This window comes from Anas acuta, chromosome 3 (genome assembly GCF_963932015.1).
Source record: "Anas acuta chromosome 3, bAnaAcu1.1, whole genome shotgun sequence".
NCBI lineage: Eukaryota > Metazoa > Chordata > Aves > Anseriformes > Anatidae > Anas > Anas acuta.
In genome coordinates, this window is record NC_088981.1 from 107,524,921 (window position 1) to 107,597,009 (window position 72,089).

The 72,089-nt window shown below is 37.1% G+C and overlaps 1 long non-coding RNA gene across 1 annotated transcript; it reads left to right on the top strand.

Annotated features, from left to right (window-relative positions):
* Positions 1 to 17,064: 17,064 nt before the first annotated feature.
* On the top strand, positions 17,065 to 35,136 carry LOC137854796 (uncharacterized). The gene is made up of 5 exons (XR_011095399.1): positions 17,065 to 17,114; positions 18,404 to 18,501; positions 28,816 to 28,920; positions 29,706 to 31,984; positions 32,587 to 35,136. It is a non-coding gene; the product is annotated as an uncharacterized lncRNA (long non-coding RNA).
* Positions 35,137 to 72,089: the final 36,953 nt, after the last annotated feature.

Sequence of the window (72,089 nt, forward strand, 5' to 3'; positions counted from 1 at the left end):
GCAACAAGTGGGGCAGCATAAAATGCATGTGAGAAGGGTTACAAAGGTTTTAGTAAAATTATTTGATGCAACCTTCCCTTCATTTTCAGACAAAATTTTTATGTAAGAACAGTAAGACACTTGATGAAAGGGCAGTAAATTCACAACATTTTTTTTTTTTTTCATGAAAAATGTAATAATTATAATTGACCATTTGAATTTACTGACAGGAGAAGCAAATTCAGTGTTATGTTTAGGCATATGAATTAGTCTAATTTGTTGACAGATAATATTTGTAGATGTGCAGCATGTACAATCTTACCTTGAAATTTGTGCTTTGTAATTTAACTGTATACAGATGTTTGGAAACACTTTTTTCAAGTAAAAGCATGTATGTAAGGGTCCTAAATGGGTGCAAATGTATATTATTCCAATAATTCAGAAGTGTCATGGCAGCTTACTATGTTTGTAGATCTGCTCAAAGAATGTTATATTTACTTTTTCCTTTAATACCTTTTCAAGAACAGGTTATGTAGTTACAGCAAACAAGAAATAAAGATTGGATCTAGTTTTCAGTTTATGTAAATTTTTATAGCGCCATGATTTCAGCATACCTTAGCCAACTTGGCCAGCAAAGGAGAGCTGCTAACAAGTGCTGAAACACCAAAAGTAAAAGAAATTTTTATTAGTACCTGAAGGATTCTTTTGATTGCTCTGGTCATTATTTCAGAGTGCCACTGCCTTGAAAAAATTACAGAGCCTAAGTAGAAGTATGACACAAGTCTGAATAAACAAACGTCATAGCAGAAGACAGGCAACTCAGCTCAGTTTCAGTCCTCTTGTATTATTCTGGTTATTCTAAAGGACACCTTAGGATATGCTTGGGGGGATCTTCAACTGGAATAAAGCCAGCAAAGATTACTAAACATCTATGGAATGGGTGTGGATGACTGCTACTGTATTTTCAACTGTCAGTATTGCCCTTGAAGTCTGATTACTACTGTTCATAATTTTTAGATGTTAGCGCCTTAGGATGTTCTAAATTGTGCCAACGGCTAGTTCTGGGAAGACAAAACTGTCTGGTATGAACCCATCCTTTTTTGCACTCCTCCTACTGTGCAGCTCAGCCAAACCTGAAATTTGAAAGCAGCAGTGAGTCCAAACCACAGCACATGGTGAGTTAGGATCTGGGGGGAGTTGGCCTGCTGTGCAGAATGGAGAGACCACCCACTCCAAGAGTGTGATTTATTCCCATAGAAGTCAGTGGGAAAGCTTCAGCTTCAGTGGAGTTGGATGAAGTCTTCATATCTGTTTCCAACTTAATTTTTTCCTAATATTTTGTGGCAATTGTCAGAAATTTTATTTGACTCTTCTAGAACAAAACAAAAATATTCTAGAGCTCTGTAAATCTCCAGCTATATACATACACGTATACATCAGTACTTTTATTTCTCTACCAACTTTATGAGAGCAGACCCCCTTTTAAACAGGGATACATGAATGGAGTATATTGCCAAGGGTTTTTCATTTATTCATGCCTTCAGCAAACAGAAGGTAAGCCCAGCTGTCCATTCCAACATTCACAGTATCATGGTTTGCAACTGAAGTGTCTTGGCAGTATAAAGTTATACGGAATTCAGGGATGTGTGTTAATCCACTGATCACTGACTGGAGTGGATTTGAAAGACCTTGCTGGGTAGGAGAATATTCTTTTGCCCTATAGAATTAGAAAACTATAAATCTTTCGAGATTGGATAAGGCTGAAGATTAGGGAACAAAAGGTGTACCATGGTGTAATATGAATACCGAGTCTTTCTCCTCCCTTAATAACCATATTGGAGAATTTATTACAATGTTTTATTCAAGATGCTGCCATCTAAGGTTGTGTCATCACTTCCATTAAATAAATAAATAAATAAATAAATAAATAAAAATCCAGAAATATAATGTGGTTTCAAGCTTGCCTCTGCAAAATCTTTGAAAATAGTTATTTTTTGATTTGTTTTGTTTTTCAGTTGGCACAGACACTTTTGCATTCTAAATTTAATTTACAATGAGCTACATCTCATGATAATGAGAAATCCCTAGAGAAATGTCTAAGTAGGAAGTTTGCAACTAGGCCATCTATCTCATCTGAAACATGAAAGAAGGTATAATCTTTAGAATGGGGTAAATCTAAACTTCAGACCCAAATCCTTCAGATTAAGTTAATTCAAACTAAAACAGTTTGAATGATTGATATGAGCTTGGGATGAAAAAATTACATCCAAAGTTTTGTCAATGTTTCTTTGTGCATGAGCTGGATCTCCTTGAATGTCACTGGAACATCATCTGTAGATGATGTTAGACATTAGACTAGTGGTCATGCAGCAAGCAGCTCAGATGGGATCACAGAATCACAGAAGCACAGAATCAGAGAATCACAGAATGGCTGACATTGGAAAAGACCTCTGATGATCATCCAGTCCAACCCCCTGTGGACAGGATCACTTAGAGCACATTGCAAAGGATGGCATCCAGGTAGGTTTTGAATATCTCCATAGAAAGAGACTCCACAACCTCTCTGGGCCACCTGTTCCAGTGTTCTGTCACCCTCACAGTAAAGTGCCCCTTCTTATTCAGCCAGAACCTCCTGTACTTCAGTTTGTGTCCTTTTCCTCTTGTCCTGTCACTGGGCACAACTGAAAAGAGATCAATTCCATCCTCTCAACATCCTCCCCTCAGATATTTGTACACATTGATGAGGTCTCCCTTCAGTGTTCTCTTTTCCAGGCTAAACAGGCCCATCTCTCTTAGCCTGTCCTGGTATGACAGGTTCTCCAGTCCTCTAATCATCTTAGGAGCCCTCCTCTGAACTCGCTCCAGTATCTCTATGTCCCTCTTGTACTGGGGAGCCCAGAACTGGACACAATACTCCAGGTGTGGCCTCGTCAAGGCTGAGTAAAGGGGGAGGATCACCTTCCTCGGCCTGCTGGCCACACTCTTCTGAATGCACCCCAGGATATCGTTGGCTTTCTTGGCCACAAGGGCACATTGCTGACTCATGGTCAACTTGCTGTCCACAAGGACTCCCAGGTCTTTCTCTGCAGAGCTGTTCTCCAGCATGTCAGCCCCCAGCCTGTACTGGTGCCTGGGGTTATTCCTCACCAGGTGCAGGACCTTGCACTTGCCCTTGTTGAACTTCATGATGTTCCTCTCAGCCCAACCCTTTAGCCTGTCAAGGTCCCTCTGAATGGCCGCATAGCCCTCTGGGGTATCAGGCACTCCTCTGAGCTTTATTGATGAGCGTTCACTCTGTTCCATCATCCAGGTCATTGATGAAGAAGTTGAACAACGCTGGACCTCTGGGGGACACCATTAGCTACAGGCCTCCAGTGTCAAAACCCTTGCTGAAGTCAAGGTTGACGAAGGTAGGGATGGCTCATGGTAGGAGCAAAAGTCAAGAACATTAAACTCTACTGAAAGTCCTTCTCTAGGCTGTGTTGGGAAAGGTACGATGGTTATTGCTATCCTCAAGTTGCTGAAGAAATATTTATCTTCCCTCTTGTAAGAACAAAATGATCTCAAAATAGTACTGTCTTATCATAAACAGCATGGCTTTCTGTTGACTTGGATTATTTCTCTTATCTTCAAAGCAGGTATGGAAAAAGGTGATAGGAAGACTTGAGCAAAGTCTCCTCAGTCCTTATCTTAAATAGTGTTGAACTTTTTGCCTTTTAGGCTCTGTCTCTCTACACCATTTGGAAGTAAAAAATGTGAGCTGCTCATCTGGCTTATTGATCTAGAGCAGGAGTCAAGAATGATTTTACATGTATAATACAATGTATTAATTTAATCCTGTATGTTCATGACATTTTTTTCAGTTCTGTCCCCATTCTCCATACATTGCTGCTTTTGAACTGTAAGATGTCAAGATTGCTGTTTTTATATTTTTTGATGTTTGACACAGCTCTTTACACCCTCCCTCATCTCCCAGGTTTTCTGGCTATACAAAATAAAATGTTGAAATGCTTAAGAAATTTTATGGAGCAATTCTGGGCATAAAACAGAGCTACAATGGTTCCTCACAAGACCGCACCATTAGCAGTATTGTATATGCTATCTTAGATATCTTCAAGTACAAAAGAAATTCAAGGTGTCTTTTATTGTCACAGGGCTTTCATTCCACTGTGTGAGTTTCACAATGCCTTATAAGACTTCTTAAGATAAGACTTATAAGACTTCTTAAGATAAGTCTTGCTGTTCCTCTGCCCATCTTACCCCAATTCCCAAAGTCTTACCTCAAAGAAGTAATGTTCTGCAGAGACTACGAGAAAGTCTGATGTTTCTTCCTCAGTAAATTTTTAGGTGCCTTATACCTTTCCATGATACTCCCACATCTCTGGAGTACCTAGTTTGTCCTGCAGTGTCACGATATTTACAGCTTTGATAGTTGAATGATCATGAAGCTGCAGGGTTGACCTCAGTCTGTGGATTTCATCTTCCTCACAGCCAACTTAATTTCATGTCAGCCCTTCTAGTGGCTGCACATTAACAGACAGCTAAATTCCACCAACTCCAATACTGCCCTGTAGCCTCTCTTTCTGTTCTCAACAGTACCAGCTCCATGGCTTTTCCTCGATTTTGGAAGGAAAGTATGGCTTCGTGATGAAAAAGTTGCAGCTGATAACAGAAATGATTATTAGCTGGACCACAGCCAAGGTTTGTGGGCAAGAAAAAAGGTTGCACACAAAGCTATTACACAGACCCTGGTGCCCTAATTCTACCTTTTGCTGCTACATCTTCTACAACTATCGGAATATTTCAGCAACTCTTCAGACTTCAGACTATTTTCAGCAACTCTACAGACTTCCATCATTAAGGTCATTATACATAGTAACTCTCTGGACAAACCATGACTGCTAAATCAAGACCATAGTCTTTGCAAATGAACTTCTTAGACTTATTACTGATAGTAAATACATGAGATTTGCAAATCTGCAGAAGAACAAGCACTATCCTATCAATTTTCTACCACATCTAACACTCTCTGACCTTACATCATTTTCTCTTTGTCCTTTTTCACTCTGTTCAGCCTTCCCCTTTTTAAGGATAGTATTATTATTGGATTAAAGATTTTTTTTTTTTTTGTCAACTTATGATTTTCAACTATTTTGTCATTTCAGTAGAGATATATTTCATTAGAGTTTGCCTTACTAATATGAATATCATCAGTTGTTGATTGCCCTTTCATTTCATCTCAGATCTTTTCATCTCATCTCATTTCAAACTCATTTTTCGCAGAACACATTTTATATAATATGGCCTTTGCAGTGAAACCTTACAATCACTTTGATAATATATTTTCCACTCCTAAATTCAAGACTGAAAATGCAGAGCAAATCAACACAATGATTCCTCTTTTTCTATGTGTATTGTGAACCAGCATGCACCATGAATGAAAGAAAGTAGTAAAAAATTGCAGCAACATGCTTCAGACTTCAGCCAGGCATGCTGCTACAACTAAGCATTGATATTTCAAAAGGTAAAAAAGCATGTCCTGATGTGCTAGCTCTTTCAAATGCTCAGTGGAAACCTTAATTAGTTTAGACTGTTACCATTTATTTGGCTAAAACACCATTCCATGTAAGCTGGATTAGGATGCTCTTGCCGAACCACTGTAATTACTCAGTTTGGAGTTGAGTAATGTTACATCGTACTCTTTTGGGATCATTAATTCCAAACAAAAAGGACTGAAAATACTTCCTATTTCCTGCTCTTCATTAAAATCATTGTCAGAGAATAACTGGTCTTGGCCAGTTGTATGAGGCCACTATTAGAACCTGGAGGAGGGAAGAAACATCAGTAAAAACTCTGCTTTTCCCATACAAAGCATACTACACCTGATGATGGGACAGAAAATGTATTGTAAGACATATTCTTTACTATGACTCTGTCAAGGCTACTTCTGTATTGATTTTTAATCTCTGTCAACCTTTGGAATATCAACAGGGTTGTGTCAACAGCAATCCTATGAAAAATGTACCTTCATGCTTAATTTTTACTAAGTGGGTATAATGGACTTTAATTACATCCGTTAGTTTCCATACAATGTCAAAAATAAAACAGTAAGTACATAAATACTTCTCTTCCTTCCTTCCTCCTTTCTTCTTTGTTTTGCATTTCTGAATGCATTACTTTTAAAGACTTACAGGTATACATCTGATTAAGACATAGGAAATGATTAAGGCATTAGATTTTTAGAGGTAGGAGAGAGAGAATTTGTCTCCTCTGACTTTCTACTTTAATATCTGCAACATAGATGCTTCCCTAAATTTGCTTTGAAATTGCTGAGGAGAAACAGGAGATATGAGAATGGGTATTCAGCTGGCTAGTTCTAAGTATCTAATTTAGACCAATAAACCAAAGCCTATAAGTGTTATTTACTTGCCACTGACCACAGGAGGAGCTTTTATGGACCAGTCTACATGTAAACATCCATATCTGGTCAGTTGGATCCCATCTAGTTCTCTTTATTTATGTGTATTAACCAAAAGGCACCTAATTTCAAATGTTAAACAATTAACAATAGTAACAAATTCTTTACACAAACTATATCTGCAACAGGCTTTTGCTTGGACACAGTGATGTGTGCTGTCACTGGTCACAATTCTCTGCAAGAAAAAACTTCAGAATGGTATGAGTTTGTAGAGAGTTAAACCAGGCTTTTCTCTGAATTTTCCCTGATCAATGATTTGAAAGAAAGCAAAAAGCTTTCATACTGTTTTAACCTTCAGACCAGAATTTCCCACATTATTAATTACTCAAAAAAAGTCACAACTTGTCTGGCAATGAAATCCAGGAGAAGAGATATGATGAACCCCCAGGTATACAACCTCCAGAAACAGTCTGTGCAGGCTGAGCAATCAGCTATCCCTACTTTTTAGGAATATATGATTTTCTTAGTATGGCCAAGGCTGTAATCACAGTCACAACTCTGTGCCTAAGCTGTGCAGCCAGCACTACACCTGTCATTCTCAAATAACATAACTGTCTCTATCTGCCATTACTTGCCTGCCTGATATGTGAATTCTTTCTAAATCTTTCTCAGACAAATTAAATCTTTCAGCATCAAGAGAGCAACTCTTCACTGTGTTGAACCACAATGAAACTTCTCTGGCAAAACTGCTCTTAACAACGAGGTTTTGTGCTGAGTGTCTTTGAAAGGTATTTATTACTCGAGGCCATACAATCTTTTACAGGCCAGCATACGCTCTCATTGTTTTATGTGGAAAAATATATATATACATATATTACGCAATGCTGGGTTAGTGTAAGCTTGCTGGAAGCAAATAGAGAACTATTGTGTAATAACAGATGTTATTGTATAGGATTTTCCAACATTCATTGTAAACCAGAAAACAAGGGCACTCTTTGAATTGACAACATTGCATTAACATGCCCACAAGTCGAGGCTGAGCTTTCTTCAATTGCTCCTTAATTAAAAGTTATATCGAATTTCCAACATGGACAGCTCTGATAAAACAACTAAGTGGTAAATCTAAAACAGTGGCAGGCACTGAGTGGCATAAATGGTAGTAATATATAGCTGAAAATACTTTCTGAAAGTTTTAGATGAAATGAAAATAGCTTACATTCCTTTGGCTGGTGGTAGTATTACCATGCAGTAGAGTTGCCTCAGGGACAGCTATGAGAGATAACATTCCCAGGACAGGGAGACAGTTTCATTGGTGAAGTCAAATGGTACATACTCCAACAGAAGATGCAGGAAGATATTTGAAAGGATTTATTTTTTTACTTTTATTTTTTTCTTAAATAAACACCTTCCTCGCATATACCCCCCCACACACACACGCACATACACACCCTCCCACCCTTATCAGTAATCCAAAAGTCCTTTGCCTGTCCTGTTTCCTTCTACATGAACTCAAATTTTAGGATATACTTAAAAGCACACAACAAGATCACAAATTTCATGTGTCTAATGAAGAAATCCCCACAGGTCATGCCTGCTTCTATCTTATTTTTAGTTTCTGCAGAAAACAGCCTGGTATTATTTATTTACTGTGAAACAGCAGTATCTGAGATGTAATTTCTTCTGGGCACAGCACTTGATGTGCTTTTTAAGCTTGTAACTTCTGGTAGCACACCAATAACTCTAAAAGCCCTAATTTACTCTGCTTCTCAGGTTACAATTAATCTGTTTCAGTCGTGATTTCATTCATTTATTTATTTATGTTTTTATTTATTAACAGATAATTATATCTTTATGCACCAACAAAATATCACCTGCCACCTCCACCCCTATGACGATCAGATGAAAAGAACAAAAGCCTTCTCTGATTGCCCACACAGAGTGGCCTGTGCTCCCATGTAAGGTGATGTAAAAACAAAGCTAACAATAGTTTTCTATCCCCCAAACAGTGCTCTCTGCCACAAATGATCATAGAATCATCGAATCATCATAGAATCATAGAATTATTAAATCATTAAATCATAGAGTCATAGAATCAGAGAATGGTGTGGGTAGAAAGATATCTTAAAGATCATATAGTTCCAACCCCTCTACCCTGATCAGGGATGCCACTCACTAGACCAGGTTGTCCAGGGCCTCATCCAACTTGGCCTGGAACACCTCCAGGGATGGGGCATCCACAACTTCTCTGGGCAACCTATTCCATTGCCTCACCACCCTCTGAGTGAAGAATTTCGTCCTAACATCTGATCGAAATCTCCCCTCTTTTAGTTTAAAACCACTCCCCTTGTCCTATCATTATCTGCCCAAGCAAAACATTGCTCTGCCTTTGTTTTCTAAGTACCCTTTAAGTATTGAAAAGCTGCAATGAGGTCTCCCAGAGACTTCTCTTCTTCAGGCTGAACAATCCATACTCTCTCAGCCTTTCTTCATAGGAGAGGTGCTCCAGACCTCTGATTGTTTTTGTGTTCCTCCTTTGGACTTGTTTGAACAGGCCCATATCTTTCCTGTGCTGGTGGCCCCAGACCCAGGTGCAGTGCTCTAAGTGGGGCCTCACAAGTGCAGAGTAAAGGGGGATATCTAGATTATCCTTTAGTCCAATTTTACCAAAACTAGCTTGATGTTTTTTTCTCTGTTAACCCCTGTGTGGAAAAAGCATCCACAAAATGATATCAAGATCCTCCTTATTTCCTCTCTTCCATAATGTCTTAAAACAATATGATAATACATGGCCTAATAGCCAGAATTATTATTTTCATTGCCAGTAATACTTTCACTTCTCTCCATAATTTATATATTCATTTACTACCTCATACTATATTTAATTGTCAAGCTTTTCAGGTATGGAACTATCCCTTACATAATACAACCAGGCCATGTTACTGACTGCCAGTTGTGGCAAACAGATCATACAAGAAAAAAAAAAATCATGTTGCTCCTATAGTTACATATGCTCTGCGGGACAGTTTCTCATTTCAGCCACAACAGTATAAATCTGGAATAATGCCACTGGAAAACTGTTTTGCACCAGAACATGGTGTATTGTATCTACTGTTTGCTGTTAAACAAGGGGGATGACTTTTCCATTTATACATCATTTCTTTCAGCTTTAGCTTTATTTCAGGCTTTGCATGCTAGGATAGCTATGATTCAAATGACACCAAAATAAATCTCTTCCTCTTGTCTCTCTTCCTTTTTTTTTTTTTTTTTTTTTTTTTTTCTGATTCAATAGAGGAGAAGATGTGTAAATTAAGTCCTTTCCTTATTAAAGACAGATGCATGTTTTCAGCAGTTTACTAGAAGTGTCATTTCTAAAAATATATGGGAAACTGAGAAAAAATATTCATCACTTCAAATATGTCTGCAGGAAGCAAGGATACTTCTTATTTGCTCTGCAGAAGTACTTAAGTAGCAGGCAATTGCTATTGGGTTTCACTTACCCAGACATATCCTGTCCTCACAGGGCCCCATCTAAGTCTTACCTTCATTACATTCATTCCGTGTTTAGGTGTTTCTTTCAAAACCACACTGGAAGCTGATGTTGACAGGGGTTGTGGCTACTGGGAATGGGTGCTGGTGGCCCATGGGAGTGTGAAGCACCCAGGAGGGCACAGTAAAAAGTAGGAGAGTGGATGTGGGTCACAATGATAAATCCCATCTGGAAGGGACCAGAAGGAAGTGAAGGAGCTGAGAATGGTGCAGAGACATCTGATAGCGAGCTGGGAGGATCTGGGGTAGATGTTCTCTGAAGAGAAAATGGTCGCTGGGAGATTGGGATGAGAAGGAGAAGATGGTGGGAACTCAGAAATAGTAAAAGGCTTTGATTGAGAGGCAGAGAGGGACAGAAACCTGCCTTCTTTCTCTCTCCTTTTTCTACACATCTTGTCTTTGTAGTAGGTTGCTCCTACTGCTATCTAACATTACAAGTCAAGTAGTGTCATCAAAAGGTGATAGTGCTCAGTTTGCAAAATACCAGAACCCAAACCCTGGCTGAAGACTGGACTGGCAGTTCTCAGAGTAGTATACTGTGTTACAGAAAAAAAAAAATATATATATATATATATAGGATGTGCTGGCTGTCTGCACATTGTTTTGAGACTCTCGAAAGGCAGGGACCAAAAGAGTGAACGTAGTTGAATGACAACCAAAAAGTTCCCTAAAGTGTCTTTTATCTATATTTATTAACTATCATTTGTCAACCTTGATGAAAGAACAAGCAATAATCAAGAATCTGGGATAATGTTATTGATTCTTTTAAATTAAATATTTTTTACACAAATTAATGTCTCTTAAAATGTCACTGATTTACTTAGGCAACATAATAGGTACCTTGTTTTCAGATTTCAAGGTACTCTGTCCAGTGGCCATGAGAGACAGAGAAAGGTGTTTTGGTGATTCTATTTATTTCTTTCTGGTAATATCCATTTGGCAAGTCAATAAACAACAAGAAAGAACACCACAGTTATTCTTCTCCAAATAGAAGAGTAACTAATGTTTCATAGAAAATAAATAAATTAATAAATAAATAATAAGTAGTGACAACATATTCAAAGTTTAATTAGAAATCGTAACAGTTTTGGTGATATTCTAACTGTGAGAGATTTTCAGAGGCAGAGAAAGCTCTGAGGCTGCCAACTAGACAACTAGAAAGTGAGCTCTGAAAACTTTTGGGATGCATTGGCATGTGAACACATTTGTGAATGTGTCTTGAATTTCCTGGTGCCAGTTATCTTCTCTGATCTGTGCAACTTTCAGCACACAAACCATAATATGCAAGCATTTTATATGTCCTATGAAAGCATAGAAGTTAAAATTTAAACTGTGTCCTCTCCAAAACCAATGTGGAAATCTAAAAATCAGACAGAGCTATAGATTTTGGCTATGGCCAAATGTTATGGAGAAACTCCTAAGATCTATAAATAAGCAAAAACTGACAGACTAGCCAAGAGGAGCAAATGCAAGTCTTTGCTGACTCAAATATTCACTCCTGTTACTAAATAGTGCTTTTATAAAGAAGCAATAAACTATATCCACCAACTGTCAATGTCTCTATTCTCAACTCTGTTAAGAAGATCACTATCTAGGAATAAACTTCCTTTGAGATAAAACAAGACTGTGAACTTTGGAGACAATAGCAAGATTGTCCCCCCAGCTGAAGACACTAATCCTTAAGCATTTTAAAGAATATAGTGTATTCTTCAGGTTGAACCTAGCACAATAACACTTTGTTAAAAATTGGCTGCTGATAATATGGGGGTTGGAGGAATAGGTATACTTCTAGCTTTTTATTATTATTATTATTTTCAGTAGAGTAAGTGGCCAAATTTTGCCCTCAGATTATATTTGATTATATTCCCCAGAGCTCTGTATATATACATTAAGGGATATTTTTCCACATGATTTTAGGAAGCTTGCTACATTTAAGTGTCTTTTCATTAAATTAGTGTCTCTGATGTCGATGTTTGACACTAGGTTATTGCAGTTTATGCACATGAATGAGGACAATATGCATCTAAGTTATATATCAAGAATATAAAATGAAAGAAAGAAAGAAAGAAAAAAAAAAAAAAAAGCTGCTTTTGCCAGTAATGCAGCTGGCAATACAGCTGTGACTTTGCAGAAAATAACTTTTATCTCCAGTCTTCCTATGTAGAGCAACAATTAAGTAAAATAGAACCATATGGTATTACTGATGGGAAGAGGTCCTTTGAAATATTTTTAGTTTGAGAGAGAGAGAAAAAGAATATTAAAGTGTGTCTCTAAATGCACTGGTTCCACTAGATCAATGTTGAAAAGTGAAGAGGACAATATAGCAGTATGAAATTGATAAAACAAAATTGGCCCTGCTTTGTCTGTGGCACGTGCAGAACTTATGCTATTGCGTAGTTTGAGCTACTTATATAATGTGACATGCTTAACTGCTTCCAGCTCCAGTTCTTGTCACACCCACTGGTGCTTCCTGCTTGTGAGCTCCCCTCCATACAACACACTGGGCATGTCTATCTACGCTACAGCTACTATTTTAGGCTGGGCTGCAGCATGCTGCTGCTAAACTGCTTACAGAAAACAAGCACGGATGCTCTGGACTGAGTGCCCTTCCAACCTTTGGGTGGCAGGGTGCATTCATCCTATCTGAGCCTCTTTATGAAACATGGAAGAGGCAGGTTCTCTAGGTCAGGTGCTGGTGATCAATGTCAGGAAAAACCTTCTCAGTTTTTCAGGTATCTAAACACCATGAGAGCTCCTGTACCCCCTAAACGTAGCTCTTAAATGGCTTGGGCTCCACCTCGCTGCATAACACTCAAAGACTGACTGTAAGTCATCTATAGCATGCCCGGTACAGAACAGCAGGTAATAGCTCACATCTGTGTCCAGCATGGACACCCAACACCTTAGAAAGATGTCATGGTGGAGACTAATTCGCATAAGGCACACTGAACCTTGAAACTCCGGTGAATGTTATGGGTAGGGGGTAATACATGCATGATGAAATAAACATCTTCAGCATTCCTAGTAGCCAAATTCAGTGGTGAATATGGAGGGTGATCCATACTGGTAAACTCTCACAAAAGGTATTTTGCTGTAAAGGTAGAAGGCAGCTGTGACTGTTAATGATGTCTGTCAGTATGAAGAAACTTATATTATTAATTCTTTCTAAGTTATAATTTTCATATTAAGAAAAAAATCAGAAATGGACTCATCTTTCCTCCATTCTTATTGAATCAATGGCAATTTACAATATAGTGTCAATCGATTCAGCATAAAGAACACTGACACTAGTAAGTTTGGAGGGCTTCTTCATATGTACAAGTTAGTTTGATGTAGGTCTTGTACAGATATTAGCTATACAGGAGCAAGAGTGGCTTGAATCATACTGAGAGTATTTTGGCACAAGATGCAATTCACCAATTTCTGCCCTCCAAAATGGTGTAACAGAAATCAGCATGAATACCAAGTAAGTGGAATAACTTTCCCTGCTGTGTTGTGAAGCTGATACAAAGCTGGCTGGCTGGCTACAAGTATTTGCTTGTGTCAGATTTGAGAATATCATGTGGGTCTGAGACAATCATTGAAGGGCTTTGGTTCTTGTCAACTTGTGACTTACACAACTCTGTTCCCATATGTTTTGCATTATTTGAAAGAAAGCTGGATCCATTTTACTTCAGATGAATACTAAAAAAGATAAACATGTATAAATCTGAAAAAGAAAAATAATTTGGTATTTTGTCTTGCAAGACTGGCCTCCTGGGATGGGGAGATAGTCATGTCCCCAAAGAGGAACGGTATGGTGCAGGTTAAAAATTCTCTAAATTCCACCATGGTAGGTAAAGGGGTGGTGATATAAATTTACCACCTCAGTCCAGTCAGAGAGATCGGATCAGTTTTTATTTTCTCTTGAATCAGTTTTTATTTTCTCTTTTCTCTGTGTCCCTGCCTCACTAAAACCCATACAAATATTCAGCATATGGAAATATTCCCTCTTTCACCCTGACCAAAACTTCATGACAAATCAAGAAACATGTAGGCCTCTTCAGAGCACAGAAAGCCAGCTTTCTGTAAAATATCCAGTCTGATTTTAAATTAATGTGAAAAAACATGTTTGCAGTGTTCTTTGAGGAAAAACTAACCTCCAAAGTGCGTCAGAATATAAAATTGCACTGGGATTTTTTTTTTTTTTTTTTTTTTTTTTTTTTTGTGGGGGAGGGGATTCTTTTCCAGAAGGGCTCTATAGCCAAGGAAACCAATAACATTTTGCTGGAATAAGCTTGTTTGTTTTGAACTGGGCTGACTTAAACAGTAAACTTCACAACTTTGTTTTTTCTTAATTGTGTCACAAATATTTTGCCAAATGTTCTTGCTGATAATCAAAGCAGTGGTCACTCCCCAGAGTATGCTGGGAGACAAGTTTCAGATGCAACTTTGTAACTGCTCAAACCAAGCAGATGCTTGAGCATAAGAGAATAAAGCTGAAGCTGAAATCTTTGTCAGAAGCTGGTGCTGCTTATTTTCAAACAGTCTGCATCTCCAGTTAGATGAAAATAAATGCAATTTTAAATGCATTTGAACATTTTATTTTTGCTTTAGAGGGGAGAGATTTTGCTAGTTTGATCTTAGTTTTATAAAGAAAATAGTCTTGTACTTTGCTCAAAATGTAAAGGTGGGATTACTAGCTGGGAACTTGTAGCTATATTAGGCCAAGAAGGAAAATTGCAACAGTAAAAGATGAGTCTGTTTCCAAGAAACATTCTGATATTTCACTGTTTGTTTCAGCCTGAGTTTAGGACAAAAAGTTAAAATACTGAAAGTGTTCTGCATGGGAAAAGCTCCAACTATTTCTGACTCACTAATTGATAAATATTGTTTCAATTTTCTTTCAATACACTGATATCCCTGAATCTCAATGCTTCTGTTTTGTTTACTGAACAAAGAGGTATGCTGGTATGCTTGATATCCAAGTCCATTCAACATTAACTGTATCACTCCAAGAACCTTATTCTCCTATGGAAACTTCCTTACTGAAAATAATAATAATAATAATAATAATAAAATAATAATAAATTAAAAAAAAAAGGCAGCATTACTGTTTTTCCACATGAATCAGTTTCTTGGCCACAGTAAGTGTCCTGCAATGTATTATCAGTTTTATCAAAAGGAGACCTTAAACCTTTCATTTAAAACCTGAATGTTTAGTATCAAGCCAACAAACTTATAATGCCAAAACCCAAGCAAGTCTGGGTTGGACTGACCTGAAGCAAAATTCTGAGCTTCACATTTCCCAGAGGGAATGTTTTGTGTTTATTATTATTTTTATTAACTTATTTTAGTAACATTGAAATTTATTTATGAAAAAATGAACAGTACACTGACAAAAATGGCTCATGTGGTCTCATGTACACCATGTGTGAAGTGCCCAGGCACTAGATTTAGACTACTAGATTGGTTATTTCCCTCTGGACATTACGTGTAAGTATATGTGCATATATTCTTATATAATGTGTATGTAGAAGTTCTTGTGACACTTTTTCTATTTATCTAAGGTTAAATAACATCAGAGAAAAAAGTCCATGTGTGTCCTTACAAGAATATGGGGGAATGAAACCAAGACTTTCTCATTATTCTGAAATAAGAAACTCTACCAAAATTCTATTGGATAATTTATCATACTGACAGTACCATTTCTGAAATGTTGTATTTTCATAAGAGATGTTTTAAACCAATTTTTATCTCTCTCTTGGTAGCAAAAGACACTCTGAAACTAGTGAATGTATGTTAGAAAATGTTTACTTGAACTTTCTAAAACAAACTCTTCATCTTGGGTGTAACAGAAATGCTCTCTTTTTATATTGCTGTTCCCATGTCACTCTCCAGCAATTGGCCAACCAAAACACCTACTTACAAAGATGAACGATACCATTGCAAGCTCCTTGGCTACTTTACCATTGTATTTCAGTCGATAAATTTGCATTTAGCGCTTAATTTGTTCAGTATGCCTTACTAATTTGGCAATATTTATTTTGGCACATAAAATACAAGGCAGCTGCTTTAAATGTCCTGCTAAGTTCTTTGTTATGTTTTAAGAGCTTTTTTTTTTTTCCTTTCTTTCCTTTCCTTTTTTTTTTTTTTTTTACCCTTTTCTTTTTCCTTCTTAAAAGGATCTAAGATATGAAAAAGCTCCAGTGTCGTGGACAGGGCTGAGTTTCCTGTTTATGAGTCACCATAAATATGAAAGGTGCTGGTTGACATTTCTCAGCTGAGGGATTCGACACAACTCTGTGTTGAGAGCAAATCCCCAAGCAGGGTGGTCTTGCGTTGACTTGTCGACCTTGTACATTGTTGAACAAAATCACTTTTAAAGAACAGTAGTTAAAGGAAAAGTCAGCTTCTCTAGCAGCAATTCTTACTGTTAATCTATTAAACAAAATGTGTTATTGTGTCTTTGCTATGTAGAAGCTATTGTTGAATCGTGATTTTTAAAGGGAGAGCAATTAGAAGCATGCACTTGGATTTATTTCCCATACACAGAGCCCTTAATTTCCCTCATTTCCTAGTGTTTTCACATTGCTTCTAAAAACACAAGTAGCCAAAGCATTGTTTAGCATTGTTTAATTGTTGCTAGTATGCAACCAAGGTAAACACAAGTGAGACTTTTTAGTGTCTTTTGTGTGCACATCTGTCTGGCATGTCTCTGACCCACACCAGTGCTTTCATTACATGGATTTCTTTAGACAAATAATTGCAGGTACAAAAAATAAAATAAAATAAAATAAAATAAAATAAAATAAAATAAAATAAAATAAAATAAAATAAAATAAAATAAAATAAAATAAAATAAAATAAAATAAAATAAAATAAAATAAAAAAGTAGATATGGTTAATGTCTGCTGAAAAGATGGAAGCTATATAGAGGAGGTGCATATAAAATGTAAGCTTTATATTTGTGGTGTTTTGTCTAAAGATAAGACTGAGTGATAAAAAAGCGTTAAGTGGATGAACATGTCACTGGTAAAAGTGTCATTCAACCTGTCCACTCTCCAGGCTGTGGAAGACACAAATTACTTGTGATTGTGTGGGATTTTTCTCTCTAAATTCTACCATTCTTGATTTTAGCTGCAAACAGCCCTGAGACAGTCCCCTTTGTGGCAGAATGATGCTGCAATATGTAAGTAATGAAAGCAGTCATTGTTAGGAAACCTGCAAGAATATATATGAGAAGACACAAGTTATGACCTATTTCCAGTAGGCTCTGAGCGATGTACTATTTCACGCCTGTCTTATTTAAAATGTTTCATGTCAGTGCTGGCGTCAATAAGAAAAAGATACTTACAGAACTTTAACATTTCTTCTTTCAATTCTTCATGATCAACAACAACAGGAACAAAATGTTCTTTTGGTCCTTAATATTTTGAGGGTGTGCAACTCTCAATAAGAAAATAGATTGGATAATAGAAAATTAAAAATGAAGAATAAGAGAGAGAAAGAGCTGGAAAGAGGTATTTATGTAAAAGAAGATGACAGAGAAGACATCAATAGACAGGAGTGTTGGGAAAGCCAGACTGGAGTAACAATTAGTGACAGTCATATTTGACTTGTTTTTGTTTGAAGTCTATCTTTATTACCTTCTTTAAAATTTGGGCATGGCAAAAATACACACAGATTAAAACAACAACAAAAAAGTGAAAAAAAAATGGCTACTGTCTGTCAGTAAAAGTAGAAATTTTCTGCTTTTGATTAATGGTAGCTTTGGAAGAGTTATGTTTTTATTTTCCTTTTCTTCTTTTTTAATGAGTTTATGTCAGCTTGTATATGCCAGCAGTATTTCAAAGAAACAAGGTTTTATTTCCCCTTAGCCAAAATATGACTAAATAGTTTATGAGCCAAAATATTATAAGCTTTCTCCTGATCTTATCTTTCCTACTTGCCCTCATACCTTAGATAATCAAAATATTTTTTTTTTTATTGTTAAGTAAGAACTAAATTATAAAAAAAAAAAAAAAAAGCAACAACAACTACTAACAGTTTTGGGTGATAATAAGTTACATATAGTTTTGTGTGCAAAGGTGTTAAGAATATTCCCATGTAATATTTTCCATGTAATCCTCACTGTTATCATAAATCCTCACTGTTATCATAAATCCACTTGGGTAAAGCATGGACCATCATCCAAAGAGATTATAACCTATAAGCCTTCACAAGACTTTTTTCTTGAAAGCAAAATTATCTTTCTGGATAAATGTTTATAGAATTGGGACACATAATTTTCCTGTTTTCTGGAGAGGGAGAAAGTTACTTCACTCCATTTTCTTGTTTTCTTGTATTCTGTAACAAAACAATTCTACTATTCGTTGTTGCATCTGTTTGCCCTACTGCCCTAATTTTAATGATATTAAAAATACTGCATGAAGTTTTCAGCAACATCATGTTCTCACTCTTTCTCACATGTGATTGCAGATATTCAGTGAAATAGTGCCAGGGTCAAACTGCTAGACTGCCAACATCTGCCCATATCAAGACAAAACATCCCAGTATACTTTCATATTTTGAAAGAGGTAATCTGTTTTTCCTTCCCAGCTTTGATCCAAATCTTTCTTTTATTTATAAAGCTTGAATAAATGGGTAATAGTTTTACATAAAACCCTGCAATTCACAGAAAAACCCTGCAATTCACAGAAAAAAAAAAAAAAAAAAGAGAGAGAAAAAGAAAACGTTATTCAAGCCATGAAAGACTTCTAAAAGGGCATAGTTGGCCCCACTGTACTTTGTGGATTTAAACTGCTGTTCATATGTAGGCATATTATGCTAAAAATATATGTATAATTTATATCTCATATTAGTTATTCTCTTTCACATATTTTGTGATTACGTGTCTCTAGCTAAAAATATAATAAGATATATTTTGAAGGGTAATCATAATTAAATACTTGTGGATTGTAATTTGAATCTATCATTCTTCAGTTTCAAATATCTGTTATCTAAAGATAATACTTGCTTTTTGTTTGTTTGTTTTTGTTTGTTTTTGTTTGTTTGTTTGTCTTTAACCAATTATTGTAATCCTTATAACCAAACATTAAGTTAAATAATTCTAGGTAGATGAAAAGCCAAGTTCTAGTCAACTGTGAAATACCTTGTCAATGAAAATGATTTCCATAAAATTTCTTTACATTTCTTTGCATTACGTGTTTTATTGACCTTATTGTGACTTATGAATTTAAATAAACGCTTCCCCTAACTGGCATATTTCTTGGTTTTAGGATATTTTTATTTTTTTCTTTTGTAATTGCTATCAGCTGTTGAATTGAGCAGAAATATAATAGGGATAGGATCCTGAATTTTTGCTATCTGACTACTTTCTGATAGCAAAATTCTAAAGAAGCAGAAAATAAATTTCTTTTGATGGTCTGACAATGATAACATGTAGGTTTGAATCCCTGCATGCTCTATTGATATGACCCATAAAAGATCCATGGTTCCATCTCTTGTTTTTATTCTTCATTTTATTATCATTCTCTTTCTAAGGTCAGCAGTACTGGTCTCACAGAGACCATTAGCATGCTTTTGCTTATTTAATTCACTAACTGCTGAAGTGCATGCTGCTTTTAGTGGCACTCATACAACTCCAAGCACTGAAAGGTTTGGTTTCATGTACTTGAACTCAAGTGACACAAATATTTCAGTGGTGAATCAATACTGGGAAAGGATGGTCAGTAAGGTAGGGAGTGTTTATAGAAGATGTTTCATCACTTCTAGTAAAACATGTCTTATTGTTAGTTCAGGAGGTGTTGGTATTTAGCTCTTTGAAGGAAGCTTCTGACAAGCCAACAACTTTAAGACTGTTAGTAAAATACAGTTTAAAAAATTGCACAAGGTTGGAAATGTAGCTTTTTGCAAAATGTCTGTAGATTAGCCATTTGGGAATTCTGATTTCTATAAAAAGAGATTTCTTCTGTTCACTCATCACAAGTGACATTGACTATATGGAAAAGTTGATCAAAAAGTAAATTTGAGTATTCATTTGACCTGATTTAAAATTAACATTTGATATTTCCCCACAAAAGACATGTTGTAACATTTTTAGGAGAACCTAGGAGCTGATGGTTGTCTCACAACACTCCTTACTGGAGCAAGAACAGCATCTAGTTCACCTGCTCTAGAAATACGGACTCACAACACTAAATATGAACTGACACAACAGTAGCTATTAAGGCAGTTCTCATTCAGAAATGGCATTTGAGGGAATTTATTCAGTTCTGCAGTAACCATTTCCTACCATATAAAAAATCCACACAAATAGAATCCTCATTGCCACTGAAGGCAATGACCAGCTTTTTGTAGAATTTCTTCAGTATGAGATTATTTCTTTCAAACGAACAGTTTTGTTTTTTTGTTTGTTTGTTTGTTTATTTACAGTAAATAAATGGAAGGGAGGAAAACAGTAGTATAAAATATTTTTGTACTTCAGTATTGTACCTGGGATGAATGAATTAGATTGAGAGGTAAATGAAAAGCTATTTTTGGTTTCCTGTTAACATCCCAAGTGCTTCTAAAGAACTGAAGCCCGTGAAGCACACTTGTAGCTAATCTTGGGTAATAGCGCTGGAAAAGGGACCAAAAGAAGATTACAGTTAGAAAAACAGAGGGAGGCCTTTGCCAAGAAATGCAAACAAAAAGGAAATATTTTAAGAAAATAAACAAAGCTACTGAGTAAAACATACAAAGAGAGGAAAGGGGAACAAAAGAACATTTGAGTCGTGATGTCTTAACATTTTGTGGCAACATATGCAATAGTCCAGCCAAAGTGTGTGAAAGAATGTTACAGCTGTGTAAGCTATGAGATATCCATAGATGCCTTAAGATCAGCGAGCCTTCAGGAAAGCCCACCTAGTTTGCCAGCTTTGCAGGTCTCCTCCAACTCTACTAAAAACAATAAGTTCCATCCAGTCCCTTCCATATGACTGCACAAGCTGCACAGACATTCAAGGGGTTGTTTGCAAAGGCTGCTATAAATAGAAACCACTATTCTTTTTTTTCAAGGTGCAATGGTTTATAGCAATTTCTTGAAGTTATGAACGATGTATCTTAAGAGAAGGCATTCTTATTCTGTTCTACCAAGTCTGTTCTTGTCTACCCTTATTGCGGTTATATGCCAAGGACCAACAAGTGACTGTTAGAAACATAAGGAAATATCACAAATATTTGGTCAATTGTATAGTAGACCATGGCAGGTGAATAGTATTGCATAGTACACTAAGGGAAGAATGAGGTCTGCAGATGTTGTTGCCAAAAAGGAATAAGTGAAAATACTCACATATCAAACTTTCCATTCATCTAAATGTAAATTTGGACTTGCAGGCCATGGCTGCACCATTGGATGAACTCTCTTGGGACACCAGTCTCAGATTGTAAATATTGCCTACAAACTGTTCTGTGTTTTGGCTCCAGTTTAGAGCAAGCCATTTGCTCCCCTCTCCCAAAGTCATTCTATCTCTGGCATTATGAACACAACTACCTCCAGCTCTTTTACTCAGCAACTGTTGGCACTGGCCTGATCTCAGCTATGTAAGGAACTATACAGCACCCAGACACTGTGGTAAATACTCAAAGTTTGCAGTTTTTCTATAGGAATTTATCAGGACACCTGCCTGTGAAGCTGAATTATGTTAACTGAAGATCCAAGATCAGTATCTTCACACTACATTTCTCCAGACTGTATGTTTAAGACATCAAGACAAGTGGAGAGCATGAATAAAAACAGACTGTGAAAGTAAAGACAAAACATTCATGCATCTGATGTTTAATAATATAAAAAATGTAAGAGAAATTTATTTTTAATGTCTTATAAGAACATTTACTTTTTTCAATGTATTTTGTCTTTTTTTTTTTTTCTGCAATTTATAAAGAGATTCCATTATATTCTTACACAGCTCCAGCTGACTTTTTTTTTTTTTTTTCAAAATAACTTAGTGAAGTCATGATTTCAGTCATGATTTAAGTTCTTGTTTTAGACTTCGGAGACTTGAAAAAAATATATATATCCACCATCATGATACAGTACAGAGTATCTTAGAGCTCTGATGTTAGAGAAATCATCCAGAATTACAAAAACAACTTTGCCAAATAAGTGTGTTATAAAACAACCTCTGTACTGGTAAATAAACTCAGATAAAGAGAAGAAATGAAACGTTCTGTACATTCATATTTTATCCTTTTTTCTCACACTCCTGCTAAACTACATTTGAAGTATAGTGACATAAAGGCAAAAGACAACTGATTTCTGGAGGGCTACTATTAATACAAGGCTTGATCAGTATATGTGTGCTTTAACTTTATATGAACATGCTCTTAACATTCTCTTTAAAAAAAAAATATATATATATATATTATACAGACTGTATATGAATTTTTTAAATACAAAATACTCAAAAGAAGCAAATAGATAGAAGAACTGAGAATATAGAAGTGTGTGAAAGATTTGGGATTCTGAAGAACTACTTCTCTGTCACACATTTCCCATGTAACAGTCGTGGATATGTTCTTTAACTATGTTAATATTTTTTGATTTATTTTTCACAAAACTATTCATTTTTTGAGTAACTTTATGATAAATTTACCATTATGCTACGTTATGGTTTGTGATAATTCTTCACTGACAGAAAGTAGAGTGTTAAGGTCAGATTTTCTGTTTTATTAGAAACCTTTCATTGAGGAATTATTTTGCTTATGGTGTTTTTGTTCCCACAGCAGTTAAGTGAGGGTAAAATCCTCCTCTCACAAGGAGGGTAAAAATATTGAAAGACTGTGAAACATTAATTTTAGACAGTAATGAAAATCCTTAAAAATCATATTTTAGTTTTGTTTATTCTTGTTTGTTATTATTTTGAATGTATGTGGGCATGAGTGGAATTCAGCTGCCTAAAAGTAATCAAATAGTAGCACTTAAGATGATCCAAGCTCTTTGTAGATGCCAAAGATAAGTGATATCAGCCAAAGCTGTCAGAGTAGACTTTTTAGACTATATACTTCTGGAGTGGCAGCCTTGCAGGTTATTGCAGGACATCTCAAGTAAGGTAAGATTAAATCCCACCCTCCATAGACAATAACAGCCCCTTGGGTACCTAGTTTATCTATAGAATCTTACATGTAGACATCTTAGCGTCATACTAAATGTTGCTCTGATTGCCTTTTTGAACCCTGTGAAACTACCCCCATTACTGATGCAAGCCACATGCTTAAGTATATGAAGGTCTAGACTTTTAAAATTTTAGCCTTTTAAATTTTTTGTGAAAAGAATAGTCATATCTACATATGCATGTACATAATTAACATAACTGGCCTTGCTCTGAAGTTGACATTGTAACAGAAAAGTCATCAGTATTCTGAAAAAGAGGTTGAAATGACTTCCTAAGTCCATACATTTTAAGACCAAAAGAAATATTTATAAACATTTACTGTAGTTATTTCAGATTAATTTTTTTGTTGATACATATGCACCTACAGCAACCCTCAGAAGGCCCCTCTGTCAGTACATACATTTGAAATTACACTGAAGGTTGAGGACAAATATTTTGGCCACGGCCCTACTACAGATTTGCAGATATCATTTAGCATTAAAGAAATTATAAGAAATTAAAGAATTTCTTATAACAAGGTTATCCATCACACCTTCCGGTAGGAAAGTAGGAGAAATTTCTTCTCAGAAAGAATAGTTAGGCATTGGAACGGCTTGTCGAGGAATCTGGTAATGTCAACATCCCTGGGAGTATTAGAGGAAAGGTGGAATGTGGTACTTGGTTTAGTGGATGTGGTTTAGTGGGTAATATTGGTGGCAGGGGAATGGTTAGACCAGATGATCTTGGGGGTCTTTTCCAACCTTAATTCTATGATTCTATGATCTTCATGCAAATTGTACTATTGTTTAGTGACTTCCACTGTTAAGAATGTGTATTGACTTTGTAGTGTGAACTTGTTAAGGTTAGCATTCAAAATGTTTAATAAGTTGCTCCTTATTAGAAATCAAAATAATTTAAACTTCACATTTTTAACCTTTGTTTTTATCTTCTTAATTGGTGTGGCTTTTATGTTTTCCAAAACTTGAATGCTTCTAACCTGGATTTTATGGACTCTCTCCAGTATACTGGCAAACATTTAAATTCTAGGCACTAAGAGCTCAATTCAGTTGCTTGTTTCTAGCACTCTGTAGAAGCTTCACCCATTGCAGCTGGCCTCCAGCTGCAATTCCAGAAGTAGTTTCCTTTAGGTTTGGGGATACATCTGCTTGTCCTGCATGGACACTCAGATGTACTAGGTATTAATAACTTAAAAGGCATTGGATGCTTCTTTACTGACAACTGAACTAAGCCCAAGAAATATTAGGAACTTTGCAAATATTATCTGCACAATTAGCATAAAGTACCAAATCTGTATTACTTAGGTCATATGTTTAAAATCAATGCTTGACTTCCAGCTATAGCTGAACACATACTTGACTGACTACTTGTAATGACCAAAAGGTTCTTCAGTGAAAATTTTATGAAATACTATCTTATATTTTACAGATAGGATACTAATTCTGTTGTTTTGATAGCTCAACTTACTGAAAAAAAGAAAAAAAAAAAAAAGACCTAAAGTAAAAATCTTATTTGACAGATAAATGATCCATTACTACTCTTGAATTATTTTTCCACTGTTTGTGACACCCAAAGTTTTTACTTCCTATAAATATAGCTTTTTTCTCACCCTCTTTTAAGCAGACAAGGATAAAGAATTATTCCCCCCTCCTTTTTAAAAAAAAAAAAATTGTACATATTTGAACACTGTTATCATGTCTCCCCTTCGTCTTCTCTTCTCTAGACTAAACAAACCATCTCCTCTCAGTCTTTCCTCAGAGGTCATATTTTCTAGACCTCTGATCTCTGCTCTGGACTCCCTCTTATGGCTAAAAGTTCTTCTAAGTACATGGGTTTCCCAAAACCCAGCAAACTTTTAGGAAAAGCTTAGCAGTGTTGAGTAAAGGGATTACAAGTCTTACACTGATCTTATCATACGTGTACTCTTTATATATGATTCTTGCTTTTTTTTTTTTTTCTTTTTTTTTTCAAAAGACTATGATATCATGTTCCCAGCATCTCCTATTGGAGATGGCCAAAAACAGGCTGTAAAAGTATTTTCAAATGGAGTAAAATGCCAGCTGAGAATTTTTATTAGCATTTGGCACTAATATATAGTTGAATCATGCACAAGACAATGAACATTTCTCTTACAGTTATATTTTCATTACATTCTGTTTTTTGTCAAAAGAAAATCACCTTTCTGAAAAGGTAAAAGGCTGAAGGAGTAACTGGGTGACATAAGACTTAAGAAGTATTTTATAACACAGATATAATTATTACAAGTGAAATGTCCAAAATATCAAATAAAATATGTTTTCTGAAAGTAATTTAGCAAAAAATATTTTTCATTCTAGAGATAATTATATTTAAATATCTCATACTGAATCTTAACAGGATTTTTGTTTTAATATAGCACTAAAACTTGGTATGTTGAAAAGGAAATATTTTATTGTTATATAATTTATTTCAAAACATACTTTGCTTCTGTTTGAACACATTTAGATGATTACAATAACTTTAATCTTGAATTAAATTAAGAAATAGATTTACCTTGTAATTCTCCATTTTATTAAAAAGGGAAATTTACATGTACAAAACAGGAAATTTCCTGCAGAATGAAAACTGGTTTATTCATATACTATATGTGTGTTCAGTAGCGATTTAGATCCTTGTTCAGAACTGAAACGTAGCAACACCCTTATATTTCCACAGCACTGGCATTTGTTTGTTGTAAACTATATCATTTTCTATTCTTATTTAACTGCAGATTACTTTATCCTTAATCTAACTGCACCAAATAAATACAACATAATTTGATTCAATACATCTTTCCACAACTGTTTTAATGTGAAATGGCAAGCTTAGCCCAGCACCCCTCATCCTTGTCCTTCAGACTCTGATACGTATGGCTAACTATGTCCAGATGAGTGGTCCCACTAACTTCAGACAGGGCTTTCAGACACTCTGAAGTCACTTAACTCAATCCTGCTCGTCAATGGGAGGCATTATGGATCTGACAGGGCTGAACCCACTCCACGCTGAACACTTCGTGGTCAATCAGAAGGTGGGGGGAGGTTGTGTTTCTTCATGTGCCAGCTGAGGCTCAAACTTTCAGTCAGGGGACACTGTTCTACCTGTATGAATTCCAGCACCCAGCAGTCTATATTATAGTACAAGAAATAATGTTTTTGTTTGTTTGTTTGTTTTTGGTTTTTTGTTTGTTTCTTTAGCTTTGTGATGTTTATCAAACTATGTCATTAATACACATTGATTTCTTGTTGTTTAAAATTATTGTATTTTAATATGTGTTCCTTCCTCTGAATTTTTCAAAATAAAATTACAGAAATGACGTTGCAACTTCTTTTAAGTGAACCTGAATTAATACATCTCAACACATTAAGGAGAAGATTATAATAGCAAATAAAATATAGTCTCTGGGGCACAAAAGAAATTGGACATTCTAGGTTCTATCCACTTACAAGTAATTATGAAGTAATTATACTTGCAAGTATGAATGGATTACAAACCACCATTCTTTTAAGTAAATTTAAACAGTACCCTTGATCTCTATCAGCAAGGCTTTTTTCTGTTAACTAATAACACATTGCAGCCAAACCTTTCACTGCCATCTGTCCAAATGGAAACATGTGGTATTAGAGTTCTAATACTGTGCCCTTGGTAAAGATATACCTTAGAGATTTCTTTCGGAAAACTTCATAGTTAGCAAACAATTTGTGGGCAGTTAATTTGCTCCCTTGCTGGGATTTGCATTCCCACGTGTGAAATGTGCTATTCTGATGGTAATATTAAATTAAATGAATGTACACAGGATCATATTTACATAATATGGATTGTATTTACTCTGTGGGAAACTTGACTGTCCTGCAAAAGACCGTTATTGAACAGAACTGAGAGTATTTGAATTTATTTTTGTTGTTCTTGAGCTCATTCTGTAGTATAAATTTGTAGAACGAAACGTACTCTTCTTGCATCAGCTCAAGACTTATTACATTGCAGAAATGAAAAACACCTTCAATACATGCTAACACATATGGAGCCACACACACTCATCTTGCAATACAAATTCTCCAAGGGCTATGCTGATTGAAAAAGCATAATATATTCACACTATAAACACATTTCCTTTTTTTTTTTTTTTTTTTCCCTAACAATCACAAAATAAGCTATTTTGAGAACATCTTCAAAAAGAAATGCCAGATTGTGAGACATTTATGTTGAACAGTGTCTTTCCTCATGCATTAAAATATACCTGTGGGTATGGTCATGACAAGTTCACTATCTTAGAAGTTGAATACAGGGAGTGATGCATATCTATTGTGACCAAAAGTTATTAGTTGTAAAACCTATTCATTTTGGACTATTACAACTTAGTGAAAGCATTTCACAAAAGAAAATTATGATCAAATGGTCATAAAAAAAGAAAGAACGATTTAAAAATAATAATAATAATTAAAAAAAAAGAACATTTAAAAGAAGCACATTAAAAAAAAAAATAAAAAGAACATTTTGCAAACACGGTTAAGTGCTTGTAAGGAAAAAGGTAGGAATATTCAAGACTTGAGACTTACAAATTAATCCCAAAGATCAACTGAGCATTATCATAATAGTAGTTAAAGAGAAATTATTAAAATGTAATTAAAAGCTTGTTTGTGTCAAAGCCTACAAGATAAGTACAAGAGGAGTTCTCGAGTTCTTGTCTGCCAGACCTATTTCATGTACATGAGGCTATGTAGCCCTTTCTTTAATGCTTAGCATTTCCACGAAGTCCTACACTTACCAAAATATGTGGACATTTGTGTTGGGCAATTCAGAGGAGACTTGAAGCAGCATCATTCTTCCAACCGCGGTATGAGGAGTATTGCTAGCAGAGGAAACTGAGGGAAGGAGTAAAGGATGACCAACCTGCAGCAATATTCTCTTGTTACATCTTAATTACTTTTCCAGCAATCAACAGTGTAGAAGCTTCCAGAGAGGAAGATCTGCACCCACATTTCTGCATCTAGTTCTTCCATGATTTTAGATAGTATTTAAACCCATAGAATACTCACACACATTTTGTTTTCAGAAGAATATTGACTCTTCCCTTTATAATACCGCAACTCTGTGGGATAGCAGGATTTCTACCTACATCGAAAATTATATGGGACTCACTTCTCTAACAAGTTATCACTCAACTTGCCACTCCTTTGCAGACTGGTTCTTGGCCCCTGCTATGTTCCCTCATGTAGTTGTGCTTCCTTGATGCTTGGCAGCCATGCAGTTGGCCATCTTCATAGAAACACTCTTTGTTTTATGCAAATTATAAAGTGGAGAAGAAGTATAGTGCCATTAGGGTGTAACTTTACATCTTAAATAAGGCACAACATTCAATGAAATGAAAATGTCACTGGGAACACAACTTGTTTAATTTAAGAGGTATGTTTTGGGCAGTTTACATGAGAAAGAACAGAGAATCCTTTTATGAACTCAAGTTTTCTTTATTGAAGTTAAATAAATAAAATGTAAATCTTATGAAGATTTTAACTGAAAATTGCTTTTGGCGAACACCATTTCTGCATCTTTTCTAAATAAGGCTTTTTTGTTCAATTTTTAAGTGATATCATTGACATTTGCAAACAGAATTTTCCAGCAAAAGTAACAGTTGAAAAAGCCACATATTTCTCAAAGCCAAGCTGACCTAACATAATGTTAGACTGAAGTTACATTTACATGACATGCTGTTTTGTTTGTTTTCAGTGAGACTACCATCTTATGACAACATTTGGAAATGATAAAAGGATAAAGTGAGGACCCCCTGTCTGTTTATATTAACACTGTATATCCATAAACAGGAACGAATCAGTGAGTACAAATCTCCTTAATTGTTTTACGGTTCTATTTATTTTTACTACATTTTATGTATCCCAATGAGAAGCACTGAGTTATTAATCATGTAGTAAGCCGTATTATGTATGAACAGAACTCTATGCAAAAAGAAATAATAACAACTCTTTTCACTTTGCTTGGCTGCCATACAAATTACACTAAATCATCCACAGAATAACTCCACCCATAGTATTTACTATAAATGGGCTAATATCACAAATGTATTAAATATTTATAGTATTTTCTAAGGTCATTTGTCATCATATGGAATATATAACAAATAATAAAGTTCAGAAATATTTTTTTTAAATCTCAGAACCCTGCAATTCTGGCATTATTCTTAAAGCAATTTCTTAGCTGAAAGCTTAAATCAACCTCTGGGACTTTTAAGAATTATATTGTAATATATATTTATATATATATTTTAGGAGACTGTGGGAAGGGGGTCATAACATATGTCAGAGACTCTGTGCTATCTCTGTAAGCAATATACAGTTAGGTGTAGAATCCATACAGGCTAAGAGTAAAATTAAGTCTGAGACAAAATACACTGATATCTGTGCATGAGATGTGGATAGATAGGTGACAGTTGTATGTGTAGTAGAAATGCAGTAGGTTTAGGTTAACCTAAAACATGAGAATAGCAGTTTCACATTCATTAAGAACAGTATCCTGACATTGATCATATTGAAATTTACACTGCTTTATGTGAAGCAACTAAATGAACTATTTCATATATGAATATCTCTTCTGCTTTTCAGATTGAACCCTTATCGATCTGTCAGGGTAGAACATTCATTCTTAGAAAGATGATTTGCTGTTAATCTATTGACCTGGAGCAATCATGACCTAGAACTTTGAGGCACACAGCCATGACTTTTTAATGTGAACAGGAAAACCGTGTAACAGCTTTGATATAAAATAGACAAGGATTAATACTAGAAACAGATGAAAACTCAAGGTAGCTTTTAGAAAATGTGAATCTAATCTCCCAGAATGCTAGAACTGTCAGAAACAGCAGAGGAAGGACCTTCTACTGCAACAGAAATGGTGTCCACCTACTGATCCTGCTGGTCTGAGGCTGAAAACCAGACGGAGGGGCCACAAACTCCCCAAGCAGATGTCTATACACAAACAGACCTCCCAAGGATAAAAAGAGCCGCTCAGATTCTTAGTTCCAGGCAACTCCAGTCTCTGAAAGTCCCCCAGGCCCTGAAGGCAGAGCTGGGTGTAATGGGTGCAAGTTTGCCCAGCTGAATTAACTTCTCAGAAAGGTGGCTCTGTTGCAAGAGGAGCTCATTGGACTACGTAGCATCCAGGAATCTGAGTGGGAGATTAACAAATGGTATTATGTTCTGACACACGCCAAGCAACAGCCCTGCCTTAAATCCTGGCAAGACTAAGGTAAACAGGCTTCCAGCCTTGAACAAACATATTTGAAAGTCTCACAGGACAAAGAAGAGTGGACCCTTGTCTTTGCCTGGAACTTGAAAACGAATCCTTGCCCCAAAAGTACCACTGAACAACAGATACGATGCAAGAGAGAGGAGACTCCGAGAGTAATAGTAAAGACCTCAGAAAGGCCAACCATACAAAGTTGGCTCAGTCTCCTACCTATATCAGAACCAATGCCACAAAAAAAAAAAAAAGGCATGAAGGATGTTAGTAATTGGAGACTCCTCTCTGAGAAGCACTGAGGCTCCCATTTTCCATCCGGATAATCTCTCCAGAGAGGTTTGCTGACTGCCTGGGGCCTGCATTCATAATACTACAAAGAGGCTACCAAGCCCAGTGGGTTCCAAAGATTACTACCCCTTCCTACTTTTTCATGTAGAACCAAACAAGGCTGCAAAAAGAAGACTCTGAAACATCAAAAGGGACTTTATTTCTCTTGGAAAGATGTTGAAGGCATCAGGATAGCGAGTACTGTTCTCCTCTGTTCTCCCAGTTGGTGACTGGTACCCAAGAGGAAGGAGATGAATGGACCAAGTGAATGACTGACTGTGAGGCTGGTGGCATGCTCTAGGTTTTAGGTTCTACAATCTTAGACGCACTTTTGAGAGACCATGTGTGCTGACACCAGAAGGGGTGCAGCTGACCACGTGGGACTAGAGTGTTCTGTGCAGGCAGCTGGCTGGGATTCTCACAAGGGATTTATACTAGTTGTGGTGGGGGAAGTGGATGTACCTCTGAGTGAAGGAAGCAAACCTGGGAACATTGTCACACAAAGAAACAATAGGGAAATGCTTGTGAAATGTCCCAAAGTAATCAGGAAAAGTTCTTCTGGAAAAGTGATGCAACCAATAGTCCAGCCAAAGTGCCTTCATACCAACACAAGCGGCATGGGAAACAAGCAGGAGGAGTTGGAAACCATGGTGTAATTAAAAAAATATGACCCTAATGCTGTCACAGAAACATCGTAGGACAGATCACACAACTGGAACACTGGAATAGAGGGCTACAAGTTCTTCAGAAGAGATAGACAGTGAAGAAGGGGAGAGGGTGTTTACATTAGGGAAGGGAATGACTGCAAAGTGTTGCCTCTGAGAGAGAGCCACCGACAGGTTGAGAGCTTGTGGGTGAGAGTTAAGGACCACACGCTGAGGTTGGAATCTACTACAGGACACCTAACCAAGGGGAGCCTGTGGATGAGGCATTCTTGCTTCAACTTGCTTCAACAAGCAGCATCACCATGCTCTCATCCTGATGAGGGACTTCAACCACAAGGTTGTCTACTGGGAAAGCCACACAGCAGGCTGTGAGCAATCCAGGAGATTCCTAGAGTGCATTGAGGATAACTTCCTGGTATTAGACAAACCAACTAGAGGAGAAGTGTTACTGGAGCTGGTGTTCACCAGTGTGGATAAACTCATTAAAGTTTATCCGCACAGCACAAGAAGGGGTCCAGAGGAGGGCCATGAAGTTGGTTAGAGGGCTGGAGCATGTCTCCTATGAAGAAAAGCAGAGAGAGGTGGGTCTGTTCAGCTTACAGAAGAGAAGGCGCTGGGGTGACCTTATTGCAGCTTTTCAGTACTGAAAGGCTGTCCTGGTTTCAGTTAGCACAGAATTAATTTTCTTCCTAGTAGCTGGTGGAATGCTGTGTTTTGGCTTAGGATGAGAAGAGTGCTGATAACACCCCGATGCTTTAATTGTTGCAGAGCAGTGCTTATACTAAGCCAAGGACATCTCAGCCTTTTGCTCTGTCCTGCCAACGGGCAGGCTGGGGGTGCAGTAAGAGCTGGGAGGGGACAGACCCAGGACAGGTGACCCAAACTAGCCAAAGGGGTATTCCATACCATCTGACGTCATGCTAAACAATATATAGGGGTGGCTAGCCGGGGGGAGGGGGCCGGACTGCTCGGGGTTAGGCTGGGCATCGGTCAGCGGGTGGTGAGCAATTGCATTGTGCATCACTTGTTTGTACATACTATTATTACTTTCCTATTATCACCATTGTATCATTATTGTTATTATTGTTATTATTATTTTGTTATTATTATTTTCCTGTCTTATTAAACTGTCTTTATCTCAACTCACGGGCTTCACTTTCCATTTCTCTCCCCCGTCCCAGAGAGGGAGGGGGGAGGGTGAGCGAACGGCTGCGTGGTGTTTAGCTGCCGGCCGGGTCAAACCACGACAAAGGCTTAGTAAAAAGGGCTTAGAAAAAAGATGGAAAGAAACTTTTTGCTCAGTCAGATAATGGCAAGAGAAGGGGGAATGGTTTTAAACTAAAAGAGGGGAGATTTTGATTAGAGGTTAGGAGGAAATTCTTCACTTGGAGGGTGATGAGGCTCTGGCACAGGTTACCCAGAGAAGCTGTGGATGCCCTGGAGGTGTTCAAGACCAGGTTTGACAAGGCCCTGGGCAACCTGGTCTGGTGAGTGGCATCCCTGCCCATGGCAGGTGGGCTGGAACTAGACAATGCCTGAGTTATATAAAGTGTTTTTATTTTAGCAGATTGAAGCCAGCATCACACAAATGCTAAATTCTTCTCAAGGAAAAGTTAATGTCATGTTTCTGATTTTATTTTCTTTTAGTTTCCTAATAGTTAAACTCCATTGGAGCTGCTTCTCATTTACAAGGGTACATAACAAAAGGAACCAGGCTATAGCTGTACTTTCCAATCTCTCTCACACATCTTTTTACCTTTCAAAAGTTCATATTTTTTAAAAAAACAAATTCCACGTGATGTTAGAGGGAATAAAAAGTTTCCAAAACACATTATTCCCCCAGACTTATTTTGTTTCTGGCACATGTAGAACAATGCTCAGAACTGAACTGCAATAGCAAGCGTTTCTTATTTGAAAAGAACGTTTATATTGTTATGTGCAGAATTCAGTCTGGATAATAGGAAATCATGAATTTTTCATCCCAGTTCAATAAAGCATTCCAGAATTTGCTTAAAATTAATGTTAATGATGTGCTTAAGCACTTTTCTGAATCCTAGCATAAATAAATATACCATTTGTGTAGGTGACCAAAAGGATCTAAGGCCAGATTTTTCAGTATGTCTAAGCTGGTCTATACCAGTGGAAGATTGTAGATGGCTGGCAAAAGCCAGCTTTTTAGTGATCCTTGATACTTACAATGATCCTACAAACTTATAAACTTTTATCTATTGTATTAATTTCATAATTTTTCCTATAATTAAATTCTTTTGTGAGCTTAAGACAGTCATTAAGGACCAACAGCTAAACACATCTAGTGGGATGTACATAAATTCTTCAGCAAGAAACATCCTTAAAGATGTTGAAAGTACTATTTATGCACTTTGAAAATTTAGCCCAACTTGTCAGACTTCATCATCTGGACTGAAAATGATTATGACACTCCTAAATATACCTAAATAATTGTCACTCATTAAGAATTTTGACTTAACATCATTAATGTCATTAAACTCTACAAAATTTTCATGAAGACGTCTACAGAAATATTAAGAAAAGTCAGAACTAGATGTGGCAAAACTTTTAAAAACAAATTGTCCTTCTATTACTACTGCTACAGGTACAGTCCAATATTTAGAATTACTGAACACTTCATTTTGGAGAGGATTTGAATATGTTAGTGACACCTCCAAGAAAAGCTAGCTTTGACATAAGACCAAGTTCTTCATTATCTTGTCGTGTTTATTACTGTCATTTTTTGTATTATCATTAGGCACTTTTCAAGTCATTTTGGGTACATTCTTGCTTCACTGTGGGCTATGTATAGCTATAGTAGATATCTATTCAAGTCTTGGTGTGACTGTATCATTGCTGCATGCATAAATTCATTGTTTTTTCTGTAAACAGGTCCTTGGATCCCCTGTTACTCTTCCATGTAATATTCCACAATGTCTAGCCATAGCACAAGAAAATGGTACCTCTCTTGTGCAGCATATAAACTTTAAATTGTATTCATATTGTTAACCTTGCTCTAATGCATTGCAAACTCATAATGCTACTCTCCATGTTTCTATTTCCCTTTTTCAAGATGAAACTCATTTTGTTATTTTTCCTGCCTTTCATTCTAATATCCCTGTTGATCTGCTACAAAGGTTTTTGAACTCAATGGGGATCTTGGATAAATATCTAGGTTCCTTTGTAGGATCTTTCTTTCATCGCTTCTTGCAACTCCACTCTCTTATTCATCGTAGTGGACATTCATTAATGGGTGGCTTACTTCTAGATTAGTGAAAATGTTAAATAAAGCCATACTCAATATAGATCCCTGAAATACTTCATTGGAAAAAGACCTTTTCACAAATCTATGTTTTAATGTTTTGTCTTCTGCTTTTGTTTACAGTCTTTCAGCCACTTTTCATTCCACAAGATAGTGTTCATACCCCAGGCAATTTAAATTAATTCAGCATTTTCTATCAAATAGTTTCCACATACTGGGCCAAACTCTTTCCTGGTTATTCAAGCACACACTTATTGATATCAGTGGGATTATATTGAAGCAATGCAGTTTTTTGTTATTTTGTTTGTTTTTTTCTTTTTCTTTCCTTCCTTGCATTTAAAGTTTTTATTCTTCTTTTAGTTTTGTTTTATGATGATAATCAGGAATTTAAAAATCAGCATATTTATTCTTTTTATGATCTGTCAACATATTTTAATCTGTTAGACAATAAAATAGAATAATGTGATTATGCAAATAAAAAATATTTTCTTCATCTCTAAAGAATGGGCTTAAGTGATGATAAAAAATGGATGAAAGCCTTACTCTTTTTTTATATGTATTCACTGTTAGGTATACATATTAAAATATGCATATATATATATATACATATTTACATATGTTCCAAAGTAACTTGCTCTCCTTCTACAATATGTTTAATTTTATAGCAGCAATCTTTCCTGAAGCTGATTTGATCTTTGGAGATAGTTATGCTTATATTCAATTTAATTGAAATCTGGAACTTTCTGAAGTACTGGAATCTGTTGTTTTTTTTTTCCCTCACTTCTTGCATTAGTTGGAACAATTTCATTGTCATTACAGGGATCTGACATATTGCAGAAGATTCATCTTGAAATACTTTAAATGACAATCTGAGGAATGAAATCTGAGTCAGAAATCATAAAAATTACTATTAGAACAGCCAACAAAATGCCTTTTCAATTAACATCCTATCTGGATACTCAAATGGTATCCCCAATTAGTATTAATAAAACCTGTTTAAAACCAGATCTAGCTGGAATAGCTGAGGGGCCTGTTGGTAAAATTCCTAGGTCACTGATTAAATCCAGTACAGATCAGTAACATCTGAAATTTATGTTTGGTAACAAACATGGAACATTTTGATTGGTTCAGCCCAGTATCTAGTACAAAGATGATGACATAATTAAAAAAGATAGACATATTTAGAACTGTTGTTACCCTTGGGAAGATCTCAACAGAACATAGTGGGGGGGGAGGGAGGGACTTTTTTTGTAATCACAACAAAGACATCTGAAGTAACAAAATGAAAAGTATTAGCATAGAATCTTGCCCTGCTTTAGTCTGCTCCTTCCATGTTATGTTCATCAGAGCATGCCAATCAAACTAGGTAAGTACAATCATGATCTATAGGACTTCAAAAGCACCTGTGTTTCCTCCTTAACTGTATGGAGAAATTAACCACTTATCTTATGCAGTCATATTCATCAGGAAACAATGAACCAAACCATGTGTGTAAATTGGAGGAACTGAGACCAACCCATAGAATGCATTTTATGTGCACATGCTTTCTGATCACCAACCATAATTTCCCTGACTGAATGCTTAGGTGCTGTACTGGAAGTTTTTGTCATGCGCTCTGGATGGGCGTAGCTCAGAGGAACAGATGTGTGTGCAACATGTAGGTTGCAGAGACCGACTGTCCAAGTCAGTCCCACAGAGGATTTGTCTGGCAGATAATATTTACCGTAACAATGACAACAGCTGATTATCACCAGAGGAGGATATAACCCTATCCAGAACAGGTGAAGCAAAGGGGAGGGAAGGATCTATGATCTGCATCCATGTTGGCCAAAAGTGGTGGGAGCCCACCAGTCCCACATTCTAGCAAAGCTCATTAACCAACACCTGTAAAGTGTTCAGAAGAAAAACCTGTCTCACCTCCTGGTCCACTTTGAACCCATGAATGAGATTCATTCATGGGGCCAGAAAAACATTTAGGTGGAGGAAAACGTCTGCTTAGATCTTTAGTCTTTCAGTGCTTTTCTCTGGCCCCTATATTCCCTGGAGCAACAAAATTAATCATGATTTGTTCAGAGTGACTAATCTGCTACTGTCACAGGCTATCAGAGGAAAAGTCTTTGGGAGAGATTTGTCATCTGAAATATGCACTTTGGAGGGGACTATATGTAGGACAGTACATGAGTATGTATCTGTTCTGCCTTTGATTTTCAAGTTAGGATTTCAGATGGCATATATAGAGCAAAAAATGGCAGAGGAAAAATATACATCAAAATTAGATTACATTTAACTCCTATGAAGCCACTGAATGCCCTACTATCTTTTGCTAAGCTAACTAATTAATTAAATCCTTGTATATAGTCATTAAAGTCAGCAATTCATAAGAAAAAAAGGTAAAAGCTGATGGATGGATATATCCCAGAAAGACAGCTGAGGCCAGCATATAATTACTATTCTAGATACCTCACCAGCATCATCCATGATTTCTTTGATTGCAACTAGTGGGGGTTGCCTGTGCATGTCTTCCATGTACCACTTACAGGAACAATCCCAATGTTAGACTTCTGGAAGAGCAACATCTGTCTGAAAGAGCTGGAGCATGTGAAGGGGCTCAGTGGACACCAGCTGCAAGAACAAATACATACAAGGTAATATATATAATTTTTTTTTCCTCGTGGTTTATTAGAAGTCATTTCATTCTTGGGTGTGAGCTAATACCATGAGCTATCTTGCCAGGATGTTGATTTAAGTCAATGAGGACAGACAGGCTCTTTTGGTAATTTCAGAGGTGAATTAAGCCCACAGAACTGAAATCCCTAAATTTAGAAATCAATTCCCTTGAGCATGACACATTAAAAAGTTGGGCAAAGGGAAGAAGAAATATAGATGAATAATTGGTGAATGTGTCACATAGAGTGAATGCCATTTTTTTATACTGGCTCTAATTTTTTTCTCCAAGACTCATCTTCACTAACTGATTAGCTTTATCTGTAAAAATATCATCCTGTAGCTGACTTTATTTATTTATTTATTTATCTCTCTATTTATTTATTTATTTATTGTGTGTGTGTGTGGTTGTCCCGGAGGCACTGTTTTATCTAGTCTTCTGCAAAGATGCCACTTTTTACTCTAATTCATCATCTGCTTTTTTAAAGAAAAGAAATAAGAAGTGTGTGTTTGGGGGAGGAGGGGAGAGAGAGAGAGAGAAACAGAAACAGCTCCTGAAGCAGGTATAAGATAAATATATGAAAACTATAGACAAGAAACAGACACTAATCAGGTACACAACAGGGTGCCTGTTTAATGTCCACTTTGTACCTATTGCTTGTACAAATAGAAAGCAATGGCTTCATACATAGCCTTCACTTTACCTGCTCTGATATTGAACAGACCTACTTTTCTACAAGAGACAAGAAGCAGTGGAAGTACAGGTGCTGAGTAATAATAGTCACAGGAAAAATCTGGACACACTGTCAAAGTCAAACTGGTGAAACTTGCCTCTGCTCATCTCATAGCTAGGAAAAAATAAACCTGATCATTTATGTTTTATGTCAGATGCAACAGTACACTTTACATACAGACACAAGAATATATATATATGCATATATGTACATGTATGCATGGAAAGAAAAGGAAAGAAAGTGAAGGAATGTGGGTTTCAGTTTGTGTCATTTTACTAGTCTTGCTGGATTTCAGTACCAGCTCCATTGTTTATTGCCTTTTACTTTTGCTGACATCTTCTTGATATCAATACTCAAATATGTTACCTTTATAACTGATGTCTTGAAATGAAGTTTCAAAAACTGACTATATTATATCAGCTAATTGTCCAGTGACTGTGGAGAAAAGAAACCAGAACTATTTATTTCAAGTAATGCCCAACACATGGCAAACATCAAGTGAGGAATGCAAGGCCTATGCTAGTGAAGAATGCAATAAATATAGGCCAGATCATAAACACTGCTATAATAAGACAATTGAGGAAGAAGATTTGAAAAGATAAAATTGATTTTTGTACCTTTCCTTGTGCAGCTTCTCCAGGAAATAATTGAACAAATAAACTCAAACCTATCACCTCCATATCTAGTTCAACCACAGGTTTTTCAATTCAGTACTCTTGACTTTGAAAAAAGAAAGAATGATTCAATACACAGCATGAATTAATCTGCAGAACACTCTGGCTTGTGTTACGCAGGAAATAAGAGTTAGATGACTACAGCACTACCTCTGGTTTTAAAATCTTTTAACTTTGAAATGAACAGTACTTCACATCAGTTAAACATAGTGGTTCACATCTTATTTTGCTCTAACCTACTCACTAAATTCAGTGTAGTGAGCTAAATGAGGATATCATTCTGCTCAAACACAGTCGCATATTTCTCTGTCCAAGACTAGTGATTCAACATTTATAGCCAAAGCAGTTGGTGCAGTAACTGAATAAGCAGTATGTGACTCAGCCCTTGGACTGTAGGATCTTCATGGTAAGGTCGTGTTTTCCTTTATTGCATTACATTAACAGCTTTTTTTGTATACTAGTATTAAAATGTGAATAAGACATATCTAAATTCCCTTTCACTGGATATAGGTAATGTCACGCCAACAACATTGTTTACTCTGTGTATTTTTGCTAATAGATGGAGGAATTTGAGGAGATCATGGAGTGGCATATAGATGGTTGAAAATGTACTCCATGACTGTGTATCAAATTGTAGTCTTACCCAGAAGAGCTTGAGTTTTCATTTTCTCTCTCTCTCTTTTTAATAAGATAACTAAGAGAAAGCTTCTAATTAAAAATGGAATTATATATCAGGCTGATAACAAGGGCTGTCTTGCTAGTCTGACAACACGAACAATTCAAAAGTTAATCTCCATGTTTCCATATATTTTGACAGAATCAGAAATATTACTGGTGATTTCTATTCACAGTCCCACAGAATAGTAGCTGCTGACAAACACCAACCTTTTCAGTGAAGGTCCTTACACCTGTAACCCTGTCCACAAGAATTGCTTGTATATTAGTTAGAGATTTCTAGTGACAACTTTAGGAGACTGGATGATTGGACTGTGCTTCTGCTTCCCACCTTGTAACTGATTTTCTCTATGTATCAATGAAAACATTGTAAACTGCAATAAAACTTACATTGCATATACATATAGAGTGAGGGCTAATTTAATCTTTCTAAAATGGTGAGATTCTCAGATGAAGAGCAGTCACAATTCCTGAAAAATACCAAATCTTTAAAACCATTAAAAATAAGCAAAGAAATAGACAAGTTATGTTGCACACAGAAAACACTTCCATATTCATTTCTCCTGTTATATTTGTAGCCATATTCATCCAAAGACAAAATGTGCAGTGTTAGTAATATTAGGGGTACAACACTGACCTGGTGAATTAGAGGTCAGATTTACAAAGCTTTCTGTTCATAGAATCATAGAATCAATAGAACATCCCAGATCGGAAGGGATGCAAGAAGCTCAACAGGTCCAACTTCTGGCTCCACACAGGACCACCTGAAAATTTAATGATATGTCTGAGAGCATTGTCCAAATGTTCCTTCAACTCCATCAGGCTTGGTGCCATGAGCACATCCCTGGGGAGCCTGTTCCAGTGCCCAACCACCCTGCTAGTGAAAAACCTTTTCTTAGTATCGAACCTGAACCTCCCCTTTTGCAGCTTCATGTCATTCTCTTGGGTCCTATTGCTGGTCAACAGAGAGAAAAGATCAGTGGAGACTGGCAATCACAAGATAAGAAAGCATACCTTTTTCTTAGTTTGGGGTGGGAATGCTTACCTCTTCCCTTTGAGAAGACTGAGAAATAAAACAGAGTAAGGGTAATATTCAGTGAGAGACTTAGACACTCTAATTGTCTACACATAGACAGTTATGTGGGCTAAATACCAAAGCTACTGCAGTGGTCAGTGAAGACAGTGAATAGTCTAAGAAGCACAGAGAGTAATATAGGCCAACGGCATCCTGGCTTGTATCAGGAACAGTGTAGCCAGCAGGACCAGGGAGGTGATTGTCCACCTGTATGCTGCTCTGGTGAGGCCACAGCTCAACTACTGTGTTCAGCTTTGGGCTCCTCACTACAAGAAGGACATCGAGGCCCTGAAGCATGCCCAGAGAAGGGCTACAAAGCTGGTGAAGGGCCTGGAACACAAGTCCTGTGAGGAGCAGCTGAAATAGCTACGTTTCTTTAGTCTGGAGAAGGGGAGACTCAGGGAAGACATTATTGCTCTTTACAAATACCAGAAAGGAAGTGATGGGGAGCTGGGGGGTCGGCCTCTTCTCACAAGTAACTAGTGACAGGACTAGAGGGAATGTACTCAAGTTGTGCCACGGGAGGTTTATGTTAGAAATTAGGAGACATTTCTTCTCAGAAAGAGTACTCAGGCATTGGAACAGGTTGCTCAGGGAGGTGGTGGCATCACTGTCCCTGGGGGTGTTTAAGGAAGGGTTGGATGTGGTGCTTCAGGACATGGTTTAGTGGGTGACATTGGTATTAAGAGGATGATTGGACTAGATGGTCTTGGAGATCTTTTCCAACCTTAATGATTCTATGATTCAGCAGTCAGCTAGAAGAAGAATCATTTGTTTAAATATAGCCTTCTGGTGCCTTGTGAAATGTTTTAGGGTACCTGACACAGCTTCAGTGTATGAACAGATATGGCATAGTAAACATGGGAACCTTGCACGTCTGGACTGGCAGCCAGGTGGCAGCAAGTAAGGTATTAATGAAAACATGCATGCTTTGGTATGTACATGGCTAAGTACATGGCTGATGCAGGTGAAATCAATCCCAACTTTTAATTCACAAAGTTGAGGCAAACTGTTTACAAGCTGCTGCTAGGCATTTTTAGTCATATAAAAAAAATATTTAAATAATACTCGGTGAATATTGTACCCATTCAAATCTTGTAACTGCTTTGCCTACTAGTACAGGCATTTTCAAGTTCTGCTATGCCCAATAAATCCAGCTTACCATGTTACTGAATATTTAAGGAGTGAGTTTCAACAGCAGAAGATTTATGTTACAATGACTAACTCAGCAAGAGGATGCTTGAGTTGGCTTTGCACAAAAAAAAAAAGAAAAAAAGCCATTCCAGTTGTCTTACAGATTTGACACACAGGTTATAGTAATATACTTCCTGTTCCAGTTATAAAAAACCATCACTTATACATAATCAATTCAGAGTTCGGCATAAAATATATAAATAAATAAATTAATTAAAAAAGGCAACTAACTGTACCATCCTACTCAGAAAATATAGTTACCTTTCTGAATGCAGCAACTATAGTATTTCTGATAATATATATGCAATATGAAATTAGAAATATTTTCCAGGTGCACATTCTACATTGAAAAGAAATCAAGCACATGATGTTTAGTTCCTCTGAAATTATTCTTCAAATCCTTTTCCATCATTCACTGACACATGTGGAACATGTGAGTTTATAGTCTCCCTATCAAAAAGTTGCCTATAGTCTACCCATAAGAATGTTTAAAGTTGGTTTTGAAACCTACTGAGATCCTGACCTCCATTATATTAACCGTTCCTCAGATTCTGAATACCTCTGGCATCAAAGTACAGAGTAAATATACTCTGACTCAAATGCATTAGTACACTGTCTGACAATTACGGAACCACATTGAAATCTGGGCAGAAAATAACAAATGGTAGAGCAAAGCCACTCAAAAGCTGCAATTACAGCAAGTGCAGAAGAACACATACATCAGCACCAATGTTTATTTTTAGAAAGATAGGGAAGCTTCATACTATGCTTTTCTCAGTCAGCAAGCTGTTTAGTAGGGGCCCTAAGTCCAGCTGATGCAGTTAAATTTTCTCAGTGCTATACGTTGTCCTTATTCTACAGATTTCTTGTGAATTCTAGCTACTCAGAAAACACAGCACCTCACTGAAGTCACAAGTTATGGATATTTTTAGAACTTTTGAATTTGCAATATTTGCTGGACAAATTTTAATGATAAGTGTGTTAAGTTTAACTTGACTGAAAGAGCTGAGAAATAAGTTCTTCTGAAACTCAATCAGATCTTATGTGTAAATAGGATGTCAGTAATTCTTCAGATTAAGCTTTGCCATGGGAGAAAACACCCAGTTGCATCAAATTCAACTCCCACAAGTTTCTCTGGGAAAAAGTTTCTTTTTCACTTGCTTCAGATCTGAAGACACTACTTTCAAACCAGGAGGTTTTAATGCAAGTTGTAACTATGGGAACATGTAAAGAGCACAAAAAATATGCTTAATCTCCAGATGAGGGAGTATGTCCTAATTAGTTATGTCTGCTCTGATGTCTGGCTACCAGCTGACAGACACCACAGCTGATCTCTCTGAACCAATCCAAATTGGAAAAAGATTTGGGTTAGGGTCACTTTTTGAGTGGGCAAAGGTTGGGGCTGGTTGTTATTTAAACTGAACTAGTTCATTCATCTCTAGTTACCCATATGTCAATACAATAGATTCCCTTAACATAATATGCCGTGGGCTAGAAACTTTCTGTTTTGTTTCTACCTGCACATTTTCAAGGGATGCTGCCAGAAAAGGAAGGCAATATGTCCTGGGACAAAGAGGAAGTTCTGGACATTTCTGGAAGAACTCCAGAGTACACTATGAGAACAGACACTTTGGACATAAAACCTTCAAGCTTTGTGCAGTTCAGGTCAGAGCTTAGAGCAGCCACAGACAGTCAATCAGAAGCTTATTTGTATGCCTGTGAACAACATAGTCTACATAAGGATTTGGGATTTTTTTACTTCAGATCCTTTGTCACTATTCTTGTGCTAATTTAGCTTTTAGGATGGACTGGAACTCACTTGCTCAGGGAGGTGGTGGCATCACCGTCCCTGGGGGTGTTTAAGGAAGGGTTGGATGTGGTGCTTCAGGACATGGTTTAGTGGGTGACATTGGTAGTAAGGGGATGATTAGACTAGATGGTCTTGGAGGTCTTTTTCAACCTTAATGGTTCTATAATTCTATATAGCCAGAGAGACATAGGAAGTGTCTTCAAGAGTTGTAACTGTTCAGCAGCACTATTTGAAATAAAAAACAGAAGAAATTATCATTTCAGGATTCATCACATGAAAAGAACAGAGCACTTTTCCAGCAAAACATTTTAATTTTTGCATTGTCTGACTAGAATCACACTCCTGAGCTCATAAAATACACACACACACACAAAATAATAAACAGTAAGTACAAAGCAGTATATCATATATGGCATATTTAAAAATCTAGAAAGAATCCTTCTTCATTTAAGACTTTTTTTCACAGAGAGATGACTGGGTGGTATTGTTCTGCTACCTTTACTTACTCCTTCATATCTGTCCTCTTCATGCTTTCCACCCTTCTCTCCCCTGAGCCATTCAGTCCTTTTTTATCCCCCAGAATATGTGTAGGATGTGCATAAAGGATGTGCTACCCATTATATTATCTTGTATACATATTTTAAAAGAAGTCTACCCTATTACGTTGCTGGCTACTTGCTTTCTAATACATAATCTGATTATCTTCCATCTTGTGTTGTTGGAGAAGGTAAAAGGGGTCAACAATCAAAATTCTGAACATTCTGGATTATCATCTGGCAAACATTACAAATTTTTCCCTTCAGTATTATTTTCTATCTGTTTCATGGACTTAGAGTACTGCATACTAGTTCCACTGATTAAAAATTACAGGATGGGGAGAGATCTGATGAAAATATTCACCATTAAGTTGCCCAGAATGTTATGTCTGTGAGAAAATACATATTTTTCATTGTTAACAGATGCAGCTCAGACCACATCCAAACAACTACACGTAACATACAGATACACACCTATGTTACACACAATGCATGTGCACATGAGCATGTATCCTGTATTATTTTAAATTCACCTTTCACTTTATCACCATAAAAATCAACCAATGAACACTCCAGAGGTTGCAACATTTTGGTGTGCAGATGTCTGGTATATCCATGTGGCAAAGAGTAATGCCATGACAGCAAAATAGGACACAATAATAAATGACATTTGAAGATTTCTTTTTATCTGTGCTAGAACTCCTACACTGGTACTAGAATACTAGTACCCCTTAAGACACACTTCAGCTGCTGATAATGCTACCGAAAAGAATATCAGCTTCTGTTTTTAACTTGAAACTAATATGCTAGTTCTATATTACAATGTCACTTCACAGTTAAATGCTTCAATTTCTACATATGAAAAATGAGGAATAATGATACTGACCTTTGTAAAGCACTTTGAAATCTAAGGAGAAAAAAAAAAAAAGAGCTACAAGAAAAGCTGGCATTGTTATTATTTTTCTCTTACCATCTGTGGAGAGAAAAAGAATGAAAGTTGATATAACTGAATCAAAGAAGTAGATGTGTTTTGACAACCTCTTATAAGATAGAATTGTCTGGATGGAGAGAGGTATTTGCATGGAATGCTTTGCTAATTTTCAAGAACAAAGACTACCAAATATGAAAAACAAGAGTTTATACTTCATATCGCTGACATGTTTAAGGTCTGAATTGAAAGAGGGGTTGTAGTTCTGTTAACATTCTATTTTTGTTTGGTAGTTTTATCCAACTGTAATAGACATGTAACTAGATTTTGGCTTCTGAAGTCCTCCTACATGCATGTCAAGATTTGAGACCTGATTTTCCTGTTTAAATTGGGCAGCCATCCTGGAAACCATAATAAGATGCAGCTCTGTTGACAGATTTTCTCATGGAAAGTAGAATAAAATATTATAGAAATATGTTATACGCTTGCTATATGCAGAGATGTGGTAGAAGGATTCAGTGCCTCTCAAAAGCCCATGAATGCTGCCACTCTCCTACTTTTAGATAATCTTTTTAGTCCTTTGTTATTATTTCATAAGCTTGGTTTCACTTTACTAACTGCTTCTATCAAAAAGTTGTCATTTTGTCCAAGTTAGTCATCCAGACTCATGAGCAAGTCTAAGCAAATATGGTAGACTACATGGACCAACCTGTCTTATATCTATCTCTCTGAATGGGTTAAAATGTCCTCTCAAAAGCATCTTTTCTTTTCATTGACTACTGAGGATGCCAAATTGCCAACCTCAGGCTAAATGCCTAGATGTTTGATGGCTAAAGTTAGGTGAGAAAAAATCCACTTCCAGTTGCACATAATAACATCAAGATCTTCACAGAAAACAGAGAAGAAAGGTCCTGGCCTCCAGTCTGGGAGCTCAAATCAAAGAGATGGACATACCAGAGTCTAGGACTACAAATCAAACAGATGGATGTAGAAGAGAAGTGAGGGTATACCAGGAAGGGCAATCGTTATAGAAATAACAGAACACAATTATTTTTTTTAGGCACCCATCTGGTTAGGTGTGTTGTTTCATTTAAATGATGTGTAAACTCACTCACTTAATGGCCCTCATTTATAAATTTATACATGTCATGTGAGCACTACAAAACACACGGTTTTAATTTTAAAACCTAAAGCACAAGTAGCAGACCTCACCTTTGCTGGATGCTGTCGGGTGTCAAAATCAAAAAGTTCAGCTTGTGCCCCTTCCAAGGAAATATAATACATACGCATCTGTGCACCCTGAGGTCTGTGCACAGCTGCACAATGTTTTATGAGATGTTGCAGTGGCTTCTGCTAGACTTCCTGACGTAAAACTACAAACAATCAAACCCTCCTTCCCCCACACCCCACTCTCTCAAGCAAATGCTTGAGAAAAGAGATTTTTTAAGCCAACTGTATCCTTTAAACACTTTTGCTCTCAAGAGCAGAAGTTATCTCAGTATTTACAGAAGGAGATCATGATCTTGGGTATTTCAGCTTTGAGTAGAAAGAAGCCACACTTCTTAGTCTTGGTTCTAAAACAAAAGTTTCTCTCAATAAATCTTAAATCAACCTTAGAAGGCAGAAATAAATATGCTCCATCAAGCATAAAAGTGAGAGCTAACATTTAAAATTTGCACACTTCCATCTCAGCCACCCAAGAGAGAAATGATTCTGAATTAACAGAAGAAAAATGCAACCCTGAAAATTTATATCTTTGCATTTACACCAGGACAACTGTGAAAAAGTACAAGGCCCTGGCACTCTGCTTTCTTATAGTCTAGCTTTTTCACTCATTTTGTATCCTTTTCTAACTAAAACTAACTAAATTTCTAACTAGAATAAAATAAAATAGAAGAATATAATCTTTTTTTTTCTAGTAAAATGTAAAAATGCAAATTTCATAAACCAATATATTTTTAAATTGGTGCTGATTCCTAAAAATGTTTTGTTTAACTCTAAAGACTCCATTTTGACATTTTCAGAACAAAAGGTTTTGATTTAAAAATGATGTTTTGTTGTTATAACTGGTTTCAACTTCACTAAAGAAAGAATAAAGACACAAGTAAGACATTACACAAAATTAAATATTTGTGAATTTGTAGTTTACCAAAAAAATTGAAATATCCCTAATCAAATCAAACTAAAGTGACTTCAAATTCTTTTTTTTTTCTTTTAATTGGGAAAAAAAATGATAAAAGATCAGACAATCTCTCAACTACTTCTAACCTGACCCCAGAAAAAAGCAGGATATACATTAAGAGCTAAAGCTCTTTCATTATTTATTTTTCTGTTTTCAGAAAATGATTGTGAAGATGTCAGTATAATATTTTCAACATCCTAGAGCAGTGTAAATATATTAGAGATGAAACTAGTTACCATCATGACCGCTATGAGTCCCCTTCATATCGACAAGTTCATATTTTTCAAAACTAATGCATTGCTTATTGTATTTATTATCATGTAAGAAATGAAGTATTTATATACAACAATAGGTAGACTGGGTGCATCAATAAGGAACTCCTTTTATCATAATCATAATTTCAGCCATTAGACATCAGATGCACCAAATGATCAGTCTTTTACCCATTTCACAGTGTAATGGCTTGTTTGTCTGGGATTTCAAAAAAGAAAAATATGCAAACTTGACTACAATTCAGTGAGAACTGAGTACCTAACTCCATCAGCCACTCCTGAAAATTCAAGCTATAGTGGTCTCATACAGTCATATGCATTTTCACTTGGCAATGTCTAGAGTAATAGACTTCTAGATGGAAATCCTTTGCTGGTGGCCCTTCTCTGAGCAGACAGCAGAAAACAAATAAAATAAAATAAAATAAAATAAAATAAAATAAAATAAAATAAAATAAAATAAAATAAAATAAAATAAAATAAAATAAAAGACTACCATGAATGACATTCCTTCCAGTATAACCTCACCTAGCACAGTTACTGTGTAAAACTTGATGCATGCACAAAGTCATGGTGGCGTCTTGCTATACAACTGTTCAACAGCCTTGCTCTAAGGGATATATGATCACTCTTTTCAAATGTTACCCTGGAAACAATTTGTCTCTTGGCAGACATTGCATACTTATACAGGAAACTAAATTTAAATCCTTAGGCATAACATCTTGGTCATGCCTGCCCTTTTGTTTGAACTCCTTTAATAAAACTCTTGCCCTCACACTTGGCTGTACTAAATCCAAGTATGATCTTTGCTTCCTCCTCATTATTAGTTCAGAGGGAACACTCTAGTATTTGTATGCAGGGTTATCCATTACCTAAAAGGAAAACGTGCCAACTTGGAGCTCTGTTCATTGACTTACATGATGTTTACCCAAGGATTTTCATGCAACTGGCTTATAATGGCCATATAATTTGCCTCTTCTGAACAGTTTTACTGAACTGGTATTCATCATCTGACTTCTCAGCATACAACAGGTGAGTCAGTTCATAGGTGGCTTGGGAATAAACAACGGAACAAGGTGGAGCATTTAAAAAAAGAGAGAGAACTAGGCAAATAGGACTGGTGCAATCAATCAAAAATATGATTCTTAAATGAGTAGCTTGAGAGGGGGGTGACGACAAATGAATGGAAATGTTATGTACACAAGTTAGCCTCATACCTGGCTGAATATAGTGCAACTGGAAATTTTGGAAAGAAATATCTGCCCACCTGCCTGGTTTCCTGGCCAGCAAGAGAAGCACTTTCCAAACAGATGAGAGATGAAGGCAGTTTTCCATTTTTGCACACCAATGCAGGAATCCCCTGAAGAGAAAATAAGAGAGAAATCATCCTGTTATTACACAACACACATAAGCTTGAACTCACATTATGTTTTCCATCAGCTACCACTTCTCAAACACCTACAGAGTGGCAGAGGTTGTGCACATCTTAGGATCCCACATTATCCTTTAATGATGGCAAACCGCCAAAATTTGTCTCCAAATGAGCATGGTTAAGATCTCACAGGCCTTCTGGGAGAGCTGAGACCTCCCACATTAATAAAGAGTTTGGGGGATTATTTTTTCCCCTCTTGCCTTTTTTTTTTTTCTTTTTTTTTTTTTTTTTTTTTTTTAATTGATGTTGAAACAATTCAATTGGCCCTGGAAGCACATGCAAAGGGAGACAAAACTGGATACAGTACTCAGAAGGATGGCATAAGCATTTAACAATACATCTCAGACTTAACTCTACTTATGAGGTAGGTGCTGGCAGAGGACTGTGAGGAATTATGTAGTGTTCCCTCCCTCCTTTTTTTCTTCATAAAATAGCCTGTGAGGCAGAGAGTTCCTGAGACATGAGCAATGTTTATGTTGGGAATGGACAAGCTTTAGCAGTGGGGGGAAAAACAATTTTCAAAATTTACTTTTCACCACTGTATAACACCTTGAAAATATTTTGGCAAAAAAAGCCAGGTGTTGTGCAGTTCCAGGATTCTATTAGAGGTTCACCCTTTTTGGCTAGTGTCATAGAAAATGCTACCAGCATATTAGAAGAAATATGAATAGATCTAGTCAAACTGTTTAACACTGTAAGCAGGAAAAGACAGAGTGTATGTGAACTTTCTTTGTGTCTCGTTTAAAGCATTATTAAGCATGAATTAAGGAAATTGAACCTTATTTTACAAATTCATCACAAATTAGGTTTCTGTTGTGCTGATTGTTTTTCAAAGACATGCCAGGATGAATTTACTTTATCTCAATATTTACCACAAGTAAAAGAGACATAAAAAAGATGACATAAAAATATTCCACCACCAATCTACAGGTCACAATCAGGAAAATTATGCCATGCAGACGGTTTCACAAAAATGTGATAATGAGGAACTGCATGCGGAGATCTCAAATAACATTTTAATGCTACAAATACAAACATTTTCTTCTCAGAAGTATGCTCTATCTTCCTCATGCACATACTAGCTACTATTCCACAGACGTCAAAGGAATCATTTTTCCTGAATTATAAAAATAAAACTAAACGTCAGACCTGGTCAAAAGCATACTCATAGAACCAGATTCACTGATATGCTTCAGTGGCTTTATATTACCACAGTGAGACAAGACAGCCATAAAAATAGATTAACTAATGTAAGGCTGCTGTGTGTTACCAGATAAGTACATAACAGCTGGAACATTGCAGAGCTTTACTGTTTCTACCTTCTCACCTTTCTGACTTTCTCATCAAAGATTAGTATCAGTTCCAGATGCAATGAAAATACATGGAAAATAAATATTAGAAGAAAGAAAAACTAAGTATATTACAGCATTAACCAAACAGGTCATAACTTCTGTTTCTTAAGTTAGTATGTTGGAGATTCAGTGCAGGGTGCAAAGTCCACAAGGAAGGTCATTGAAGGCTTATGAATTTACCCATACTGTGGGTAAATTCCCCTGCTGTGATTTTTAAATTCACTACAACTAGATTTCTTTCTGTGAAAAGACAGCAATATTGAATTATTTCTTATTAGTAACATCATCCTATTCTCAACTCTGAAAGCAGGAGCTTCTGAGAACCAGTACGTGAAGTCTAGGCTAGGAACTTAATTGATCACAAATACTGAAAATATATCCATAGATTTTAGATCCACCATCCTTCATGTATGTCAGATGGAGGTGACTCCATTGTGCATGGTCATTGTTGTATGAAATACATACAGATCTATAAAACACTCAGAAAACTGTTTCTTACTTTATAAGATGGTATAAGTTTTTTATTTATGGTGTAAGTAATCTCACAGTGGAATGAGTAAAATTATTTTTAAAATGTAAAATTTCAAATATTACAAATAAAGTGGGAAAATATATACAACCTTTTCACAGATTCATTTCCCCTTCATCAGAGAAGTAGAAAATTTGTAATATGAACTTTTAAAATGAGGGGAAAAAATCTTAAAATTCTATGTATAAGTTTGCTTTCTCATACAAATTCATGTAATACTGAAGTAAGGTTTCAGACTGAATTCGGAAACAGTTGGAAAAGGGCAGAAAGAATTTCCTTAAAAAAACTTAAACAAGATAGAATTTCCTAGCAGTGAGAATGATTAAATATTGGAACAATTTACTTGTATTGGCCTATCTGTAAGAAAAGATGGGAGATGGCTTGCAGCCGGTGTGCAAAGAGAACAGAATATCTGACTGAACACTGTGCTATGAATCTTTCTGGTGTGGGAATTTGCGGATCTGAAGTCCTCTGTCCATCCCTTACCTTTTATGCTATGAATAGTCATAATGCTTGCTACTCCATAATAAGATAATAAGACAGAACACACCTTCAGTGAGTTGGAGGACTACAGTGAATTAGGAGAAGTCAATGACAAGCTGAATAACAAAGTTTCATTTTAGAGGGAACTTGATACACTTGAGGACCAGGCCAACAGAAATCTCATGAAATACAATAAAGAGAAGTGCAGTCTGCACCTGGGATGGAACAACTCCATGCTTTAGCACAAACTGGAAACTGGCTTGAATAGTAGCCCTGCTGAGAAGGTAGAAACCCTACCAAATCTGAGTCAATGGTGTACTCTCATCATGAACAATGCAAAATGTATACTTGGCTTCATTAGAAGGAATGTTGTTAGAGAATCTAAGCAAGACACTATATCCTTCCATTTGGCACTGGTGAGGGTCTACTTGGCACTCTATGTCCTTTTTTGAGCCCCCCAATACCTGTTTGAGGCAAGACCCTCCAGAGACAGAGTTGTGATTACATATTTCATGTAACAATTCTTAGGGGAATAGCTGCTTGGACTGGAGATACAGAGATCTAATGTCTTGGGATAAACAGCAGGTCCAGATGAAACAATTTTGTCTCTTCTGTCCTTAATTTCAATAAAATCTAAAATAACCAGCTCTATGAAGTCAGTTTGTTTCACTGATGGTTTTGGCAGAATTTCTCTCTCACCGTTTTGCCAGGAAACATGGCAGAGTAAAATGACTGTTGGACAGTCACAGCTTTAGGCCTTATGACTCTGAGGGATGAATGCCAAGGCAATCAGCATGCTGGGGAAGTTGCACACTTCACAAGCTCTGCAGCATTACGTGACCCTGCAAAAGGGAAAACTTGTGAAGTTAGAGGAGAAAAAAAAGACAGGGAAGGAAGGAGCTACAGAGCAGTCAGTCCTACCATCTCATCTGTACTGGACTCCTACTGCCTATATTACATTTGAGCATAAGTTATTTGAACAGATATTCTGAAGACAGCAATACATAAAGAAAAATTGAATGATGGTAACTCCCCACTTCCCTAGCAAGGATGTGACAGGGGATCCCGCAAAGCACCCAACCCCATCTAACTGTGCACCTTCTCTTGTCTTACCTTATCTTGCTCTGTTTTGTCTTATTTCATCTTGCTTTGTCTTTATGTTATCTTATCAAGACACTCCTGCCTGAGTTAACTAACAATAGTCCAATCCTAATTTTTCCACCAGATTTTCCAGTCTGTATTAAATTTACCACTCATGGATGAATAATCTGTTATCCTTCTGCAACAAATTAATTGCAGGCTGCTACAAAATGAGTGATGTGGGTACAAATTCTGTGAGACTCTGCTATATAAAATTCAATATAGCCTTTGCTGTTGGGATAATCCTGTGCCAATTAATTTGGCAAAAAAATACAAAACATATATACACAACATGGGAAACTTTCAGGTCAGTACTGACAGCTGCGTATTTATTTATTTTTCAAAAATCTTGAAAAGATATAGAAAGGATTATTCTGAAGTATTCCTGCTACCCTGTGTAATTTATAAACTGCCTTGGGTTCAACATATGTAGCATTTTTCAAGGATAAATGTAAATAACTGCTTCTGATTACTTTCAGAACTATACACAGCTCATCACTGTAATCCTAGAGCAAAATATCTGTCCATTATTAAAAAAATTAAACAAAAATCCACAGACTTATGCATGTCATGCTCTGTTAACCTGGCTTTGTGGTCTGCACATATGGTGGGTGAAGGAGCGGAACAGCTATGATATAATTAAGATTCAGTCCTGCAAATAACTGCATGAGATTAATGATTGCTATTTTCAGGGATGCATATATTGAGGTCTATACTATTGCTGCAGTTCATAAACATTCATTGAAGCTGAGTTATCTTCAAACTAACTCATTTTGTACTGCTAGGAGTGCAATTATCTTAGTACAGAACAAAGTACGGGTAAGTTCCATGTCTTTCAAAGACATTTACCCATGTTCTTTGTGAGTTTTGCACCCTGCACTGAATCTTCAGCTACCTTTCTAGCTAATTTTCTGGAAGTGTGCAAGCTAATTTATTTACAAATGGCTCACATCTCCATGGATAATTTACAGACACAGTACAGAATAATCCACAGGCAGTGAGAACTATTTAATGCAATTAAAATTTTGCAATAGTGTGCCCATAAAAATGTCTTTACACAGAGATATGGACCTCTTTTGTGGACAGATTCCAGCAACTAGTACAGCTGAGGTGTTGAAGAACATGACTTCTTGGACTGGAGGAAGATGTATTCTGAGATACTTCAGAAACTGTGGTTACTCTCCACTTAGCATAAAGCTGTGTGTTGTGAATTTGCAGCTTTGGTTGAAATCAGCAGGAGTTGCATGTGTGTAAGGGAAGAATTTGGCCCATTAGGACCTAATGTGGTGCATCAAAGGAAGATAGAGCTGGCATCTTTAGGAAAACCTTCTAATATTCACATGCAACTGTGCACTGTGGGTGGCATTGAGCTGGGTATGAATTGGTTGGAGCATAGACAGGAACCAGAGCAACTGCAGCTAAGAGGAGGTCTGCAGACCACCCCCAGGATGCCATAAGACCACCGGTTTCCTTCAGAAAGGGGAAGGAATCTAGAGTAAATGGGGACTACAGGCAGTACAGAGTCTTGCAACAGAAAACAATTTACTGTTACCAATGGGAACTGAAGCTGGATAGAGAGGCTGAGTGTCATTGTTTGTTCTTAATCAGCTCCTGCAACCTTGATGAGAAAATATTCAGTTGAACAAACTTGGTGAAATACTGAGAATGTACAGCTTGGGCAGGACAGGGTCTCAGATTCTAGCCTACTCAATTCATTAGAGTTTTTGTACAAGCATTTGAAGATACTATCTTGTTATTATGAAAAACACATAGTGCAGTCTGATGTTATAATTTATTCCTAGTTTATAATACACAGGTGTATGTACACATGCATACTGAGTTATCTGATGGTTTGTATTTGGTTTGAGACTGGTTGCTCTCCTCATGGTCACAGCTAACAGATTAAAGCTCCATATCTAAATCTAATAGGTTGTGTTTACAAATTGTTGATACACTGCTTTCTACACTCTGAGTTCTGGTTTCTCCTTTCTTACGTGTGTGGGCTATTCCACGTCCCTCATTACTCCTCATATTCATCGTGCCAGACCCCTCTCATGCTGGCAGCAACAGCATGTGTACTTCGGTGATTTATAATACTGGGCTCCTTGGGGAAGAGTATGTTTCACTGGTAGTAAAAGGGGTTGTTGTGCAGGTGGAAGCTTGTTTAAACAAATCTGAAGTTGGGATGTAATAGAGGTTGGTAGCTTAACATAAGCTCTGAATGTCCAGAAAACTTATGTTATTTCACACACCAGAAACCCACCTGAGCTCTTCATTTCAGAGATTTCCATCAGCTGAAAGGAAAAAATAAAATATTACTGGAGTAAATCTAAAATGAAAACAAAATGTTCTAGTATATCAGGCTGTGGGTGACATGCAAAATAATTGTCAGCAAGGTTAACAAATAAATTAATTGTGTTTTTACAGCTCAGTGAGGTCTTTGTTTTTACTTCCAGCTTCCTGAAAACAAATTTCAGATATAAAAAATATTCCCCCAGATCCTGTCATTCCATAAAATACTGAAGTTGTAAGAAGGAGAAAAAAGAGTTTACTGGTAGATAAGTCTCAAAAGTTGCCTACTAAGTATTTATCATTGAGCATTATATTCCCCAAATAGTGCTATTATGTATAAATATGATTTTCTATTCAGGCAGTTGAATTGAAGGGTTCAGAGTGCAAGCTTGGTTCAGAAAATCATCTAAAAATCTGAATGTTTATTGAAATTATCTGAAGCTATCAAATCTCCAGTTTGAACTGGCAGTCATCTGAAAACCAGCATTTTGTGTGAGATTTCTGGCACTCACCTTTCAGGTGCTCGCCAGAAACATCATTTTTGTGGTGTTACAGTTTCAGACCTTGATGGCAGTTACAATTGTCAAAATAAAAACCCTCTCTCTACTTGTTCCAGGACTTCGAAAATATTTGGTTGCAGTTTGGTTCTGAAAGTGTGAAAAGGTTGAGGACAAGGTTTTTAATTTCCTTTCTCTTTTCTTTCCCTCTCTCTCTCTCTCTCTTTTTTTTTTTTTCTTCTGATTCCTTTTGTCTCTTTTGAATCAGTTCTTCATTACCTCAGATAAAATGTTTCAGTAAGGATATGACCCTAAATTTGTTAGACCTTGTAGTTCTGACTCTTCAGAACATCAGACCTATAAAGCAGCTGTTACAGTAGTTTATTTCTTTGTCGTCAGCTTTGTCTGTTGAAAATTAAAGCATTTTCCTCATCTTGATGTGTGGCATATCTGACTGTGAAATGCCTCACCATCTGTTTTAGGGCCTGTAGAACTTAGCAGGGAATGTGAACACCATTGTAAGAAGCTTCCAGTATTTGTTTTATTTAATTTCAGATACAAACTAACTACATATATTTTTGATACAGAGCTTATTCTCACCCCCCCCCCCCCCCCCCCTTTTTTTTTTTTTTAATATACACCACTTTACATTGAAAAATAGATTTCATATCCTATCTTCTCAGGCTCCAGGAAAAATAAGATTTTTTTTTTTTTGATGGTACACAGAAACTAATCTTTGTTGTAAGACAAGGCTGAATTTTCTCTCATTTAGCTGCTTAAAACAGATATTTAGCTGAAGCTAGCCATGTCTGCTCCTTCTGCTGACTACAGACAGATCCCACCCAACCCTAAGCTTGTAGAAAGATGATGTTTGGCAGTTTGAACCTCAAAGTTTCATCCATTTAATTGGAAGGAAGGAATAGGTCTGTTGTACCTCCAGAAAGCTTCCTCTGATTTCAGGAGTAGGTTCCACAGCTTGGAGCTCAGGTCAGCAGTTGAGTCTGTGCAGTCAAAAAGAAAGGTTTTCGAATAAACTCAGTTAACTGACAAGTTAAGGCTCAGTTAATTAATGGGCTTACATCTGTTGGTACAGGGAGATGTTTATTACAGTAGACCTGTTTTTTCCCTCGAGGGAAAAAATAACTGCCAAAATCACTTTTGGGGTTATTATTACTTATCTGGGTATTAGTGGTGCTATCTGGAATAGGAGCACCTTCTGTGTCTTTCTAAATGGAAAAAGCCATGATTCTTTTAGAAAAAGCTGCTGCAACGTTATCAAATTAAAACCTCCAGAGTCTATAGATGCAGTACTTTCAAGCATGTCCAATGTCATGTAAAAACATGTGTTTCTTCAAGACTCCATTCTATCATGTATTTATTTTTTCTCAGTATATCACAGTTAGCATCTGTTCTTATTTCTAAACTTACTGGGAAAATGCCTGCACAAACAAACTCAGACAGGAAGAAATTTGTGTCTCAGTTTAGGTATCTCTCTTATACAGACTGTGGGTTTCTTCACAATTTAAACTGTGGCAGGTAAAATTTTGCATCCTGCTCAAAAGTTTTCACTAGCAGTCCCATGATTTTAATTTTTATTTATTTTATTATTTTTTAAGCAAGTTCTGGCATAGTGTTCTGTTAACTTTCACAACTTTGCCACAAACCTGGCTGCTGACTATTCTGGCTTATGAAACCAACTGTGAAACTTAAATCTTTAAACAATTACTGAAGTCTTGGGGTTATAGTGATTCCACATCAGTTAAACTAATTACTTATAAGACATATCACCAGACTTGGCTGCTAGTAAGAATTTCTCTAGTAATGTACAATTTTTCATATACAGAACTGAAGATAATTATTCATCCATTATCTCTGACTTCAAGTTTGTTTGCAACCTTTTGCAAAGCCTTTTTACCTTTAGTTTAACCACTGAGGGCTACTTGGCGCTCTCTAAAATCCCTAAGTCTCCTTTCTGCCTCTGGTGCACTATGGCCTTGAAGTTAAACTTTTCCCCTTAAAGCACAATTCAGATTTTAAAGCACTGACTCCCAAAAGAAAATGAATAAATATCTCAAAGATTAGGACTCATTTGTAAAATAAAGAGAATATAGCCAGTTCTTAAACAATATACATAAAATGGGTTTAAGTGTTGCTTTTAGGTTAACAGTTCCTCATCATCAAATAATAGTCCAAAAATTACATTTGAGGTGATGTTTTTTGAGAATATTAACAGCAACTGTCCTTTGCACAGTACAGTTTCTAGAGGTCTCATGACCCACTATTCAAAAACTTGGCAATCCAACAAGAAATTATCAGTCCTCAAAAGTTTTCTTGTTTTATGACACTGAGATACTTGAAGATTTACAAATATTATTTTGGAAAAAATGGCATTCTGGATACAAGCTTGTTGACATTTCATGCCTGTTAAACCTACAGCTTATGGAACTTACAGTGTAAGAAATTTTTTTTTTTAGCTAAGTGATATGAAGAAAAAAAATTTGCACATTCTCTATTAAGAAGGAAGGAAGGAAGGAAGGAAGGAAGGAAGGAAGGAAGGAAGGAAGGAAGGAAGGAAGGAAGGAAGGAAGGAAGGAAGGAAGGAAGGAAGGAAGGAAGGAAGGAAGGAAGGAAGGAAGGAAGGAAAGGGAGAGAGAGTGCTGTCAACATCTTATCACTATCATTATGTATTGTCTGGGGCCAAAAATTAAAAGTCCATTTGTCTTATTGTAGACATGAAAATGTCTCAGTAAGTTGAATGATAAAGTAGCTGGTCAATATTCTGTCAGTCCTTACTTAGAAGAACACCAGTATAAGTTTTCTAGAATGGATAGTGGTTATAAGCATAAGGACTTCAGCATTTGACAATCAAGAAAATATTTCCTAAGCAAAACCTTAGTATAGAATTCAGAATTTGTTTTAAGATTGTTTAACACTGAGGCATTGTTTTAATTTTCCACATATGCGGAATTTGGCAGAAAGTAGTGAATGTTTTTTGTTTGACATCTGCTGACCTCATTTAATAATTGTTATTAATTCTTCCATTGCAACTTCATTAGAATCATATCACTTTCACAGGGCCATATGAATGCCCTCTGGTGGCTGGATTGACATTTTAATATTTGCCAATAATATCTGGTCAGAAAAAATATAGATGTATTCCTTATTGCCCTATTCACATGAATAATTACTAATTTTACCTAAAGATTCCAATCAGAGATAATCAATTTTTGATACAAGGATAATAAATTCAACCTGAGGGTGAAATAGATGTGTTTGCTGTGAGCAAGTTATTATTATTCAGTTGCATAATCAAACTTTGTTCTATAAAATAAGCATCAAATTGAAACTCTTTCAAGATAATGCAAACTGAAAAAGTGGTAAAGTGGTTCCTCTTTTTTTTTTGATTGAGAATCTTGGGAACAACCTTGCCCCTTGATATTCTGATGCTTTTATTTAAAAGCCAAAATAAGGAATTAGAGGGGAGCAAAAGGGAAAGGGAAAGGGAAAGGGAAAAGGAAAGGGAAAGAGAAAGGGAAAAGGAAAGGGAAAGGGAAAGGGAAAGGGAAAGGGAAAGGGAAAGGGAAAGGGAAAGGGAAAGGGAAAGGGAAAGGGAAAGGGAAAGGGAAAGGGAAAGGGAAAGGGAAAGGGAAAGGGAAAGGGAAAGGGAAAGGGAAAGGGAAAGGGAAAGGGAAAGGGAAAGGGAAAGGGGAGCCGAGGCGAGGCGTGTCCCTTTTTAGTATCCCTTTTGCTGTCTCCATGTTCTGGTTTGTGTGAACTGTAGCAAAGTAGAACACATTTGTTCATACTACGTTTTGGAGCTGGGTAGTTTGCACTTCCTCAATTAGTTGTATTACTTTGAGTTATTGTTCATCTTCAGGTTTTAATACTTTTCTTCCTTTCTTCTGCATTCTCTTTCTTCATATGCTTCTCTTCACTGCCAGTTTCTTGAAAGGAAAAGAAAAATGTTTAAATGAAAGTTGTTTTTCCTGAGAAAGGAAGGAAAAGACAGATGGAAATATTTCATCAAAAGACAAAAACCATGTAAGGAATTTAGAAGTAAATACATTTTGTTTCTTGAAAATTTGTCCAATATTTTTAGCAAATCTACAGTCTATTTTCTTAGTTCATATATAAATATATATTTTAACTATAATTAAAAACCTCTCATATTATGATTGTTATGAAAAAAAAAAAAAAAAAGGAGTGTATTTTACATTTCTTTTCCTTAAAATGCTTGTTTTCTGGTACACTGAAAGAACCAAAAAGGTTTATCTGAGACTCATATGTTCTAACATAAAACTGTTTCTCCTGGATCTCTAAACAGATGAAATAATCTGGAATTATCTGTACACATATCTTCACAGTCATTTAAAGCGCGTTTAGAGATAACTGAAGACAAAATAAATAAATAAAAATAAAAATAAAAATAAATAAAAATAAAAATAAAAATAAAAATAAAAAATAAAAATAAAAATAAAAATAAAAATAAAAATAAAAATAAAAATAAAAATAAAAAAATAAAAATAAAAATAAAAATAAAAATAAAATCTTGCAACACTTTCAAGAGACATGATTCATAAAACAATTCCAGTATCAAAATGTATGCCTATAATTATTGACTTTTAACTCTTTTAGAGGTTCTGCTTATTAAGTACCACCAATGACTTGTTATAACATTTTCATTGAACTAATTGTAAATTTAGAAAATAGGTAGACCTACCTCTTTGGTTTTCCAGGTGAAGTAGCAAGTGAGCATATTTTTCTGCCCAAATTAGCATGTTTGAATTCCATGCAGGTATGCTAACCTGTAACTCTCCCACCAGCTACAGGTCTGGTTTGGACACTACATCTTTATGGCTCTTGATTCTTTAAACTCTGAATTAAAGAGGTATTTCTGACAAAAGCAATTGTCCAACATGGATCCTCAAAAAAATTACACTTTGAAAGAGCTTGCAGTGTATTTTGTAACAATACCATTTAAACAAATCACTTTTGTGTTTATAAGAACATGGAAATTGAGAACAAAAAGACCAAATTATCCATCTTGCTATCCTAGAAAAATGTCAGGTTTTGAGTCTCACACATCATCAAATCAATGACACTAACTGTCTCTTGAGTTCCAGGAGTTTTACAAGCCCAGAGATATGTTGTGAATTTCTGTGCAAAGAGATCAGAAAGTTAAACATGGGAAAATGTTTTAGAATAATCAGAGGATCAGTATCATCGATATTTTTAGTGTCATGGCTCCAGCGTCTGTAAAGCCTATTTTTATGGTTAAAATATGGTGAAAACCAAACAATATTTTATCTAATGTATTTAGATCAGAACTCCTTGCAACCTAGGAATACAGTGAAACATTTTAAAATACACATAAAATGGAGGAAAATTCCAATGCATCTTTCACAAGAAATATGTTAATATCTTAATTTCAGCCAAAGAAGCAGGCCATGGAGATGATAAATGACATTGTTTAAAAGAACCAAACAGAAGACTTAATTCCTATAATTCTTCCTAGACATAAAGAATTCTATCCAAATTAACAGAGGCTCTTCAAACAAGAGACATTTATATGAATCCATGTTTATCTAATATGCTGGTACCTCACGGTATTTCTGTTCAAGACTTGGTTCTAATGCAAAACTTAACACTTGACTATGAGATGGGCTGTTACATGCATACACTTACAACAAACTTCTGAGGTGAAGGACTCCTGTCACCGTTCACAGATGGAGAATAAAAAGTAAAGCGAAATTAAGACCACTTCTATAGCTCGAGATAAAGGTGTACTGTCTTAATGACAGTTTGACCCTGTAATTTACAGTGGAGGATTGTCCATTATCATCTTCAGGAAGAGGTGATGAAAAAATAAGCAAACTCCTTTTCTTTCAGTCTTCCAGAACATTGTGCTCTGAATTTGTACAGATGCTTTTGAAGAGATAGAGTTGCAGTCTTAATTGTCAAACCTTATTAACCCATGATGTTTGCCTGTTTTGTACTAGGATGTTACACATTCCCAGGGAACATTGCTGAGACCTGGAACTCAACTCTCAGTACTGTTTAAAATGCTACATTTGCTGCTGGTGACCTTTTCACCTAGACCAACCAACCTCAGCACAGTGCAGTAGTTAGTTTGGGACAAGGGTCGTGTTCAATAGATAGATTGGATGGATCTGAAATGTTTTGTAAAGTAAAGGAGTTTATGTTGTGCACATTGTTGGACCATGCCAGTTGTCTTTAAGCTGAAGAATAGGCTCTGAGACATCAAGTTGCAAGCAGAGGTGTGCTACTAATTGCAGTTCAGTAACACTGGTTTTACTGCCAGCCAGTAACACAGGCATCATGACTGTACACAGGAAACAGAACACGCGTGCATTCCGGTATTAGTGTGCTCTAGGAGAGGTTGTCCTGATTTTGGCTAGGATAGAGTTAATTTTCCTCCTAGTAGCTGGTATGGAGCTGTGTTTGGGATTTAGGATGAGAATAATGTTGCTATCACAGTGATGTTGTAATTGTTGCAGAGCAGTGCTTACACTAAGTCAAGGACTTTTCGGCTTCTCGCTCTGTCCTGCCAGTGGGCACGCTGTGGGTTCAGCAGGAGTTGGGAGGGGACGAAGCCAGGACAGCTGACCCAAACTGACCAAAGGGGTATTCCATACCATCTGACATCATTCTAAACAATATATAGGGGTGCCTAGCTGGGTTTGGGGGCCGGGGATAGGCTGGGCATTGGTCAGCGGGTGGTGAGCAATTGCATTGTGCATCACTTGTCTTGTACACATTATTAGTAGTAGTACTATTATCATTATTAATATTATTTTCCTTTATTTTATGTCCTAATAAACTTTCTTTATCTCAACCCATAGGCTTTCATTTTTTCTGATTCTGTCCCCCATCCCAGAGAGGGAGAGGGGAGCGTGAGCGAATGGCTGCGTGGTGCCTACCTGCTGGCCGGGTTAAACCACAACACTGGTTTTCCCAGCTAGCTCTGTATTTCTGCTCTGTGGCTCCCCTGTGTAAGTGTCCTCACTAGCAATAGCCCTCCCAGAGTTACCAGACATCCATTAAGTTTATTCTGTTTCAGAAGTACCTTTGGCCAGCAAGACCCCTGAAGACACCATTTGTTTCTCCCTTGAATAAGTTGTAAAAGAGAAAAGATTTTCATCCTCATGACCTCTTGAAATCAGTGAGTTGATAGCCCCTTCTTCACACTCCTACCATTCAGACAAGTTTTTCCAAACCAAATATGAAGTTCCAGTTTTTGACCACAAGCCCATAGCAGAATAATGTTTCCTAACATCTAGTTTAAACCCGAACTGGTGTAGCTTTGTGCTGTTCCCTCACATCCTGCCATTGGTTAGAAAGGAGAAGAGACAGATACCTCCCACCCCATTTTGCTTCCTCAGGAAGTTGTAAAGAGTAATGAGGTTACCTTTTAGCCCTCTTTTCTCCAGACTAGATAAACCAAGTGTCCTCATCCTCTCCTTATAGGACAAGCCTTCCAGCCTTCTTACTAATTTTGTTGCCCTCCTCTGGTGCAATCAAGTGTCGTAACATCTTTTTCATATTATGGAGCCCAGAACTGCACAGAATGCTCAAGGTGAGGCTGCACCAATACTAAACATATTAGGAGAGTCACCTGTTTTTTGACAGGCTGGCTATTCTGTGTTTAATGTACCCCAAAATGTGCTTTGCCTTCTTGGCTGACAGGCACACTGCTGACTCATGTTGATCATCCTGTCAAACAGAACCCCCAGATCCCTTTCTGCTGAGCTGCTCTCAAGCCACTCATCTCCCAGTCTGTACCTGTATTCAGCATTACTCTATCCCAGGTGTAGAACCTGGCATTTACCTTTCTTGAATTTCATGCCCTTGATGATTTCCCAGTGCTTCAATCCATCTAGATCACTCTCATCCCTCTGGAGAGTCAACCCAGTTTAGTATCAACAGCAAAACTTAGCAAAAACTTGCTAACGATTCTCCTGCAACCAGATCACTGCTAAAAATGTCGAACAGAACCAGACCTAGAACTCAGCCTTGGAGAACACCTTTAGTGACTTGCCCTCTGGAAGCAGACTTCTGTCTTACTTACAGAATATGGCCTTCTGAGTAATCCTATCATGAATTCATTCTGAGGGCGATTATTTCCTTTTATTTATATAAAAGCATCTTGCAAATACAAATCACAAATACGTTCTGACAGACAACAAATCTAACCTATAGAGGTTACTTCAAAGTTAGACACCTAACTAGTTGTTCAAAGAAGAATTATTACGAGAGGAACCTAAGCTATTGCTCATGGTTGTCAGAGTTGCCCAGGATAAACTTATGAATTACAATTAGAAGACAGTTTCTTTGTAATTATAAAGGAAAAATATGTTACTGAAAGAACATTCTCTTACTGAATTATATCTGATCTGCTAATATATTTACTAGGAATAGACAAACAATTAGATAATTTGAGCAAACATATTCAGGTGACCAAGAAGGCCAACAGCATCCTGGCTTGCATAAGAAGCAGTGTGACCAGCAGAGCTAGGGAAGTGATTGTCCCCCTGTACTCGGCTTTGGTGAGGCTGCACCTTGAGTACTGTGTTCAGTTTTGGGCCCCTCGCCACAAGAAGGACATCGAGGTGCTCAAGAGAGTACAGAGAAGGGCAATGAAGCTGGTGAGGGGTCTGGAGAACAAGTCTTATGAGGAGCGACTGCGGGAGCTGGGTTTCTTCAGCCTGGAGAAGAGGAGGCTACGAGGTGACCTTATCGCTCTCTACAGGTACCTCAAAGGAGGCTGTAGCGATGTGGGGGTTGGCCTGTTCTCCCATGTGCCTGGTGACAGGACAAGGGGGAACGGGCTAAAGTTGCACCAGAGGTGTTTTAGGTTGGATATTAGGAAGAACTTCTTTAGTGAGAGGGTTGTTAGGCATTGGAACGGGCTGCCCAGGGAGGTGGTTGAGTCACCATCCCTGGAGGTCTTTAAAAGAAGTTTAGATTTAGAGCTTAGTGATATGGTTTAGTGACCTAACACTAAGAAGTGTTAGGTCAGAGGTTGGACTCGATGATCTTGAGGTCTCTTCCAACCTAGAAATTCTGTGATTCTGTGATATATTCCTTTTATAATTGTTCTATATTTCAAAGATGTAGTGGTCAATGTCAAGAACAGACATTACTCTGAATCTGAGGGAACCATTGCTTCTACCAGACTCAATTCGGCGTGCTTTTACTTTGCTGCAAGACTTCCTGCATAAAGCAGAACAATGTATGTATACATTAAATCATTTGCTGCTTCGCTCAAACATGGATAAATCAAGGAAAGGACAAAGCAAATTTACTTCAATTTGAAAAAAGCACTACACAACTGGAATTAAAGAATGTGTAAGAAAATAATATTTTTTGAAATATTTCAAAGTTCAGTCACTTACAGACAATTCACATCCGGTAAAAAAATAAATAAATAAATCAGCAGCAAATGGAAAAAGGTTTTTCTCAAATATGTCATAGCCATCGTTCTTTTATACTAAAAAATAACAAAATATAAAATGTCTGTCATACCTCACATAACGGTTTTGGAAAGAAGTCAATATTTTTGAACTAAAATTTGCAAGAGATGTTTAGGCAAATAAAAGAGGATATTCACCCTCAGAATAAAATAATGACAGGATTATTCAGAAGGCCATTCTCCATAAGCCTTCCTCAGTAAGTCCAGGTAGTTACTTGGATGAATTTATACACCGACCTCAAATAGGTACTACTTCATATTAAGCTGTAGACACAGAAGAACCAGGGCTTGTTTTACTGTTATTTATTATGTATCTGGGATGAAGTGCACATACCATGTCTCTATTGGTAATGAGTTCATGCCAGCTACTGGTACCAGCCACAAGATATGCCTGTTTAGAGAGCTAACTGCTGAAGACAGCTACATTAGACAGCTACAGACAGCTACATTACAAGTCAATGCTCCCCATTGTGGATGCACAATGCTTTCCCTTGGGATGACTTCAAACTCAGCTACACCAGGAAGGAAACTATTTCAAGTGTTCCTGGTGTGCATTTAAGCGTGTATCAGCAGATAGTAATTGACAAGATAAATTTGTACCTAAGAACTCATCCAGTGTACTAAATCATTATTGAAAATCCACTCATTGTATTACTAGATTACCTTTTAGAGCAAGGTCATGTCTCAGTTTCCATCGCTAATAAAATCCTCGTATGTTTTCCTAGTAAGCAACTAGAATCATAGAATCACTTAGATTGGAAAACACCCTTGAGATCACCAAGTCCTAAAACTACCAAGCCACCATTAAACCACATCCCTAAGCACTACATCTACACATCTCTTAAATACCTCAAATGATGGTTATTCCATCACTTCCCTGAGGAGGCTGTTACTGTGCCCAACAGATTTTCTCTGCGAAGAAAATCTTGATATCTAATCTAATCCTCTCATGGTGCAACTTGAGGCTGTTTCCTCATGCCCTAGCACTTGTCACCTGAGAAAGAGACGTATGTCTACCTCATTACAACATCCTTTCACGTACTTAAGGAGAAAAATGAGGTCTCTCCTCAGCCTTCTTTACTCAGGGCTAAGAAAACCCTGTTCCCTCAGCCACTCTCCATATGTCTTGTTTTCTAGTCCTTTCACCAGCTTTGTTGCTCTTCTCTGAACATGTTCCAGCAACTCAATGTCTTTCTTGTAGTGAGGAGCCCAAAACTGACCACAGTGTTCAATGTGCAGTCTCACCAATGCTGAGCATGGAGGGGCAATCACTTCCCTAGTCCTGCTGGCTGTGCTATTTCTGATACAAGACAGCTCATGTTCAGCTGGCTGTCAACCAGCAACTAGAGGTCCTTTTCTGCTGGACAACTTTCCAGCCACTCTTCCTCAAGCCTGTACCACCACATGGGGTTGTTATAACCCAAGTGCTGAATCTGGCATTTAGTCTTGTTGAATGACACACAATTGCACTTGGCCCACTGATCTAGCCTATCCAGACCCCTCTACAGAGCCTTTCTACCCTCAAGTAGATCAATACTCCTGCCCATGCCAGCATCGTCTGCAAACTTACTAGCGGTACACTTGATCCCCTCATTAAGATCATTAATAAAAATGTCAAACTGGCTTCAATACTGAGCCTTGCAGAACACCGCTCGTGACTTGTCACCAACCAGATTTAACTCCATTCACAATGAGTGTATGGACCTCGCCATCCAGCCAGTTTTTCACCCAGCTAGCTGTACATCCATCCAAGACATAAGCAGTCAGTTTCTCCAAGATGAATATCGTGGGAGACAGTATCAAACACTGTGCTAACATATGAATAAGAAACATCCACAGCCTTTCCTTCATCTGCTAAAGGTATCATCTTATCATAGGAGATAAGGTTCGTCAAGTAGGACCTGCCTTTCATAAACTGATGCTGAGTGTGCCTGATTTATCTTGGATTTTTAATTATTTGTTTTCTAAAAAAAAAAAAAAAAAAAAAAGATGTTTAAAGATGTTTATAGATGTACTGTCCTAATTTATCACAAATTACCTTTACAGAAAGTGCCTTTTAAGGTTAAAAAACCATATGTTTCTTTTATTTATATTAAAATATGTCTTTTCTACAGTCATTAGGTGAATTATATTGCTTGAGGTAAAGCATATTCAAGGATCTAATCATAAATAAAACCAGGTACATTACAATTACTATTGTGATGTTTATCACTGATGGAGCTTATGATTGCAATACTATATAAAAATTTTCAGAGGTTACCTTAGCTTAACGGTGTTCTTCCCTTCTACTCACCATCTATTTCTTATTGCAAACATCTGCTTGGAAATAAAAAGGGTTTTATATTTCCCTGGGACATACTTGGCTCTACAAGAACATTGTTCATTTTATTTAAGAAATACTTAAGTTTAATCAAGTTTTTAATTCCAGAAATATTACAGCCACTCATCTTGAATGACTTACAACTCTAATCTATATATTTTAAAATGTCATTAATGGAAAAGAATAATGTAATACCTATTGTTGGATTACATAGCAGAAAATGAACTTCTTTCCTTTCTCTCTTGATTACTGCTCTGGCATTTATTCAGTGGCTTGTTCATTTTAACCTTGTTGCAATAATAATAACAAATGAACCCTATTACTCTTGCTGATTATTTACTTCTGTTCTGATGCTAAGGTATTCTCCAGTTCATCTTGTAAATTACAGTTAATATAAGGAAGAAATATCTCTGTGTATAAAAGAAAGCAAATTCCTTACAAACTATACAAGAATCTTTTAAAATAAATCTAAGAGTTTAGGGGAGAAGAAAATTATGTGTTTTGCACTCACTCTGATGAATGCAAAAAATATATACCGTATTTTACTTACTAATATGAACTAGTAAAATTCATGGCATGCTGTTTTACAGGCAGTAAAATACTTTTTCCAGATGTGGCTGCATAATTCTCCAAAGACTATCATAGTTATCATAAGATTTATGGAGGATAATTTATTAATCACATTTTTTTTAACTTTGAAAATCTGTTTAGTAAGATGAAAGAGAGCTTTAAAATAAGTCATTTTAACCAAATGTGGATGGTATTATGATATCAAGTTACCCCTTTTGTTCAAATTATTTTTAATGACTTTATTTGTTTTATAGCCTCCAAAAGTCAGTACCAACTTGGTCGTAATGATATATCCGGCAAATCTCTAACATTTTGAAAAACAGCAAGGAAACTTTTTTTACTATGCTAAATTAATTGAACTGTGCTATACTACTGTTATAGTTTATTTAGGAATATGTAAGCTACTTAAACTTATTTTTAAAAGATTTGAAAGATACAAAGCTTATAAAAACTCTGCCTCACTAACTCAGCTTCCTTAATGAAGTCTATAAGTGGATCATATGCATAAAATAATGTAATGAATCACAGAATCACAGAATTTCTAGGTTGGAAGAGACCTCAAGATCATCGAGTCCAACCTCTAACCTAACACTAACAGTCCCCACTAAACCATATCCCTAAGCTCTACATCTAAACGTCTTTTAATGAATAAAAGTTGATTTAAAACCTGCATTTTAACATCAAATTTGTATTGTTCAAGCAGTTCCATTAAACTGGATGTGAACATTAAAGTCAAGATAGGTATGATGCCTGAAGCTATTTCATGCACAGATGGCCTGATCCAAAGCATTGCAAGGTTAGGGAAAGACATTTTCTCAATCTTTGTAAACTTTGGACCATACACAGAGGTCCTAGTTAATTGTTTTCAGCACCTGGGCTACTACTCCTTGATGGATCAGTTCCTTCATTGGTACCTCCACCTGAACCATGTGAAAGGTGACAAATATACATATATATATATATATATATATATATATATATATCTGCATGTTAGATTTGTGAACATCCCGACCACAAGGGCTAAAGTTCAGTTTCCTACAGATAGGCTTTCAGTGCCTAGTGATTTGCTTTAGTGTCCTGCTAAGCCTCCAGCTGCTGCTAAAAGAGAGTTCAGATCTCCAAAGGGCTTGTGTCACACCTTCCAGCCCCATCTGGTTGTCTTAAGAAAGCTTAGGGTGTTCTAAATTGCATTACAGATTTATTTGTAAGCAAACCAATTGAGCTTTAGCTCTCCCCAGCTCTAATGGGATCTCAGATACTAGCATGCTTGTAGATACCTACTTGCTGACATCCATATATGGGTGTCTTAACCTTAAATCAAATCATCCTCTGTGTGTCATAAAACCATGGGAAAAAAAAAAGACGTTAAGGCAATTTGATACCCAGTGTAGCCAGTTGACATTTCTCTTACTGAGTGCAACAGGAAGATTAAAACAGGTTAGGGTTACTGGCTCAAGTTCTAGGGAATATTGTCAGAAAAGACTGTTTTGATGGAAGAAACTGGAGGAAATGGTAAGTATTACACCATCTCCTCTTATGAGAAATGATTCAGCACCTGCTGTATGGGTTTCTAAATTGGTGGTCTTCGGTAGAAATGTCAGAACTGTTTTTCATCTATACCATATGACACAAGCCAAGCTTCATCTTTGTGATGTGAGCACCAAGATAATGCTTTTACCACTTCACAGCAGACTTTATGCAAACAAAAGTGGAAATTAGGTGTTCACCTGACTGTTAAAGATTTTCACACAAACTTTAGAACCCCTTATGTTTAACCTTTTATGAAGCACTGCCTAAGAGCTAAGCAACCCCTTAACACAAAGAAATTATTTCTCATGGAAAGGGTTTCTTATGATTTTATAATGTACGGATTAAAATGGTTAAATATTTCCACAGTTTACCTTGTCTGTTATGTACTGTAAGAAAGTGCTTGTAGCTAGTATGGTCATTCTTACTAACCTTCTGGTGCAGAGCTCATCTCCTTTTAATTTCCAAACACATGTATGAATGAGTTGGGAGATGGTGTGGCATTCATTTGGAGCTGGGGCTTACAAAATAAGTGAAGAAACTTTCTATTCCCAGTACTGTTAATGCCGTTTCTCTATTATTTGTTTATGTGTTTAACACTAATTTCACCTCTCTCTTTAATACTAATGATGGGACCTGGAACCACTGGAGCCCTGGGTTGAAAGCCCATGATGGGGAAGTGGTAAGTTTCCAGCTGACATATATAGGATTTGCTGGTGCAACTGAATGCACTTAAATCTATGGGGCCCCATGGGATTCATCCCAGGGTACTGAGAGAGTTTACAAACATTATTGTGAAACCTCTGTGCTATAAATAGCATTCCCAATGGTCATGGGAATATGGAGAGGTCCCAGGTGCTGCAAGCTTGCAAATAATGTCATCTACCCAGACTTGTGAAAAGCATTTGAAACTGTCCCACACAACATTCTTCTTTTTAAATTGGAGAGGCATGGGTCTGATGGATGGACCACTCAGTGGATAAGGAATTGGGTGGGTAGCTGCACTCAAAGAGTTGTGATCAAGGGCTCAATGGTCAAGTGGATGCCAGTTGACAAGTAGTGTCCCTTAGGAGTCTGTATTGAGACAGGTGTTAATTAACATCTTTCTTAAGACAAGGACAATGGGATTGAATGCACCCTGAGCAAGTTTGCAGATGACACCAAGTTGGTGGACTCACTGGAAGAAAGGGATGCCATCCAGGGGGACTTTGACAGGCTTGAGAGGTGGACGTATGTGAGCCTCATGAAGTTCAATGAGGCCAACTGTTAGTTCAAGCAACTGGGTTGGGGCAAATACATTCTGTGTAATGAGTGGATTGAGAGCAGCCCTGAGGAGAATGACTTGGGAATATTCTTCAGGGAGTGTAGTAATAGGGAATAGGATAATGTTTTTAAACTAAAAGTGTGTAGATTTAGGTTGGATATTAGGAGGAAATTTTATACTGTGAGGGTGATAAGGCACAGGTTGCACAGAGAAGGTGACATCCCTGAAGAATTCCCCATCCCTGGAAGGCCAGGCTGGATGGGGCTTTGAGCAACCTGGTCTAAGTGGGAGCGTCCCTGCCCATGGAAGGGGAGTTAGAAATAAATGATCTTTATGGACTTCTTCCATGCTCAGGATCGGTGCATCCTGAGGAATAGGAAATTGGGGAAGGGGGGCAGGAAACCCACATGGATGAGCAAGGAGCTCATCAATAAGATCAAAAGGAAGAGGATGGTCTATGAAATGTGGAAAAAGGTCCTGTCCTCTTGGGAGGAGTATAGATGTGTTGTCAGGGCCTGCAGGGACGCGACGAGGAAGGCTAAAGCCCACCTAGAGATGAGGCTTGCTAAAGAGATAAAGGATAATAAGAAGAGTTTTTTCAAGTATGTAAACAGCAAGAGGAAGACTAGGGATAATGTGGGTCCCTTGCTGAATAAAGGGGGTGTCCTGGTCACGGGAGACACTGAGAAGGCAGAGATATTGAATGCTTTCTTTGCTTCAGTCTTTGCTTCAAGGACACTCCTCCAGGACTCCTTGCCCCTAGCAATAGGACAAAGGGTCTGGGAAATGGAGGGCTCCCCCCTGGTGGACGTGGGAGTGGTTCGGGAGCGTCTGAGTGGGCTCAACGCATACAAATCCGTGGGTCCCGATGGGATGCATCCGCATGTGCTAAGGGAGCTGGCAGATGTGATCGCCAAACCACTCTCTATCATCCTTGAAAGGTCCTGGAGAACGGGTGAGGTGCCTGAAGACTGGAGGACAGCCAATGTCACTCCGGTCTTCAAGAAGGGCAGGAAGGAGGATCTGGGAAACTACAGGCCAGTCAGTCTTACCTCTGTCCCTGGAAAGGTATTGGAGCAGCTTGTTCTGGATGCTGTCTCCAAGCAACTGGAAGAGAAGAAGGTTATGAGGAGTAGTCATCATGGATTCACCAAGGGGAAGTTGTGCTCGACCAACCTCGTTGCCTTCTATGATGGCATCACCAGCTGGGTAGATGGTGGGAGAGCGGTGGATGTCACCTACCTTGACTTTAGCAAGACTTTCAATACTGTCTCCCATGACATCCTACTAGCAAAGCTGAGAAAGTGTGGGATAGATGAGTGGACGGCAAGGTGGGTTGAGAACTGGCTGGCTGACTGAGCTCAGAGGGTGGTGATCGGAGGAGCAGAGTCTGGCTGGAGGCCTGTGACTAGCGGTGTTGCGGTGTTCCCCAGGGGTCGGTGCTGGGTCTGGTCTTGTTCAACATCTTCATTGACGACCTTGATGAGGGAATAGTGTCTGCCCTTAGCAAGTACGCTGATGACACAAAGCTGGGAGGAGTGGCTGACACGCCAGAAGGCTGTGCTGCCATTCAGCGAGACCTGGACCGCCTGGAGACATGGGCAGGAAGAAACCAAATGAGATTTAATAAAAGCAAGTGTAGAGTCCTGCACCCCGGAAGGAACAACCCAAAGTATCAGTACAGGCTGGGGGATGACCTGCTGGAGAGGAGCTCTGAGGAGAAGGACCTGGGGGTCCTGGTGGACTACAGGTTGACCATGAGCCAGCACTGATGTGCCCTGGTGGCCAAGAGAGCTAATGGGATCCTGGCGTGCATTAAAAGGAGCGTGGCCAGCAGGCCAAGG